This window comes from Eleutherodactylus coqui, chromosome 2 (assembly GCF_035609145.1).
Source record: "Eleutherodactylus coqui strain aEleCoq1 chromosome 2, aEleCoq1.hap1, whole genome shotgun sequence".
Lineage (NCBI taxonomy): Eukaryota > Metazoa > Chordata > Amphibia > Anura > Eleutherodactylidae > Eleutherodactylus > Eleutherodactylus coqui.
Genome location: NC_089838.1, coordinates 225,919,196 through 225,991,284, shown reverse-complemented (window position 1 = coordinate 225,991,284; position 72,089 = coordinate 225,919,196). Strand labels below are relative to the sequence as shown.

Genomic DNA, 72,089 nt, shown 5'->3' with positions numbered 1-72,089 from the left:
TAGGTCTGTTAGGGTTGGGGGAATCGGGGCACAAGGAGCGATGGGTTCTATCAATTTCAATCTCAGAGTCTAGGCCCAGTGTTCCAGCTGGGCGTTGCCAATTTCCTTTGTGAGACCCCTAATTTTTAAGTTCTTTCTGCAATGACAATTTTCAAGGTCGTTGAGCAAGAAATATAACTCAATGATCTGCTGGGAGTGTTGCAATAACTTCTGCGAGTGAGCGTCCATGGTATTAATAATTTGCTCCTGTGTGTTCTCTATCTCCTCAATCCACTGAGCTGTGTGATGGATATCTTGTTGGAATCCCCAGGTGCTCTTTCCAATCCCAATCTTCCTGAATGGTGTGGGATTCAGCGGAGGGAGGGCTCAGTTTTCTAGAATTATACAGCCCCTGTTTGGTCATGGGGAATGGGGAGCGAAGTGTGAGGGACACCTCTGCAGACTCAGGCATACTGTCAGCTCCCTCTTGGCCTATCTCCATCTCGTCCCCATTTCCCAGGGGGTCTCTCATTTCTCCTCTTCTGGCTTGGACAGTTGGTGAAGGGGGAGAGTGGGGGGGGGGGGGGGGACGGCAGCCAAGTTTTTTATATTTCCCTTGCAGTCGTGTGTTGCGGGGCCCTGCTAGTGGTGAGAACCTGTGCAGGGGGGGTCTCTTTTAGAAGTATTTGCTGGTGTCCCACTGTCTCTGTGGCTTAGGTGTGCTACCCGGACCATACAGTGTCTCCCCGGGGCCCTCTCCCCCCGCTCCATCTCCTCAGGTGTGCGGCCGGCCAGAGCACACAGGGTAACTCCACCTGTCGCCGAACTCCCTACCTGGTAACTGCCTGCAGACACCCTGGGGATCTCCGTCCTCTCAGTGAGGATTTACCAAGCTTTATCATCATAGGTATAACAAAAAAAGAACCCTGAGGAAAGCTTATGTGCAAGCAATAGTAATATTCAGGGTTGTTCAAAAAGAATAAGATTTTTGGATTTAATTACTAAAATAATATGGTTGCATAAATGTGGACACCGTCTTATATTTGGGGATGTGGTTGTGTTCAGAATAATCCAATAAACATTTAAACTCATGTTAAATAGTAGTCAGTACACAGCTGGCATTATGTAAAGTCATTCTGATTTACCCCATATAAAGTTCAACTGTTCTAATAGCATTTTCCTGACATTTTCTAAGTTGGTCCATAAAGAGCTTACAACACATCAAAGGGATCGGATTATTAAAAGAAATCGGTCAGGAGAAGGGGACCAAAAAATTTCCAAGGTATTACATATACTATGGAACAAAGTGAAGACTGTCATCTAGAAGTGGATTAAATTTGACACAACAGTTACATTACCAAAAACTGGACATGTCCCAAAAATTGATAAAAAGACCAGAAGAAAATTGATCCAGGAGGCTTCCAAGAGGCCTACAGCAACATTAAGGGAGCTGTAGAAATTTCTGGCAAGTACTTGTTGTAAAGTGCATGTGACAACCATCTTCCGTATTCTTCGTATGTTTCTGCTGTGGGATAGGGTGGCAAAATGGAAGCTTTTTCTAATAAAGAAAAACATCCAAGCCTGGTTATGTTTTGCCAAAACCTATATAAAGTCTGCCAAAAGTATGCAGGAGAATGTGTTATGGTCTAATGAGACCAAGGTTGAACTTTTTGGCCATAATTCCAAAAGGTATGTTTTGTGCAAAACCAACACTGGGCATCACCAGAAGAGCACAATGTCCATAGTGAAGCATGGTAGAGGCAGTCTTATGCTTTGGGGCTGTTTTTTTGCTGCTGTAACTGGGGCTTTAGTCAAGGTGGACAGATTTATGAACAGTTCCAAATATCAGTCCATTTTGGCACAAAACCTTTTTCTCTTGAAAAGCTGAAGATGAAGTTAACCTTTCAGCATGACACCAACCCAAGACATACCCCCAAAGCAACAGAAGAATGGCTTTGCCAGAAGAAAATCAAAGTTTTGAAATGGTTCAGCCAGAGCACAGAACTGAATCCCATTGAAGATCTGTGCATTGACCTGAAGATTCGGAGCGCTTTGCAAGGAAGAGTTGGCAAAAATTGGCAAGTTACGTTATGCCATTTTGATAGACACCTCCCCAAAAAAGAATGAAAGCTGTCATAAAGTCCACAAAGTATTAGTTTTAGGCTGTATGAGGGCTTGTTTTTTGTGGGATGAGTTGTAGTTTTCAATGGTGCTATTTAAAGTACCATATAATGTACTGAAAAACTTTAAAAAAATTCTAAGTGGAGTAAAATGAAAAAAAAAGACATTCCGCCATCTTTCAGTGCGTCTTGTTTCTACGGCGCAGAAACTGCAACAAAAACAACATGATAACTTTATTCTATGGGTCTGTACGATTGCTACGATACCAAACTTGTAGAGTTTTTTTTTACTATACTACTCTTTTTTTTTTTTTCAAAGACATTTAATTTTCTTCAATTATTTTCTGCAGTCATTTTGTGCGCGCAATAACTTTTTTATTTTTCCGTCGACATAGTTCAACAATGGCTAATTTTTTGCGAAATGTCCTGTATTTTCCGTTAGTACTAATTCAGAATACATACGACTTTTTGATCGCTTTTTATTGTGTTCTTTCGGGGAGACAGGGTGACTGAAAAAGTGCATTTCTGGCATTCTTTATTTTTTTTTCGGACGACATTCACCATGCGGGGTAAATAATGTGCTACTTTGATAGAGCGGACTTTTACGGACGCGGAGATACCAAATATGTATTTTTATTTTATTATTTAGACTTTTTAATTATAGATATGGCAAAAAGGGGGAGATTTAAACTTTTGTTCCAATTTTTTTTTTTACAATTAAAAAAACTTTATTGCTCTTTTTTTCACTTTGCTTTTAAGTCCCCCTGGGGACTACAATATGCGATACTTTGATCGCTCCTGCAGTATCACATAATGCTATAGCATTACGTCATACTGCATTCTGACAGGCAGCCTATCAAGCCACCCCACGGGGATGGCTTGATAGCCAGTCTCTCAAGGCAGCCCTGGGGCCTTTCAGAAGGCCCCCGGCAGCCATGACACCTGCACGGCTCCCCTGATCTCACCACGGGGGGGGGGCGTACGGGACTTTAAATCCTGCGACCTCTCTGCATACATACCCCAACGCTCCAGGACGTAAATATATATCCTGGAGCGGGAAGGGGTTAACAGGGATGTGTAGACTTTTTATAACCACTGTGTATGGTCATCTCATGGGGGTGAAATTAAGGCTCTCAAATTTACGGGAATATGCCAACTAAAGCTAGGATCGAGAATAAGAAATTTTGACCAGCTGCTTATTTAAGAGGGAGCATGCTGGATATACCGATTCCATGTCTTGTGCCCTCTGGGTATGAATGAAGGGTTCTCTTTTCAGCATTCATCTGATATATAATGATGCCATGAGGTTAGCCTGTCATGCGGTAAATTAATCACATTTATTTACTTATCATTATAATGATTCTATGGTGATCTATTTTACTCAAAAAAGCTGATTTATGAATAGTTCCAATCACAAGCACTTGACATTTATAATTATAATTATTATTTACAAGTGATGGATGAGCATTTATTACATTCTAATTTAATATCTACAGTATGGAATGGTAATTATCAATCTTGCACCATCTAATAAATTAATCACCTCTTGGATTAATCAATAGAGTCAGAAATAAAGTGTACAGTATTGTTTATTTCTAGAGATGAGCGAGCGTACTCGTCCGAGCTTGATGCTCGTTCGAGTATTAGGGTGTTCGAGATGCTCGTTACTCGAGACGAGCACCACGCGATGTTCGAGTTACTTTCACTTTCATCTCTGAGACATTAGCGCGCTTTTCTGGCCAATAGAAAGACAGGGAAGGCATTACAACTTCCCCCTGTGACGTTCAAGCCCTATACCACCCCCCTGCAGTGAGTGGCTGGCGAGATGGCGTTAGGAGTTATTTTAGGCTTGAAGAACCCCAACGGTCCTTCTTAGGGCCACATCTGACCGTGTGCAGTAGTGTTAAGGCTGCTGTGAGCAGTGTTGCACATTTTTTTTCTTTTTGTATATCGGGCGTGCAGAGCATTGCGTCCTCAGTCTGCAGTCCTTGTACATAGTATAGGGCCAGTACTGGTGAGGCAGTGAAAGAGATATACTGTCTATATAGGCAGTGGGCTTTTTCAAACAAATTTGGGAAAAATACTATCTTTGGGCTGCCTGTGATCGTCTTGAGTGTACTGCGTCTCTGCTGGGGGTTGTAGTCCTAATTATTACGCAGCTAAGTGTTACAGCAGGCTTGCGCAAAATTGTTTCCTGGCTCTGCGTTGCCCGTTACATCACCGCCGTCTTCCCGTCCAGAGGGAAACAGTATACATATATACGCTGCCTACAGTATCTGTCTGCTGTCTCAGCTCAGCCTTTAAAAAAAAAAAGAAAAATACTTAAGGCCTACTAGTGGCCTTTGGACACTTGACTGCTTCTGCGCTGTGAATTCCACGAGCTCAGTCATACGCACCTACGGCTCACTACAGGCTTGCGCAAAATTCTTTCCTGGCTCTGCTGTGCGTTCCGTAAGCGAAGTCAGCCTCCAACCACAGGCCAATAAGCGGCACATTTAATTACAGCGTTCTGTTTCTGCACTACTGGTAATACACCATGCTGAGGGGTAGGGGTAGGCCTAGAGGACGTGGACGCGGGCGAGGACGCGGAGGCCCAAGTCAGGGTGTGGGCACAGGCCGAGCTCCTGATCCAGGTGTATCGCAGCCGACTGCTGCGGGATTAGGAGAGAGGCACGTTTCTGGCGTCCCCAGATTAATCTCACAATTAATGGGTCCACAAGGTAGACCTTTATTAGAAAATGAGCAGTGTGAGCAGGTCCTGTCGTGGATGGCAGAAAGTGCATCCAGCAATCTATCGACCACCCAGAGTTCTACGCCGTCCACTGCTGCAACTCTGAATCCTCTGGCTGCTGCTCCTCCTTCCTCCCAGCCTCCTCACTCCATTACAATGACACATTCTGAGGAGCAGACAGACCCCCAGGAACTGTTCTCGGGCCCCTGCCCAGAGTGGGCAGCAATGGTTCCTCTCCCACCGGAGGAGTTTGTCGTGACCGATGCCCAACCTTTGGAAAGTTCCTGGGGTCCGGGGGATGAGGCTGGGGACTTCCGGCAACTGTCTCAAGAGCTTTCAGTGGGTGAGGAGGACGATGACGATGAGACACAGTTGTCTATCACTCAGGTAGTAGTAATTGCAGTAAGTCCGAGGGAGGAGCGCACAGAGGATTCGGAGGAAGAGCAGCAGGACGATGAGGTGACTGATCCCACCTGGTTTGCTAAGCCTACTGAGGACAGGTCTTCAGAGGGGGAGGCAAGTGCAGCAGCAGGGCAGATTGGAAGACGCAGTGCGGTGGCCAGGGGTAGAGGCAGGGCCAGACCAAATAATCCACCAACTGGTTCCCAAAGCGCCCCCTCGCGCCATGCCACCCTGCAGAAGCCGAGGTGCTCAAAGGTCTGGCAGTTTTTCACTGAGAGTGCAGACGACCGACGAACTGTGGTGTGCAAGGTTTGTCGCGCCAAGATCAGCCGTGGAGCCACCACCACCAGCCTCACCACCACCAGCATGCGCAGGCATATGATGGCCAAGCACCCCACAAGGTGGGACGAAGGCCATTCACCGCCTCCGGTTTGCACTACTGCCTCTCCCCCTGTGCCCCAACCTGCCACTGAGATCCAACCCCCCTCTCAGGACACAGGCACGACCGTCTCCCGGCCTGCACCCACACCCTCACCTCCGCTGTCCTCGGCCCCATCCAGCAATGTCTCTCAGCGCACCGTCCAACCGTCGCTAGCGCAAGTGTTTGAGCGCAAGCACAAGTACGCAACCACGCACCCGCACGCTCAAGCGTTAAACGTGCACATAGCCAAATTGATCAGCCTGGAGATGCTGCCGTATAGGCTTGTGGAAACGGAGGCTTTCAAAAACATGATGGCGGCGGCCTCGCGCTACTCGGTTCCCAGTCGCCACTACTTTTCCCGATGTGCCGTCCCAGCCCTCCACAACCACCAACACGGTTACTGCCAAGGTCCACTTAACAACGGACACGTGGACAAGCACAGGCGGGCAGGGCCACTATATCTCCCTGACGGCACATTGGGTGAATTTAGTGGAGGCTGGGACTGAGTCAGAGCCTGGGACCGCTCACGTCCTACCCACCCCCAGAATTGCGGGCCCCAGGTCGGTGCTGGTATCTGCGGCGGTGTATGCTTCCTCCACTAAACCACCCTTCTCCTCCTCCTCCTAAGCAACCTCTGTCTCGCAATCAAGATGTGTCAGCAGCAGCATGTCGCCAGCAGTCGGTGTCACGGGGCGTGGCAGCACAGCGGTGGCCAAGCGTCAGCAGGCCGTGCTGAAACTACTCAGCTTAGGAGAGAAGAGGCACATGGCCCATGAACTGCTGCAGGGTCTGACAGAGCAGACCGACCGCTGGCTTTCGCTGCTGAGCCTCCAACCGGGCATGGTCGTGTGTGACAACGGCCGTAACCTGGTGGTGGCTCTGCAGCTCGGCAGCCTCACGCACGTGCCATGCCTGGCCCACATCTTTAATCTGGTGGTTCAGCGCTTTCTGAAAAGCTACCCACGCTTGTCAAACCTGCTCGGAAAGGTGCGCCGGCTCAGCGCACATTTCCGCAAGTCCAAGACGGACGCTGCCACCCTGCGGACCCTGCAACATCGGTTTAATCTGCCAGTGCACCGACTGCTGTGCGACGTGCCCACACGGTGGAACTCTACGCTCTACATGTTGGCCAGGCTCTATGAGCAGCGTAGAGCTATAGTGGAATACCAACTCCAACATGGGCGGCGTAGTGGGACTCAGCCTCCTCAATTCTTTACAGAAGAGTGGGCCTGGTTGGCAGACATCTGCCAGATCCTTGGAAACTTTGAGGAGTCTACCCAGATGGTGAGCGGCGATGCTGCTATCATTAGCGTCACCATTCCTCTGCTATGCCTCTTGAGAAGTTCCCTGCAAAGCATCAAGGCAGACGCTTTGCGCTCGGAAACGGAGGCGGGGGAAGACAGTATGTCGCTGGATAGTCAGAGCACCCTCATGTCTATATCTCAGCGCGTTGAGGAGGAGGAGGAGGAGGGGGAGGAGCATGAGGAGGAGGGGGAAGAGACAGCTTGGCCCTCTGCTGAGGGTACCCATGCTGCTTGCCTGTCATCCTTTCAGCGTGTATGGCCTGAGGAGGAGGAGGAGGATCCTGAAAGTGATCTTCCGAGTGAGGACAGCCATGTGTTGCATACAGGTTCCCTGGCACACATGGCTGACTTCATGTTAGGATGCTTTTCTCATGACCCTTGCGTTACACGCATTCTGGCCACTACGGATTACTGGGTGTACACACTGCTCGACCCATGGTATAAGGAGAACCTTTCCACTCTCATACCCGAAGAGGAAAGGGGTTCGGGAGTGATGCTATACCACAGGACCCTGGCGGACAAACTGATGGTAAAATTCCCATCCGACAGCGCTAGTGGCAGAAGGCGTAGTTCCGAGGGCCAGGTAGCAGGGGAGGCGCGGAGAGCACGCAGCATGTACAGCACAGGCAGGGGAACACTGTCCAAGGCTTTTGACAGCTTTATGGCTTCCCAGCAAGACTGTGTCACCGCTCCCCAGTCAAGGCTGAGTCGGCGGGAGCACTGTAAAAGGATGGTGAGGGAGTACGTAGCCGATCGCACGACCGTCCTCGGTGACGCCTCTGCCCCTCCAACTACTGGGTGTCGAAGCTGGACACGTGGCCTGAACTCGCGCTGTATGCCCTGGAGGTGCTTGCTTGTCCTGCGGCTAGCATCTTGTCAGAGAGGGTGTTTAGTGCGGCTGGGGGAATCATCACGGATAAGCGTACCCGCCTGTCAACCGACAGTGCCGACAGGCTTACAATCATAAAGATGAACAAAGCCTGGATTTCCCCAGCGTTCTCTTCTCCACCAGCGGACAGCAGCGATACATAGGCTGCACCCTAAACAATACATAGGCTGCACCCGCGGATGGAAGCATCGTTCTCTATCACCATCAAATACGGGGACCTTTTAGCTTCATCAATCTGTGTATTATATTCATCCTCCTCCTCCTGCTCCTCCTCCTGAAACCTCACGTAATAACGCCGAACGGGCAATTTTTCTTAGGCCCACAAGGCTCAGTCATATAACTTTTGTAAACAATGTTTATACGTTTCAATTCTCAATTCAATAAAGCATTGAAACTTGCACCTGAACCAATTTTTATTTGAACTGGGCTGCCTACAGGCCTAGTTACAAATTAAGCCACATTAACCAAAGCGATTAATGGGATTCACCCGCCCTCTTGGTTGGGCATGGGCAATTTTTCTGAAGTACATTTGTACTGTTGGTACACCAATTTTTTGGGCCCTCACCTACAGTGTAATCCTACTAATTTTTAGCCCACCTGCATTAAAGCTGACGTTACCTCAGCTGCGATGGGCACTGCAATGGGATATATTTATGTACCGCCGGTGGCTTCCTGGGACCCACCCATGCTGTCGGTCCACAGGGAGTTGTAACTGCATGTGTTCACTTCTAAAGAACCCCAGTCTGACTGGGGCATGCAGTGTGGGCCGAAGCCCACCTGCATTAAACCTGACATTAGCTCAGCTGTGATGGGCACTGCAATGGGATATATTTATGTACCGCCGGTGGGTTCCAGGGAGCCACCCATGCTGTGGGTCCACAGGGACTTCACATTAGGGATTTGTACCTGACAGTGTCTATGTATTAAAAACCCCGGTCAGACTGGGGCATGCAGTGTGGGCCGAAGCCCAACTGCGTTAAACCTGACGTTACCTCAGCTGTGATGGGCAATGCAATGGGATATATTTATGTACCGCCGGTGGCTTCCTGGGACCCACCCATGCTGTCGGTCCACACAGAGTTGTAACTCCATGTGTCCACTTCTAAAGTACCCCAGTCTGACTGGGGCATGCAGTGTGGGCCGAAGACCACCTGCATTTAATCGGACGTTACCTCAGCTGTGATGGGCACTGCAATGGGATACATTTATGTACAGCCAGTGGGTTCCAGGGAGCCACCCATGCTGTGGGTGCATACGGAATTCCCATTGCGGAGTTGTACCTGCCTGTGACTATTTATAAAAAACCCCGGTCTGACTGGGGCATGCAGACACCTTGACAGAATGAATAGTATGTGGCACATGGGTTCCCCATTTCTATGCCCACGTTTGCAGCTCCTGATGGAGGTGGCACAGGATTGGATTTCTCATTGCTTCTGTACAGCATTATGGGCTATCGCCCCGCCCCTTTTAAAGAGGGTCGCTGCCTGGCCGTGCCAACCCTCTGCAGTGTGTGCCTGCGGTTCCTCCTCATGGCAGACGCACTTATAAATAGACATGAGGGTGGTGTGGCATGAGGGCAGCTGAAGGCTGCACAGGGACACTTTGGTGTGCGCTGTGGACACTGGGTCGTGCGGGGGGGTTGGGCAGCATGTTACCCAGGAGAAGTGGCAGCGGAGTGTCATGCAGGCAGTGATTGTGCTTTGTTGGAGGTAGTGTGGTGCTTAGCTAAGGTATGCCTTGCTAATGAGGGCTTTTCAGAAGTAAAAATTGTTGGGGGGGGGCGCACTCTTGCCGCTATTGTGTCTTAATAGTGGGACCTGGGAACTTGAGATGCAGCCCAACATGTAGCCCTCGCCTGCCCTATCCGTTGCTGTGTCGTTCCCATCACTTCCTTGAATTGCCCAGATTTTCACAAATGAAAACCTTAGCGAGCATCGGCGATATACAAAAATGTTCGAGTCGCCCATTGACTTCAATGGGGTTCGTTACTCGAAACAAACCCTCGAGCATCGCGAAAAGTTCGTCTCGAGTAACGAGCACCCGAGCATTTTGGTGCTCGCTCATCTCTATTTATTTCATTTTAAGTTATTTTCAAAATTTCCATCAGCTGCAGAGTTGGATATGCAAGCAAATATAATATTCGTAATGCATCCATATTATATCACATGATGGATTAGTTTGATAGTCATGAATAATGAGCATACTATTATATTTAGGTTTTTCTTATGAAATACTTACCATAAGTATTCATGCATATAAAGTTAATTCATGGTGATAATCTTTATATTTCCAAATTTTCTTCATAATGGATTCTTAAAATCTATGGTATTTGTCCTTTCTTTTCCTATAAATACAGCATATATGCATTTATTATGCTATTTATGGTAGCAATGGGTGCAAAAGTTTTCTTACACTTGCTATTCTATTGGTTGATGAACCTGCCACTCACCTTAGGTAAAGGTGCATGATTAGTGGAATCAAAGTCTTGAGAGGGGCTAAGGCCTTGTAATAAGGAGCCAGAGAGCAGCCTCCTTACACTATAGCCCTCAGACACCTGAAGATGCTGTTCATGCAATGAAACATGCAAAAAAAGGTGTGAGTGAGATTCTCTACTTTTAATACAGTTGAGGCAGGTAGAATAGTTTAGGCTTGGATTTGGACTACAGCAGTCCCAGTCATCTGCTTAATTACTCTATACCTAGCCAGCAAGCCAGCATTATGGCAAATTTAGCAAGTGACAAATGAACAGAGCCTTGTCTTATTTTAATATTGTTCTTTAGTAGCATAGATTTTAGTTTGTTTAATAAAGTTTAATTTATTGAAATTGGCATTTCGTACAGCAGTCTTAATATGAACCCGAATGAAGGAAGATGCATCAAATGTATAAAGAGGTGTAACAAAATTCCAGTCACCATTGGCAAAAAATTATCCACTTTCCACAACCGAGAAATTCTTTGGTCCATATATCTTTATTAATTCATAAAATAACTAAATCAAGCTCCTATTATGTTCAGTCTGCTGCTGCAGTCATATTGCTCTCCATCTATCTCCTACTTTATGCTGACCTACCAAATGTATGTAAGAATTAAGGTATGTATTCAAAAGTGATACTTGTTTATTGTCTGTTACTATGCAAGCACATGTCTAGTTGGACTACACAGGGCTTATTTCTAGTCTCCAACAACAAAGACACATAATGCCGGCTTCACAGGGATGTATTTGCGCACGAAATATGCAGTGAATAGAACCCAGAATCATTCCAGTCATGAATGATGCTTGCATCCATTTGGCAACTTTTTTTGTCATGGCACGCTATCACTGTACCTTTTGGAGCCAGAGTTGATCGTTATAGTCGCTCTCCCCCAACACGCCAGGCTCTGTACTCTCCACACTGTGTACCACACTCATAGGTATCCACCCTTGGGGCTTGTGCACTCCTCAAAGGGCCAGTGCACACTCCCTAAACCTGTCCCCATCCAAACCTGTCCTTGCATCTCCAATATTAGGCATCCACACAAAAAGGTGGATGCCTAAGCCCTAAGTAATTGGTCTTAGCCATTGTGGCACAGCCCCTATTCATGTTTGTACTGATTTTCACTCTTGACTCATTCCTAAAGATTCTGACTTCTGTGCTCCCTGACCTTAGCTTAATAATTATTGGACTTCATTATTGCTTGACGCCTGGCCTGAACTTCATTATTGTACCTCTGCTACCAGCCCCAATCATTGTTATATCTCTGGATAAGATCCTGTTCATCAAGTACCATGCCTCGGCTTTTCAGAGCATCAGACGCCAAATCATCAGGACTATCCGTGCAAGTTACAGCTTTGGGACTCAGTAGCAAAGACCATATCCTGCTTGGAGGAGTGAAGAGTGAAAACCAGGGTTCCCCAGTTGCTGTTTTCAGAGCTAACCCTAACGGCCATTTACACACAACGATTATCGCTTAAAATTTGTTAAAACGATGGCATGAGCAATAACCATTGCGTATAAACGCTCCCATTGTTTACTATGTTACTATGTTACATACTATGTTAGTATGTTACTATGGGAAGATTAATAGGCTGAGCGATAATCGTTGCGTGTAAACGCTCCCATTGTTTACTATGTTACATACTATGTTAGTATGTTACTATTGGAAGATTAATAGGCTGAACTAGCTGGACATTGTCTTCATTCGGCCTTACATACTATGTTACTATGTTACTCTTCAGCTGAACGATGATTTTTAAGTGAGCTTAAAATTCAATGCTCAGCCGGGGAGTAAATAACACAGACCACACGCTGTGTTCTCTATGGGAGTGGCTGATTAAATTGTACTCATGCCAGCCTGTGACAGCCCCTGTGAGAACAGAGGAGCTGATTGCAGAGATCAGACCACCTGCTGAGTTCTGCAAGCAGCTCCAGGAGACTCAAATGAAGCTGATAAAGTGCCAATGGGCATTAAGACCCATTTAGACCTGACAATTATTGCTCAAAAATCACTCAAAGCCGTCACTTGAAGTCGAATCGTTGGGTCTAACTGCACTGAATAGCTAATCGTTCTCTTTCAGCATGCTAAAAGAGAACGATCAGCCTTATCAGGAGTTCACGGCGGATACAGCTGATACTATTGTTTCAGCTTTATCCCGATCCGTGAACACAGCCGGGGTATGAAGAACACAGCGGTTCAGGTGTGTTCTTCATACTCCACACGTAGCGCAGAGCTGTATACCAGCTGAGCGCTCTGTGAACAGTCGGGGTATGAAAAGAACAGCTGGATGCAGAAGACAAGCGGCCCCGCTTGTCTTCTGCATACCCTGCTCAGAGCGCAAAGTGATCGCTCAAAAGTTGAGCGATCACCTTGCTAAATGCACACAACGATTATTGCTGAAAAGTCGCTCAATAGACATCTTTTGAGCAATAATCGTTGTGTCTAAACCAGGCATTAGTGCCCATTAGTACTTTATGCAAAATGATCACTAAAACTGTCAATCTTTCAATCATTTGAAAGATTGTCTTTGCATGTAAATGAGCCTTAAACCAAACTGGTGTGTGGCAAGGCAGGTTGAGGAGAGGGGTGGGGGATCCACATCCGCTTGCCTGATGGTTTTTATCTTTATTTTTCTTTTTAACAAAGCTATTAGATTGTGTATAATAAAAAGCCCCATTTCTGTGAGATAATGTTGTCTTGTTGCCTGTAGATCTGCATTTAGATGCAGATTATTATTTGCTATGATGGAAAACCCATCATTGCAAGATATGACATCTCCATTGTGCTTCAAGGGTACTTCTCAGCCAGCAATTGTTTACATACTACAAGTGATTGCAAAGAAACATTTCCATGTGTGATTTTAGTTATTTGAAAGCAATCCCTCCACTATTACAATGACGGAATTTTTCTTAAAGGAGTTTATAATTAGGCCCTTTTAATAAACTGGTATGAATGGGTATAAAACTCATGTACATGGCATCTAAAACCCATCACCATTTGAAAAAAAGGTAATGCAACCAATCAAATGTTAAAAGAGGGGTCATGTGAGCATGAATGTCATAATGAGTGTAACAGTCATAAATCCAATAGTAAGATATTTGCCAATATGAATTCTAGATATGGTTATAAACACATTAAGCCTTTAAAAACCAGCAATTGATTTCACATTTTCATCTCCGCTTTTCAAGATCCATAATTTTTTATTTTTCTGTTAACATAGCCATATGTGGGCTTGTTTTTTGTGGGAAAATTTGATTTATTTATAATATACCATATAATGTATTGAGAAGACTTTACAAATTTTTATGCGGGGTGCAATGGAAAAAAACAATTCTGCATTAGAGATGAGCGAACGTACTCGTCCGAGCTTGATACTCGTTCGAGTATTAGCGTGTTCGAGATGCTCGTTACTCAAGACGAACACCACGCGATGTTCGAGTTACTTTCACTTTCATCTCTGAGACGTTAGCGTGCTTTTCTGGCCAATAGAAAGACAGGGAAGGCATTACAACTTCCCCCTGCGACGTTCAAGCCCTATACCACCCCCCTGCAGTGAGTGGCTGGCGAGATCAGGTGTCACCCGAGTATAAAAATCGGCCCCTCCCGCGGCTCGCCACAGATGCATTCTGACAGAGATCAGGGACAGTGCTGCTGGTGCCGGAGCTGCTATAGGGAGAGTGTTAGGAGTTATGTTAGGCTTCAAGAACCCCAACGGTCCTTCTTAGGGCCACAACTAACCGTGTGCAGTAGTGTGGAGGCTGCTTTTTGCAGTGTTGCACTTTTTTTTTTTTTTGTATATCGGGCGTGCAAAGCATTGCGTCCTGCAGTAATTTTACATTGTCCAGGGCCAGTAGTGGTGAGGCAGGGACAGAAGACATATTTAGTGTATATAGGCAGTGGGCCTTTCCAAAAACATTTGGGAAAAAAAATCTATTTGGGCTGCCTGTGACCGTCCTCAGTGTACTGGGTCTCTGCTGGGGGTAGTTGTCCTAATTCATACGCAGCCAGCTAAGTGTTACAGCAGGCTTGCGCAAAATTCTTTCCTGCCTCTGTGTTGCCTCTTACATCACCGCTGTATTCCTGTCCACAAGTGTACTGGGTCTCTGCTGGGGGTAGTTGTCCTAATTCATACGCAGCCAGCTAAGTGTTACAGCAGGCTTGCGCAAAATTCTTTCCTGCCTCTGTGTTGCCTCTTACATCACCGCTGTATTCCTGTCCACAAGTGTACTGGGTCTCTGCTGGGGGTAGTTGTCCTAATTCATACGCAGCCAGCTAAGTGTTACAGCAGGCTTGCGCAAAATTCTTTCCTGCCTCTGCTGTGCGTTCCGTAAGCGAAGTCAGCCTCCAACCACAGGCCAATAAGCGGCACATTTAATTACAGCATTCTGTTTCTGCACTACTGGTAATACAGCATGCTGAGGGGAAGGGGTAGGCCTAGAGGACGTGGACGCGGGCGAGGACATGGAGGCCCAAGTCAGGGTGTGGGCACAGGCCGAGCCAGTGCGGTGGCCAGGGGTAGAGGCAGGGCCAGACCGAATAATCCACCAACTGTTTCCCAAAGCGCCCCCTCGCGCCATGCCACCCTGCAGAGGCCAAGGTGCTCTAAGGTGTGGCAGTTTTTCACAGAGACGCCTGACGACCGACGAACAGTGGTGTGCAACCTTTGTCGCGCCAAGATCAGCTGGGGAGCCACCACCACCAGCATGCGCAGGCATATGATGGCCAAGCACCCCACAAGGTGGGACGAAGGCCGTTCACCGCCTCCGGTTTGCACCACTGCCTCTCCCCCTGTGCCCCAACCTGCCACTGAGATCCAACCCCCCTCTGAGGACACAGGCACGAGTGCCTACCGGCCTGCACCCACACCCTCACCTCCGCTGTCCTCGGCCCCATCCAGCAATGTCTCTCAGTGCAGCGTCCAGACGTCGCTAGCGCAACTGTTTGAGCGCAAGCGCAAGTACGCCGCCACGCACCCGCACGCTCAAGCGTTAAACGTGCACATAGCCAAATTGATCAGCCTGGAGATGCTGCCGTATAGGCTTGTGGAAACGGAGGCTTTCAAAAGCATGATGGCGGCGGCGGCCCCGCGCTACTCGGTTCCCAGTCGCCACTACTTTTCCCGATGTGCCGTCCCAGCCCTGCACGACCACGTCTCCCGCAACATTGTACGCGCCCTCACTAACGCGGTTACTGCCAAGGTCCACTTAACAACGGACATGTGGACAAGCACAGGCGGGCAGGGCCACTATGTCTCCCTGACGGCACATTGGGTGAATTTAGTGGAGGCTGGGACAGAGTCAGAACCTGGGACCGCTCACGTCCTACCCACCCCCAGAATTGCGGGACCCAGCTCGGTGCTGGTATCTGCGGCGGTGTATGCTTCCTCCACTAAATCACCCTCCTCCTCCAACGCAACCTCTGTCTCGCAATCAAGATGTGTCAGCAGCAGCACGTCGCCAGCAGTCGGTGTCGCGCGGCGTGGCAGCACAGCGGTGGGCAAGCGTCAGCAGGCCGTGCTGAAACTATTCAGCTTAGGAGAGAAGAGGCACACGGCCTACGAACTGCTGCAGGGTCTGACAGAGCAGACCGACCGCTGGCTTTCGCCGCTGAGCCTCCAACCGGGCATGGTCGTGTGTGACAACGGCCGTAACCTGATGGCGGCTCTGCAGCTCGGCAGCCTCACGCACGTGCCATGCCTGGCCCATGTCTTTAATTTGGTGGTTCAGCGCTTTCTGAAAAGCTACCCACACTTGTCATACCTGCTCGGAAAGGTGCGCCGGGTCAGCGCACATTTCCACAAGTCCAAGACGGACGCTGCCACCCTGCGGACCCTGCAACATCGGTTTAATCTGCCAGTGCACCGACTGCTGTGTGACGTGCCCACATGGTGGAACTCTACGCTCCACATGTTGGCCAGACTCTATGAGCAGCGTAGAGCTATAGTGGAATACCAACTCCAACATGGGCGGCGTAGTGGGAGTCAGCCTCCTCAATTCTTTACAGAAGAGTGGGCCTGGTTGGCAGCCATCTGCCAGGTCCTTGGAAACTTTGAGAAGTCTACCCAGATGGTGAGCGGGGATGCTGTAATCATTAGCGTCACCATTCCTCTGCTATGCCTCTTGAGAAGTTCCCTGCAAAGCATAAAGGCAGATGCTTTGCGCTTGGAAACGGAGGCGGGGGAAGACAGTATGTCGCTGGATAGTCAGAGCACCCTCATATCTATATCTCAGCGTGTTGAGGAGGGGGGGGAGGAGCATGAGGAGGAGGGGGAAGAGACAGCTTGGCCCACTGCTGAGGGTACCCATGCTGTTTGCCTGTCATCCTTTCAGCATGTATGGCCGGAAGAGGAGGAGGATCCTGAAAGTGATCTTCCTAGTGAGGACAGCCATGTGTTACGTACAGGTACCCTGGCACACATGGCTGACTTCATGTTAGGATGTCTTTCTCGAGACCCTCGCGTTACATGCATTCTGGCCACTACGGATTACTGGGTGTACACACTGCTCGACCCACGGTATAAGGAGAACCTTTCCACTCTCATACCCGAAGAGGAAAGGGGTTCGAGAGTGATGCTATACCACAGGACCCTGGCGGACAAACTGATGGTAACATTCCCATCCGACAGCGCTAGTGGTAGAAGGTGCAGTTCCGAGGGCCAGGTAGCAGGGGAGGCGCAGAGATCAGGCAGCATGTACAGCGCAGGCAGGGGAACATTCTCCAAGACCTTTGCCAGCTTTATGGCTCCCCAGCAAGACTATGTCACCGCTCCCCAGTCAAGGCTGAGTTGACGGGAGCACTGTAAAAGGATGGTGAGGGAGTACGTAGCCGATCGCACGACCGTCCTCCGTGACGCCTCTGCCACCTACAACTACTGGGTGTCGAAGCTGGACACGTGGCCTGAACTCACGCTGTATGCCCTGGAGGTGCTTGCTTGTCCTGCGGCTAGCGTCTTGTCAGAGAGGGTGTTTAGTGCGGCTGGGGGAATCATCACGGATAAGCGTACCCGCCTGTCAACCGACAGTGCCGACAGGCTTACACTCATCAAGATGAACAAAGCCTGGATTTCCCCAGACTTCTCTTCTCCACCAGTGCACAGCAGCGATACCTAAGCAATACATAGGCTGCACCCGCGGATGGAAGCATCGTTCTCTATCACCATCAAAAACGGGGACCTTTTTGCTTCATCAATCTGTGTATTATATTCATCCTCCTCCTCCTGCTCCTCCTCCTGAAACCTCACGTAATCACGCCGAACGGGCAATTTTTCTTAGGCCCACAAGGCTCAGTCATATAATTTTTGTAAACAATTTTTATACGTTTCAATGCTCATTAAAGCGTTGAAACTTTCACCTCCACCAATTTTTATTTTAACCGGGCTGCCTCCAGGCCTAGTTACCAATTAAGCCACATTAACCAAAGCAATTAATGGGTTTCACCTGCTCTCTTGGTTGGGCATGGGCAATTTTTCTGAGGTACAATAGTACTGTTGGTACACCAATTTTTTGGGGCCCTCGCCTACAGTGTAATCCAATTAATTTTTTGCCCACCTGCATTAAAGCTGACGTTACATCAGCTGTGATGGGCAATGCAATGGGATATATTTATGTACCGCCGGTGGCTTCCTGGCACCCACCCATGCTGTGGGTCCACAGGGAGTTGTAAATGCATGTGTCCACTTCTAAAGAACCCCAGTCTGACTGGGGCATGCAGTGTGGGCCGAAGCCCACCTGCATTTAATCGGACGTTACCTCAGCTGTGATGGGCACTGCAATGGGATACATTTATGTACAGCCGGTGGGTTCCAGGGAGCTACCCATGCTGTAGGTGCACACGGAATTCCCATTGCGGAGTTGTACCTGCCTGTGACTATTTATAAAAAACCGCGGTCTGACTGGGGCATGCAGACACCTTGACAGAATGAATAGTGTGTGGCACATAGGTTCCCCATTGCTATGCCCACGTGTGCAACTCCTGATGGCGGTGGCACAGGATTATATTTCTCATTGCTTCTGTACAGCATTGTGGGCTATCGCCCCGCCCCGCCCCTTTTAAAGAGGGTCGCTGCCTAGCCGTGCCAACCCTCTGCAGTGTGTGCCTGCTGTTCCTCCTCATGGCAGACGCACTTATAAATAGACATGAGGGTGGTGTGGCATGAGTGCATCTGAAGGCTGCGCAGGGACAATTTGGTGTGCGCTGTGGACACTGGGTCGTGCAGGGGGGGGGGTTGGGCAGCATGTAACCCAGGAGAAGTGGCAGCGGAGTGTCATGCAGGCAGTGATTGTGCTTTGTTGGAGGTAGTGTGGTGCTTAGCTAAGGTATGCATTGCTAATGAGGGCTTTTCAGAAGTAAAAATTGTTGGGAGGGGGGGGCCACTCTTGCCGCTATTGTGGCTTAATAGTGGGACCTGGGAACTTGAGATGCAGCCCAACATGTAGCCCATCGCCTGCCCTATCCGTTGCTGTGTCGTTCCCATCACTTTCTTGAATTGCCCAGATTTTCACAAATGAAAACCTTAGCGAGCATCGGCGATATACAAAAATGCTCGGGTCGCCCATTGACTTCAATGGGGTTCGTTACTGGAAACGAACCCTCGAGCATCGCGATAATTTCGTCCCGAGTAACGAGCACCCGAGCATTTTGGTGCTCGCTCATCTCTATTCTGCATAGTTTTTTGGGGATTTTTTTTAACAGTGTTTACAACGCAGCAAAAATGACATGTTAATAGAGATGAGTGAGCATACTCGGTAAAGAAAGATACTCGAGCGAGTATCGTCCTTACATGTACATGGCTGTTCGCTCGCAAAGATTCGGGTGCCGGCAGGGGGCGGGGAGCGACGGGGGAGAGCGGGTGGGAACGGGGGGAGCTCCCTCCTGCTCACTTCCGCAACACAGCGCTAACCCCTGCCGGCACACGAATCTTTGCGGGCGAGCAGGCATGTACTCGGTAAGGACGATACTCGCTCGAGTATGTGTCCTTACCGAGTACGCTCGCTCATCTCTACATGTTAACGTTATTCTGTGGGTCAGTACAAATGCAAAAACACCAGATTTACAGTTTTTTATGTCTTATTACTTTTAAAAACCTTTCTATTGAAACCTTTCTATTGAAATTGTTTTTGTCGCCATACTCTGAGACGCTGAGGCTCTTTATTATTATTGGGGTACATATGACTTTTCATCCATGTTTATTCAATATTTTTAGAATACGGGTTGCCCAAAAAATACACTTCAGGCATTATGTAAATATATTTTTTGTTATGACATTCATCATGCGAGATATATAATGCAGTTATTTATAAGCCCACAGCCTAGGAGACAGCGGGGTAAAGTTTGGGCTTTGTTTTGGAGCTCTACCATCTCCCACCCTGAGGGTGGCATGGGACCCATCCACGTCGCTGCTTGAGGGAAGTTGCATGGGGTTAACCCAATACGTGGTTTACCTTAAGTAATCTTGTCACAGGTGACGCCACCATTCCTTTCTGTGCAGTGAATCCAGAGGATGAAGAAATAAGTGGTCCACACACACAGGGAAACTTTTAGTAGCAAAATATAGCACTTTTAGTGTGTGTCGGTAAAATTACAACAATACCCCAATTTTTATTTTTTTTTAGGTTTTTCCACTTTTCTGCCATAAAAAACCCTTTGTTTGGAAATTATTTGTTTTTCTAAATAGTTGCATTCAAAGTCTTATAACTTTTTTATATTTCCATGGATGGAACTATGAGGGCTTGTTTTTTGCGTAATGAGCTATAGTTTTTTATGGGTACCATTTGGGGGTAAACAGGGCTTTTTTGATTACTTTCATTGCTTTTTTTGGGAGGCAAAATGAAAGAAATAAGTAATTTGCCTCAGTTTTTTAGTTTTTCTTTTACACTTTTTGCCGTGCAGGTTAAAAAGTGTGTACAATTTGTTGTGTGCGACATTATAGATACGACTATAACAAATATGTGGGATCTAAATTTTTAAATTTTTTTATACTACTAGGGGAAAAAGCACAAAAAAGGTATTTTTCCCTTTTTTTTACATTTTGCTTTTGTCATCATATTTGGAGCTCCATAACCTTTTTATTTTTCCATCAATGGCACTGTGTGAGCGCTTGTTTGTAAGTCAAACTGCAGTTCTTAATGCTACCATTTTGGGTACACACGACCTTTTGATCACTTTTTATTCAATGTATATTGGGTGATAGGGTAACAAAAGATATTCAATCCTGGCATTGCAATTTTTTTTACAATGTTCACTGTTTGAGATAGATAATATAAAACTTCATTGTAAAACTTTTTAAACATTTTATTTCACTTAAATTTTACACGACTTTTTAGTCCCCTTAATTTAACTAATTTTAGTCCCCTTAATTTAATCGCTTCTACAATATACTGCAATACTTCAGTTCAGTCAATCTAGTTCAGCCTATTACCCCCCAAATGTTGATTCAGAGGAAGGCAACCTCCACCCCAATGAGATAGAAGACAATTTTCCTACTTTCACACGGCCGCGAATCTCACACGAATACGTACCCAATTCTTTTGAATTAAGTCATATACACAAGCAACGTACGATGTTTTAGGACATTCTCACACATCTGTTTTTTACCAGGATTTTCGAGTGCTGTCTGCTCTATTGTTTCACATTTAGCGCACCTCATCAATGATGCAGTGCACTAAGACCCGCTGTCGGAGGCAGGAACCTGCCTCTGAAAACAAAAATTAGAATCACGGCAAAGCGTCACGATTGAAATTGCGGTGTTTTGCAGACAGCCTGTGTGCGAGTGGCCTTACTCTATCTTCACGTTGCCCCCCAAAATTGTAAATATTGCAGGGTAATTTATATGTATGGCTTTTCAGAGCATCAGCCACCAAATCATCAGGACTATCTCTGCAAGTTACAGCTTTGGGACTCAGTAGCAAAGACCGTATCCTGCTTGGAGGAATGGGGAGTGAAAACCAGGGTTCCCCAATTGCTGTTTTCAGGGTTAACCCTGAAGGCCATTTACACAATGATTATCGCTCAAAATTTGTTAAAACGATGGCATATGAGCGATAATCGTTGTGTGTAAATGCTCCCATTTGCTTACTATGTTACTATGTTACATATTATGTTACTATGTTACTATGGGAGGATTAATAGGCTGACCTAGATGGACATTGTCTTCATTCGGCCTTACATACTATGTTACTATGTTACTCTTCAGCTGAACGATGATTTTAAAGCGTCACGATTGAAATTGCGGTGTTTTGCAGACAGCCTGTGTGCAAGTGGCATTACTCTATCTTCACGTTGCCCCCCAAAATTGTAAATATTGCACGGTAATTTATATGTATGGCTCAAAGAGCACAAAAACATACAATTTTTCGTCCATTAAATAAGGCCTCATATACCTGCGTCGATGAAAAAAATATATTATGGCTGTTGTAAGGGAGGCAGAACTGGAAAAAACATAGTCATGGTTTTATATTCACTGGTGTTCCCTTCCATAAGCTGATTTCAGAGAAGAGTATTTAAATATTCGTAATATGAATCCATATTACTAACGTGTATAGATGATGTAACAACCATATGTCATCAGTATTTGCCTCCATATTGGTTTTATTTTATACTGGGCAAATATTGATTCATATTTGCCCAATAGAATGTAACAGCAATACGGAGGAAGAAACACAAAAAAGGTCATGCTACATTAAAAAAAACTGCTGTGAATAATACGGCCATGTGACTAGATACATACATTTATATTAGCTCCATATTACGGTCCTCAAAACTTGGACCAAATACAGAGCTAAAAGGCGCTCAACTAAAACCAACCTAAGGCCTCTTTCAAACAAGCGTATTTTAGCTCCATAATTGGTCTGCATTTTGAGGACCGTATTTTTCACTGGTGTTTTTAAAAATGCAGTTGATTTTTGGCATATTTGCCTCCATATTTCTATTCTTTATTATTGGATAAATCTGGATCAGTATTTGCCTAGTAGAAAATGAAATAAAAGGAGGCAAAAAGTCATGAAATACCAATGGTTGAAATGTCTGTAATACGGATACGTATTATGGATGTTTTACAATACGCTCATGTGCAACTGGCCTTAAAGGGAATTTTTGTTGACATGTTACTATAAGGGCTTATTCAGACGACCGTATTTATGCTGATACTTTGCCACGTTAAAAAAAATCGCTGAAAAAAGCAACCATGCAAAGCATAGGACTGCAATTGGTTCATTCAGATGAATGATTTTTTGCCACGTAAATTCATTGTGCCGAAAAAAGAGCACATATGACCGTTTTCGGTCGCCGGTTTTATACGCTGTGTGAAAGATAGGTCTTGACCTATCCTTTGACGTAATACGCAGAAAGCTTCCATAGACTTTTATGGAAGTTGAAAAAAAGGGGGGGGGGAGTACAACACTGGGAAAAGAAGACAGCTGGTCATAATGAAGCATTATTGGTCATTCAAAGCATTTTACAGCTGTTTTTCATCGCTACTGTGTAGTTTTTTGCATATACACAGCAGCGCTCCATGTGAATGGCTGGAAATGCGTAAATAAAGATCAGGACTCAATCGCAGCAAATCTTCATTCATGCGATTATATGGTGCATATGGGCAAACGTAACAACGCATAGGATCGTGTGAAGGAGGCTTAAGGCACATATGTCATGTTTATGTGGCCCGCTGGTCAAATATCAAACCTAAATTCTACTTGCCCTGCCTGCAGCTTTGATGCAGCGGTGGCAGTGCAGAGTCTGTGACCGCTGACCTCCCCCCATGGCGTCCTTATGCGCCGCCCTCTATGCAGTGCAGATGGTGAGGTAAGAGCTTAGCTATCGGACCAAAACTGCAGGCTGGGTGAGTGGGAAGGCTGTAGGGATGCTGCTCAGCCAGAGGCCAATAGGTGGGTTGCTATCACTACCGGAGCCACCGTGGGGGTCACTTAATACTACTGAGACCACAATGGGGGTGACTATTACTACTAGGACTACTACTGGGGTCACTATTACTATTGGGTCCAAGATAGGGGACCAAATTACTAATGGGACTACCATGGGGGTCACTTATTATTACTGAGACCACAATAGGGGTCACTATTTCTACTGGGGCCATTATGTTGGTCAAAATTACTATGACGGCCACTATGGGGGTCACTGTTACTATTGCAGCAACTATGGGGGTCACTATAAGGGCTTGTTCACGCTGCGTATTTGCATGACTAAAAATTGCTTACAGATGCGTTTTTCGGATGCCGCAGCGCGTTTTTATGTGCGCAAATGTAGTGGCCCAGAGTTAGTGGGACCCCTCCATAATGTTTTATGTCTGTCTTGTGTCACTGTGTTGTCAATATCTTGTCTGTGGTATGCATTTGGTTTATGTGTATTGCATGGCTGCAGTACTGCAAGGGTTAATGTCTGGTATGTCGTGTCCTGTCTGAAAAATGTAACATTTTGTGCGTTTCATATATGCATGTGTTTGCAAGACTGCAAGGAGCAGTTGGCTGAGAGTTGAAGAAGTCTGTCAGTTTGAAGAGTAAGGTCTAACAGTGAGTGAGCCACACAGACACTGGTCGGTCTGTGTGTGGAGAATGGAGGAGGCTGAGCGATGGCCTGAAGCTCAGCCTGGGCCCGTGAGCACCCAGGGGTCTCAGAACCACTGGTGACTACTGGGAGGATGAAGCTGCTTCATAGTGAGAAGAAGACAACGTGAGTGAATGTTGACTAGTAGAGAGAGAGAGAGTCGGGACCGGGATCACACAGATAACTTGGACTGTGGACTATCTGAATATCCAGAGTATCCTCCCTGTTGCACCACTCTGGAAAGTTACAGTAAACGGACAGAACCGACCGTTCCCAGTTTTGTTTAGAAAGAACTCTTCTGTGTGGATTACATTCTTTATTCGAGGGATCCGCATTGGAAGAGGGAACGGTGGAGTCACGTGTGACAACTGAACTTAAGGTAACCCCCGGTTACTACCCCTGTGATCTCCCCCAGCATTAACTTGGTCGGGTCTTGAAGTACCTTCCGGGTAGTTGATGGTAGAGCCCTGTGACAAGACCTTTCTCTACCCCGCTGTCTCCTCGTCTGTGTACCCGCTCCTCAGACGCTGCAGGGTGGAGCTTTGCACCACGAACAAGATGATTTCTCTGCACCTTCAATTAAAAATGGAGAACTGCCTCTGCCATTTTCCGAACACGAAGAAGAATGTATGCCCGTGGCTGAGTCAATACGGACAACCGAGTTGTTTCCGATTCCAGCCCTCTGAGAAGGTCCAGGACAAGAGTTCTCCAGGCCTCTAAGCCTGAGGAAAACCAGAGAGACAAGGCTGAGCTACCTGCAAGGATACAGAGTGAACAAAAAGACTCTTTAGCTAAACCCGATTCATATGTGTCCCGGATGTGTTACCATCTGGAAAGGGATCGTGTACTTCTGCTGCACAAGGTGGAATTGCCTAGTTTACACTTTGCGCCAGAAAATATGGAGGACTGTATGGACACTCAAGATGGCGCCCAGTCTTATACTAGAACCCTCAAAATTTTCCCGACGTTCAGTTCCCGCTGTGGCTGTGGAAAAAGTAGGGGGGTCACCCCCATCGTGGAGCAATAGCAGCACCATAAAGACTGCGCAGGGAAGGAGCCACTGATGAAAGCCACACCACAGACCAGCGTGAGTACCCCTGCTGGCGAGATGGCCCCTAAAGTGATTTGTGGTGTACCATCTGGATACCCACTGCCTCAACCCAGATTCTTTTGAGGTGATGAGCTGGAGTTGCTGGAGCTACTACCCATTACTTCACCACCACCTGAAGAAAGGATAAGAGAACAGCAGTATCCTGACCCTGCCACTTCTGAGGCCTCTGCTTCTTCTTCTTCCAACATGAATTTCCTGCCTGGAAGAGACACTGCAACCCATGTTCCTCTGTCCGGGAAAAGGGTCAGGAATCTACAAATGTTCCGGACCTGTGGTGGATTTGTGGAATTGCGCTACCCTCCCTAGATTTTGGTCTATCAGGACAATCAGAATGTAAAGGACGCACTACCACAGTCTTTTTATCCCTTCCTGAAGGAGTACGGGGACTCTAACTTCGCCTTCTACTTTGTTGATGACCGGATTGACCACCCTAGAGGACCTCCAATAATACCACTCCCGCATGGTTTACCGGGAAGAAGGTGACAAACCTCCCAGAACCTCAAGTAAGACTGCGACAATGGTTTTGGGACATTCCATTGCCACAAGTCTTCCCAGAAGAAACTTGTCACCCTGTGAATTTCTCTTAATCGTAGCAGCAGTTGGTTAGCTGTTCTGAGCCATTACCAGGAGGAGAGAACAGTACTTCTGAGGACAGCGAAGTGAGTAACTTCATGCGGGCTAGTCCGTCACTGTGTTCCTCTGTAGGAATTCATTCGTGGGAGAGCAGTGTCACACCAACAGGTTACACTACGGACTCCGAAGTAGAGGAGCCAGCCCTGTCGGCTGTAAGGAAGGTGATCTGGTGTTGAAGAACTTTATGTACTTCATTTTTGTTTTGTTCCAGAGAAAACGTTAGCGACTTTAATTTATTCCTGTTAAGGCTCAAAAGGACTTTAAAGTAATTACTTTCCCGTTTGCATAGCTGCATTCTTACAAATGTTTGTAATGTGCAAGTTTAAATGCTTAAAATTCAGTAACGTTTGACAATGTTTAAGCTAATGTGCAGGAGGACATAAATGATTTAAAGTAAAAGTTCTGCTGCCTTGTATTGAATGAAGTGTTTGAATAAGTGAGACAGGAGGTCTAGATGCTACACCCCACTAATCCACTTAGTGCATCAGTGTTTGTCTGTCATTCTATCTGTTACAGAAGATGCAGCCTCATTATCATTTTCTCTAGTCAGCTCGGTTGGGGGTATTGACCGAAATGTTTCACGAGATTCAGAGGAAGTGATGTTCATGCCACTTTCCTCTTCTTTTTCAAATCCTACCAGTCACCCTTTTCTATTCTCATGTTTAGCTACGGTGTTGTATCTTTTCTTTAGTCTCTGGGGAGAAGAATTATGTAAGCGTCCCATAGCAATGTTAGTGTGTCCTGGATTCCGTCCAGCCTAACATTTTCTTTCAGTGGGTATGGCCATACCACTTCTTTACATGCTGTCATGTATTATGGCTTTGTTCAGAAAGAACTCTTCTGTGTGGACTACATTCTTTATTCAAGGGATCTGCATTAGAAGAGGTAACGGTGGAGTCACGTGTGACAACTGAACTTAAGGTAACCTCCGGTTACTATCCGTGTGAACTCCCTCAGCAGTAACGTGGTGAACAAGCCCTCCTATACAATTACAAGCGGCCCTTTGAAGGCCACTATAAGGGCTTAAACACATGGCGTGATTTTCAACCGGATGATAATTCTACGTGCAAGAAAAGATAGGACTTGCCCTATCTTCTCGCACATGCGGGAAAGATAGGGCAGGACCTCTTCTTGTTTTTTTTTTCAAACTCGCGTGCTATAGTGCAGAGCTTCAATAGTTAAAAAAACCCCAAAACATTGGCTAATGCGGCGAGCGTATTAGCGCGTGTGCCCAAGTGTTTAAGCCCTAACGGCTTAAACAGATGGGCGTAATTTTGTCTCTTTCTGCGCTCATGAAAATCATGGCCGCATAATGGGACATAATGAAACTATTAATTCCAATGGTTTCGCTTCCACTATCGGGAATCTCGGGCGTTAATACTGCGTGCAAGAAATATACGGCAGGACCCATCTTCCCGCTGTTTTCTCAAACTCGCGAGGAGTTTGACAGGTTAAAAAATAAGGGGAAATTTTCACTTTATTTATGTGCAACTACGTTCCATAGCAGTGAGCATAGTTGCGCATATGCCCGTGTGAGGAAGCCCTAAGGCTGATGTGGCTCTGGGGAAAATGAGTTCATCACCCCTGTAATAAGGCATGAAGATGTCAGAGGTAGCTGAGCAGGGAAGAAGGAGACATGATAAATAATGGGAGTGCACCATTATGTGGAGGATAGACACAACATGGGGTCACTCCTTGCTTTATTATGATCATTTCTGCGCAGACTTCGCAGTACAAGCGAGGAGACCTCACAGCCCGGCGCCGGCCTCTGTGCACCGCGCGCAGCATAGTCACGTGACCAACACGAGGCTCTCGCGATGGGGACAATGTGGTTGCTTAGCAACAGAACGCCTACTGTAACTGAGCGCGTACAATGGCGGAGCGCAGGAGATGTGCAGCCGCATCCAGCAAGGTAAGGATGGCAGGATGTGCGGGACTGATACAGTCCGTTGCGGCTCGTAGCCGGCCTGCAGAGGTGAGTGATCGCTGCAGCAGTCAGGACTTACCGCACATACAGGTGGAAGGCAGATTTATATGTAATAGCCAATAATGCTCGTTATTAACCCCCAATGTCATTCTGCCAGGTGAAGAGGAGCAGAGGGGCGGGCCCTGCTGCGGCCGAGACCAGCAAGAAGACCACGCAAGATAACCTGCTGGCCAGAGAAGAAGAATACAAGTATGCGTTTAGTTATAGGAGGCGCGCTCCTGGCGCAAAGCTGGCGGTACCAGAATTTGGAGTTATGGCACTTTAACGCGGATCGGTTATTGCGCGGTTTCTCCCTGAAATGTGCAAAACTGATAAGTATGATTGTTCAGGGTAAACTCTGCTGGCATCAAAATTAACAGGAAATAAAGACTCTTGACGTATTCGTGCATAACTGCGCTCCGTAGCAGCGAGCGTATTTGCACCTGCGCTGGTCTGCAGAAGCCCTCAGGCTCTATTCATGGGCCTTATGCCTGATGGATCTCCTACATGTCTGACAACCCCGTGGAGTTCTATCAGTGAGATGTATTCCAAAATAGGGGTTTCAGTCCAATTGTAAACTAAAAATTTATCGCACAGCATACAGTTTATTTTTACTAAAACATAATGTCCGTGGCAGAGGACGGCACGTATGTCGGATATGGGCTTAAGGGTATGTTTACACGTAGCAGAAATGAGCCTCTCCGTGTAAACCTCATCTGAAGAGCGCCGCTGCTCTCACTAGAGGGTGAAGGAAGCACTGAGAGCGTGAAGACTGCGGAGGTGAGGGGAGCGCGGGATCTTCTAAAATTGGCTGCGCACTAAAAGTGCATTTACACACACAGATGATCGCTCAAAATTCGTCAGAAACTGACAGTTTTGAGCGATCATTTTGCATAGGTACTAATGGGCTAAATCAGCCCTTTAGTACTTCATTGCATGTATTTAGAGAACAGTGGGTGGTCTGATCTCTAAATACATCGCTATTGTTCTGCCGCGGGACAGTGGCTGTTAAAGAATGTTATCAACGCTGTGTGCGGAGAACACCGCATGTGGTCTGTCTTATCTTTTCATCCTGAGGGACGAGGATTTCATGAAGTCAGCGATGGACGAAAAGTGCACAGTAAGTGCACAATGGGCACAAATTTACACACAACGATTATCGCTCAAAAGCCATCTTTTGAGCGATAATCATGTGTAAAAGGGCCATCTTTTGAGCGATAATCATGTGTAAAAGGGCCTTAAAGGGGTTGTCTCGTGAAATCAAGTGGGGTTCAGCACTTCTGTATGGCCATATTAATGCACTTTGTAATATACATCGTGCATTAATTATGAGCCATACAGAAGTTATTCACTTACCTGCTCCGTTGCTAGCGTCCCCGTCGCCATGGATCCGTCTAAATTCGCTGTCTTCTGGCGTTTTTAGACGCGCTTGCGCAGTCCGGTCTTCTTCCTGGTGAATGGGGCCGCTCGTGCCGGAGAGCTGGTCCTCGTAGCTCCGCCCCGTCACGTGTGCCGATTCCAGCCAATCAGGAGGCTGGAATCGGCAATGGACCGCACAGAGCCCACGGTGCACCATGGGAGAAGACCCGCGGTGCATTGTGGATGAAGATCCCGGCGGCCATCTTGGTAAAGGAAGAAAGAAGTCGCCGCAGAGCGGGGATTCGGGTAAGTAATAAACTTTTTTTTTTTTAACCCATTCCTTGGGTTTGTCTCGCGCCGAACGGGGGTCCTATTGAATAAAAAAAAACCCGTTTCGGCGTGAGACAACCCCTTTAAATGTGCAGATTTTGACTTTGTTATGGATGCGGAAATGCCGCAGCATTTCTGCTTCAGTAATAATGCCTTACCTACAGCCTTCCTCCCCACTTTCTTAATTATGCATTGGTAACCAATGGTTACGTCCTGTATGCTCCACTGTCTTACTGGTCAGGCACGCTCAGTGCCGTCACATTCTGTAACGACGACGCAGTTTGTTATACAGTTGTGAATGCGCACTTCTCAGTAACTAGCAGTGGGGCATTGTGGGAGATGTAGTTTTTGCACTTGCCAGTGGCCTATTTAAATAACAATGTGGGAATCTGAAGCTGACTGGAAAGCAGGGGTGGCACAGATCGGTAAAAAACCTACTGGAGTTCAGATTAGATGGATGTTTGAAATACTGGAAATAAGTGGAAATGTTAGGGAAATTTTCAAAAATGTTGCCAAGTCTCCAGAATACCCTTTTAAGTACAACGTGAACCTAATTAGGTTCTGCAGTATTGCATAGTGTGGTGGATCCAGTCAGGACACAGTATTCAGTTACACTTGTGGCCCCTAGTAAATTAGGTTGTCACAGGATGCAATTGGATACTTATTATTCGCTTAGAAAGGTCATGTGTTCAGCGCTCACACCTTGTGAAACAAGATATCATACATGCCTTCCTCCCCTCAATATCCAAGAGTCGTCTGAAGTGAATGGCCTGCTAACAGAACAGTAAAGTCTGATCGGAAGAGGGAGTTAGCAACCATTAGTGGTTGCTAGTTGTTTGGGTTACATGTCGCTCTCTAAAAGTAGAGGAATGTATATGAGAGGGAAGAAGAGGTTTTTCCCTGTTTTTCTTAGTTTTTTTTTCTATAAATGATTTACCTAATTATTGATGACCTGTCCTTCATCTTATTTTTTTTTTTACCTTGACCTCCCTCTGATCTAGTGGTTCCGTATCTTATTTTTAGCCATTTAAAGGGAACCCATCACCAGGTATGAGCAACATAAACTAAGTTGTGGTGCTCATACAGCAGGTTCCCTGGAGTCCGGGGAGATATTTCTTATACTTACTCGGCTCCCTGATCCAGTGTTGTCAACCCTGAAAGTCGAAAAGAGAAAAAAATGACCCCAGCGCTTGCTGGGGAAGAATATTCCTATGGAAACTGTAACTGGTTTATTTGCAACGCGTTTCAGCCATAGAAATGGCCTTTTTCAAGCATAAAAACTAATCATACATAAACAGTATATATAGACAAAACAAAACATACAATCAGAAGTTTCATAGGTGCCGCCATGAGCTGTGTGTGTGTCCTCTGGCAGCGGCCATCTTGGAGGCGGAGACGGCCATGGGTAACACACCTCCTCATAGAACTATTACTAAAAAATTCTAAATTGATTTACAAAACTATCCACCATTGGAATATAATACATCCTATAAAAAGATACCATCATATAATAGAAGATGCAACAAGAATTGATGTTCTAAATATTATTCTATAAACTAAGATGGTCATGTGATGTGTGACGTGTGAGCACGTGACTCCGTATAATTAAGTTATACGTCACCGCGCTCATACAGTGACGTATGACTTAATTATACGGAGTCACGTGCTCACACGTCACACATCACATGACCATCTTAGTTTATAGAATAATATTTAGAACATCAATTCTTGTTGCATCTTCTATTATATGATGGTATCTTTTTATAGGATGTATTATATTCCAATGGTGGATAGTTTTGTAAATCAATTTAGAATTTTTTAGTAATAGTTCTATGAGGAGGTGTGTTACCCATGGCCGTCTCCGCCTCCAAGATGGCCGCTGCCAGAGGACACACACACAGCTCATGGCGGCACCTATGAAACTTCTGATTGTAAGTTTTGTTTTGTCTATATATACTGTTTATGTATGATTAGTTTTTATGCTTGAAAAAGGCTATTTCTATGGCTGAAACGTGTTGCAAATAAACCAGTTACAGTTTCCATATTTCCATTGGAATATTCTTCCCCAGCGAGCGCTGGGGTCATTTTTTTCTCTTTTCTACTTCCTTATTTTTGGGTCCCCTCTCTGGGGTATCCAAGGAACCCTACAGCTTTCCTAATATTCGGATGTGGAGGAAGAACTTTCATTTTTAAGGCGATCTTGGACTAGGAGGTGCTGGCGGGGCCTGTCCTCGATAGGACCCTGCTCAGTACCGGGTAAGTCCCTACTAGTATTTTATTTTTACCTTACATGACCGCAGGAGCGCTGTATTGACCTTAGTTCACTTTATCAACCCTGAAAGTCAGCGCAGACCATGCAGTCGGACCACTGGCTGCATGCTGTGGCGCACAGTCCCATTGATTTCTATGGAGTGCGTATGCACAACATGCAGCCAATTGTCTGACTGCATGGTCTGCGCTGACTTTCAGGGATGACAGTACTGGATCAGGGAATCGGGTAAGTATAAGAAATTCCTCCCCAGACTCCAGGGAACTTAGTTTATGGTGCTCCTATCTGGTGACAGGTTCCCTTTAAGTTAGCTACAGTAATTTTCTAACTACCCCACTCACACTGTGCTCTCTGATTTGACCAGCACTGATCACATGAGCAGCTGTGACCAATCAAAGAGCAGGTATAGTGCATTTGTAGTCTAACACTACCAAAGCACTGTGGGGATTAGGTAGTCTGAAGATTGTGTTGGCCATCTTGGACTGTTGAAAGTGGGATCCCGAACCATTGGATCAGAGGGCCAACAAAGAACATTTCTCTGAACTAGAATGACTATTGAATGGCAATATATTATATAGTATTTTTTCAGACTATAAGATGCTTAGTTCTCAGCGCAGTGTAAACGGTCACCTTCTGAAGCCCTGCCTTGGTAGTTAGAACAGTGACACCTCCATTGCATGTTTCACTCAACTGACAATGAATGTCCATGGGTGTCATTCCACGCAAGTAAAGAAAACGGATGATTACACGCTGTTCTTAGAATGTGAACGTCGCCATATTGAACATGCTTAACTCCAGCCGCTGTCACATGGGTTCTGTGCATCTGCGGATGCTGCCATCTGTCTCGCTCATCTCCAAAGAATGCCCACGTCTTCTAAAATGTGCTCAAATCTGCTCCTATTCCTGAGAAACAAATTAGGAGAGCCTAGAACTTGAATGTGCCTTGTATTACTTCACTATGTTAAAACAAGATGTAGATACAGATGTTTTTCGTGCAACACTTTTACTGTGATTTCATTGTACCTACATGTACTTACCTGACCTTTTATGGTGCAGTAATGGCACGGATCTAATGCACCATTACCACCACTTAGGAACGCGCATGAAAAATCGTGTCCTGCACTTTGCCTTTGCATCCATAGTTGCCAGAGTAGTAGTTGTTTCCACTAGTCACAGCAACACCCTTTGAGCATAACTACCACAAGTAGTCACAGCAACACCCTTTGCGCAATATTGTCATGTTGCTACAATGCTACAAATCGTATGTATGTGAAGCCCATGGTTTCCTATAAGTTACTTCACATGTGCAATGTTTTGTAGCATGCAATAACCCATCACAAAAACCTTGAGGATCCGGCTATATGCCCGCGACTCGTGAGGTTTTGTATCCCATGTTTCCCTATGGAGCCTTGCTCTCTGTTGCATCACATCGCACAAAAACGTGGTTTTCGTGCGGTGTGATGCAACTTTAACAGGAGGAAATCCTACTATCAAAGCCATAATCTAAGCCCTAGCTGCAGGGAAAAATAAACAAATACACATACATCACCTAAGAAGCGCTATCAGCCCGGCCGCATCTTCTCCCCGAGTCCCCGACACTGATCTTCTTCTTCTCTTCTGGCTGGGAATTGAAAAATCCCCCCCACCTGGAAGCGCTGCCTCTGATTGGCTGACGCTTAGCCAATCACAGCCAGTGCTCGATGAACCAATCACAGCCATACATCAAGTGCCGGCTCTGATTGACTTAGCATCAGCCTATCACAGCAAGTGCTTCCAGAAGGCGGAGATTTTTCAATTCCTGGGCAGAAGAGAAGAAGATCAGTACCGGGGAGAAGATGCCGCCGGGCTGACAGTACTTCTAAGGTGATGTATGTGTATTTTTTTTTTCTACCTCACCTCCAGTTTAGGGTTAAATTTAAATTAAAAAAGGGCGTTGCCTTTTAAGGGTAAAAAGTGAGGACAGTGGGAGGGGTGGCACACTCTGCAGAGGGACATCGGTACAAGCAGACTGAGGAGAATATAACGCTCCTCTATGTGTATACACATTTTATTCCTTGGTTCCTCTGAAGTTACCACCACTTCATAAAAATTTCCATGCAAACAGGTAAACATCGGTACCAAATTAACTCGGGCGAAGCCGGGTATATCAGCTAGTAGTTATATGTGTACAGTTTGGGTCTGGTTAGACTTTGTTTAAAATCAAGAGAAATGGAGGTCCTAGTTTCAGTTTAGGGAAACCAAGGTAAACTGTCTGTATTTTTATTTACCAGATCTTTACAAAATGTTGTTCTTCCCAGTACAATAGCATATAAAGATATACGGCCCTAATCGTGTCTGCTTTATTAAATATTTTATTTATTTATTTAGGCAGCTAAATGCTGAACTAGAAGCAAAAACAGCTGAGCTGGTGCGTGAGGCTGAAGAAGTGATGGTGAGTAAGCTAGACAGGTGTTGTCTTCTGTAGAGCAGTCTGCACAAAACAAATTCCTTAGCTAGCCAGAGAGCAGATTTTCATGATGTATGTAACTTGCTTGTAAAACCGTTGAACATCTGCAAGATTAGAAATAGATCTAGAAGAACTATTTATTCCACACAGCTACTAAGCATGCCGTAATATGCATCATTTTACCTTACATGATATGTTATTTAAAGGGTTATAATCGGCTTATAAAGTAAAGGCATGTTGCTAGAATGTGCCATCGCTTTATGGATGTGGGTCTCTGACCTTTGGGACCCCCAGCGATCCTGAGACTGGTTTAGCACCTAGTCCGCCTCTAACCAGTACTGATGCCTCTTTGTTCTTGGGATCAGTGGGAATGTACTAAGCACATTGTTCATAAAGCAATGGCATATCCTAGCAATATGTTATCACCTTGTAAGATGAAAATAACCCCCCCCCCCCTCTTATTTTTTTATTATTATTTTTTTTTAAGTTTTGTTTATAACTTTTCATGATTTTGTCATTTGAACCCTGTATTATATCATCAGTGATCCTCAATAAGCATATAGGTGTATAAAAGATTCTTGGGAATTCAAAGTGATTACACAGAAATTGTAGAACCTTGGAACAAAAGGGGATTAAATGATGCTTTATTTACATGGGACGACTGACGGCTAAATGACCTCACAAGTGCTGACATCAGACAGGAAGATCACCATTGAAGTATCACTCACTTTTCATTAACTTCTCGCTCAACACTTCACATCCTAGCAGGGAGTGTTTACACGCAGGGAGAAGTGAGAGAACCAGCAATGATATTTATGCTTGTTGAAAGTGAGCGACAAACGAAAAGTAAATGATGGCTTTGAATTTATATGTAATTATTATTTTGTTCATTTGAATGTATTTTGCGCGATGATCGTCCTGTGTAAATGGCCCTTTAGTGCAAGATGAAACTGAATGTAGGAAAGAGTTTACCTCTGCTTGAAGACAAAAACAAAGCTATGATGGAGAGGCTCCAGTATGTGTCAACCTTACTGGAGTGTAATGTATTCTGTGTAGAGATTTTACCTAGATTTGGAAGTCTGTAGCACTCGCCAGGTTCCCTGTGGGTGGTTTCACATCTGCACTTGGGGCTCCACGTTCCTGCTCTATTTGGGAAGCAGGAAAGGGGAATCCCCACTGCCGAAAGGCTCCGTCTCTAGATGGAACTGAACAGCACCGGATGGGACCCCGTTGACGGACCTCAGCTGCCCGGATTTTGGGCAGAAGAAAAAGTGCTGCATCCAGTGCTTTTTCTTTCGGTATTCTGGGCCAGATCTGAGACACAACCTCTAGTTGGAGGTTCCGATGCAGATGTGAAACCGGCCCAGCTCTTACTAACTCTCAACCAACGGATCCGACATGACCATCAACCGTTTAGAATACACCTAATCAAAGGGCTTCCATTCTTATTTTGCAAAGCGATATCTATTCAGATCAGGGGTTTGGGTAAGTCTAGTGTGCCTGCTATTTCAGTATGGATAACGAGGGAACCAAAATAAGGGCTCAAAATTAGAATTCCTACTATTCAAAATTGACATGTCTACTCTGCTGAAAATAATAAAAAAGAGCCCATCCGGGGACAACATGTCTCTTGCAATTCAACAAAAGAGGAAAATGTATTGTTAATAGGGAAAGGGAATACCTACATTCTCAGCTTAGACTAATATTGTCTTTAATTACATGTAATGGGCATGTCCACCTTTTTGTGTTGTCTCAGTGCATCTAAAATAAAAACTGAAACAAGTATCCTGCTGTTTTGTGTATACAAATCCTGTGGGGACTTGTTCTCAGCTGTGTCATTGGGGACACAATGTAAACCTTGGGTATAGCTCCTGCCACTAGGAGGCAGACACTAAGCAAAGGGGTAGCTGACTCCTCCTACCAGCTATACCCCTCCTGTAGTCAATCTGCTAAATTAGTTTTAGCTTAGTGCCATTGGAAGCAGATCTTCCTGCTGTGGGTTCTGCAGGATCAATCCTGGAGTTCGATGGACTTTTTGGTTCACAGGATGACAGAATCCCCCTACTATTCTACTGAGGCGGGACACCAGGGTACCCACGAAACTCCCTGCTACTACCCTACCATCCGAAAGCAAGGTGGCACAGAAAAGCACTAACTCCTTTGTGAAACGCAAAGCGAGGCGAGATGTAGTGGAGAATCAGGTTGGAGTTGATACCATGGCATGTGTTTTCGATGGTCTAAGTCCACTGATTGGCAGTAGCTGTCATGTGTGAGCAGTCACAGTGTCTTCAGTGCAGGACAGCAACCAGAAATGGCGTTTGTGGAGGGGTGATAGATTTTCTAGGTGAATACTGCTTATTTTAGTGACCCCTTTGCTGTCTGCCCAATTTTGAAATTGCCTGGATAGCCGCTTTAAGATGGCACAGTTTAGGAGGATATCCATACTATTCTTCTAATGGAAAGGCACTTCTAAAACCTTCTCATTGCTTGGCCAGAAAAAAATTCAACTTGGCTCATGGAGTGGCCTAGCTGACTTCTTAAGTCTATGGTAATTTATTCATCTGAAGCTCAGAAAATTAGCTGTTTAACGAGGCAGCAAAAAGACGAGCGGAATATTAAAAGTGAGGTTTATATTTCAATAGACTTTATGATTTAATTGTTTTTAGTGGAAAAAATGTTGGCATTTATTGGTAATTGTATGAATTATTTTGTAGTCATGTGATAAACTTTACATCTAAATTTTTCATTACAACAGAGAGTGCAGCAACGACTTCTGTCACAACCAGCGCTGTCACAGGTTAAACTTTTTGATGAAGATGATGAGGAAAGTTTAAGGTACTTTTATTTTTCGTAAAGAAAATGTTCCGATATTTTTTTAAGCAAATCGCTTCTCTGTGTCCCTTTCTACTCAAGATACACACCTCTTCTTTTAGAATGTCTTAAGACAGGACATTCTAAAAAAAACCAAACATTTCAGCTTTGTGATTAGTAGGCCTATCACAGAAGGGCATAGGGCCTCTATTATACCTCTGGACTGAATCTGGAAGCAAACGGAGGTTCGGCATATTCCTTACATACTCCATACAAGGCTATTCTATTTTTGAAGCCTCATCTGTAATATCAAGTAAAGGCTTGGTATTATTCGATTGGTTGACTCTATGCAGAATTTACCAAACATTAACAAGCTTTGCCTTTTACTGCTTGTCTATGTGAAACCTAAAACGGAGGCTTCAATAGCAGTGAATAGATTGGTAAAAGGGTTTTCCAGGCAAAAATACTATTGATGACCTATCCTCAAGATGGGTCATCAATAGTTAATTAGACAAGGTCCGCCGCTTGAGATCCCCGCCGATAACCTGAGAGGGCACCTGCTATCAGTGCTGCTACACACTGGTCAGAGTGGAAGCTGCTGCGCCAACCCCCATGTAGTGGCCGCGCTTGTAATTGCAGGCACAGCTTTCGCTGAAATTAGTGGTAGCTGTGCCTGCAATTACAACCACCGGGCACTACACAGGAGTCGGAGCAGAAGCTTCCTCTTCAACTGCTGTGCATTGTGGCACTGACTGTGAGCGCCTGATCAGCTAATCGGCGGGATCCCAAGCGGCAGATACCAGCTGATCAACTGTAGATGATCTATCATGAGAATAATAGTATTTTTGCCTGGCAAACCCCTTTTAAAGAAAAATTATGCTTTTTAATTATTCATTATAAAATCTGGCACAAATGGTCAATAATCGTTTGGCTGTCAAACAAAAAATACATATTTCCATGCCATTGCTATCACTCTTCTGATTGCTCTCAATATGTTGATAAGATACAAAAATACTGTTGAGAGACTTTTATAACTCGGGCTGTCTTTGATGCTTGTATCTTCTATATGGTTGTCTTAATACATTTTCTTTATAAATATTGCCTTTTCTAGAAAACTACTCTCCCCAGAAGTACCAAACTTAACTCTCTCCCATGGCAAGGTACAGTAATTAGACTGTATAGGCATTGAAGTTCTAACAAAGTATCTTGAATACCCAGGGGAAATATTTTGATAAAAAGTGGTGTTATTAACATTCCGAAACAACAAGTCTGTTTTGATAAATTTGCCCTATGTATGTATTTATTAAGTATGTATGTAACTGTTAAGAAACACTTAGGCCACTCCCACACAAGCATTTGTAAAAATGCTGCCTTTTTTAATGCAGCATTTTACAGCATCGAAAGCAGCGTTTTTGAGCGTTTGCCTGCATTTTTACTGCATATTTTGTGGACAAACAACGCAGGCAAAGCAAGCTGATGATATTGCAATTTTTTCCTCCCTCCCATTGGCGTAGTAAGCAGCATTGAAAACTCTGTATACTGTTTTTAACTCGCCCCATTCACTTCAATGGGCGACAAAGGGCATCAAAAATGCGCTGCAATGCCCGAAATAGAACACACAGCATTCGTTTTAGCCTGTGTTATAAACGCTGTGCTAAAACGTTTTAGTGGACGTTAAAAGCGCCCGCTAAAGGCTGTAAGTACCACCTGTGTGAGAGAGGCCTTAGAGTATGTTCATACTGCAGAATCCACGTGGATTTCACCTCTACAAACTGTAGCAGGAATCCGCAGCTGAGCTGCGTAAATATGATTGTGTAAATATTTGGTCACGGATCGGCACGCAGTCCGTGTCAAGAAGTGACAGATATAGGCACAAATTCCCATTGAATGTAAAGGGATGCAGATTTACTGCGGAATTTGATGCAGAATCGGCATGGATTCAATGTCAAATTGTACTTCCAAAATTCACTGTGTGAACATACCTTTACTGTCACTCTAATGTAGCTTAAACTTATCATAGTGGCAATAAAATATTTCCTTGCTATATTCTACCTTTGGTGTCATGTCTGTACTTCACTGCTTTAAAGGGAACCTGTCACCTCCCAACAGCACCATAAACTAAGTTATGGTTCTGTTCAGTGACATGATAGGAAGCTGGGTGATGTATTTTTTTATATTCACCTGCTCTCCCAATCCCACACTGGTCATAACAGTTGTTTCAATTTATCTCACAACCCCAATTACAGAAATAAGACAGGATTGTTCCAGACTGATGCTTTAGAAAAACAATTACAAGACTTTAAATTCATATTAAAATTCACAGACTTTAGGAAAAAAATCTTTAACTTGTACTTTAAATAAAGGTATTATTTTTGCAGACCAATGGTAAAACAGACACAAAACCTTCAGCAAGGAACAGGCCACATACTGCAACCAGTGCAAAGAAACAAATGGCAAGGTAATTCTAAAGATCTATTGACACAGTAAGAATTCTATTGTGGCTTTATTCTTTGAGATCTAGAATGTATTTTTTTTAATTCCGTACAGCAGAATACTCATATATTGTCTCCCATAATATGCATGTAGAGTTTTATTAACTGCATGTTATTTTAGGTATTCTCTTTTATTTTCAGGCCTCGACCAAAAACGGCCGACGCATGTGCTGCCAATGATGTTGCCATTCCAACAGATATTGCAGACTTCTCTCTTGCAAAAACCATTAATAAGATTGAAAGCAAACTGGAGGCGGGTGAACTGCCTGAAAACACTGAAGATGATCTAATTCCAGGAATAAATATTGAAGTTGGTGCAGGTATTTTGGTATTAATCATGATGCATCTCTGTTTAAATCTTATTAAAACTTTCCCTAGTGATGTATGTTATTCTGTTCTCCAGACGAAGGTATGCTTCTTCTATTGAAAGGATGATCTGTCATCAAATAAACCCCCTTTTGATCTACCATAATGCCTAGCAGCTGAAGAGACACATATTGCAAAATAACTTTAATCCATAAACTCACTTTCACTCACGAACACCAAGCAGATGTTACCCTTGGACTGATTTGAACCTTGAACTCCGGTACGGTAAGGCAGCAGTGCTAACAAGTGAGCCACTACACTTCTTTCTTCTCCCTTCTCCAGAGGAGAAGAAGATGGAGAAGAAAAAGAATAAGTACAACAAGCACCTACAAACTCCATGCAGATGTTGTCCATAATCAGCCACGAGCCTAGAACCCAGTGCTACAGGGTAACAGTGTAGCCACTAAGCCAGCAAGTTGCTTCCTTCATCATTCTCATGCTTCTTCTTTGGAGGAGGAGAAAAAAAAGACAGTAAAGATCTTCATTTTTCTTTTTTTCCTTTTCCTTCTTCTACTTCTCCATCTTCTTATTTCCCCCACGCCCCCTCTTCATCTCCTTCTTATATGACTTCTACTCTTTATTTTCCTTCACTTCCTTCTTCTCTGGAGGAGGAGGATGAAGAAGGAGGTGAAGGAACAACAAGCTTGGTGGCTCAGTCATTAGCACTGTTGCCTGGGGTCCAAGTTCAAATCTATCTAAGGACAACGTCTGCATGAACTTCTCTCCCTGAGTTTCTCTGTCTACTCCTCCTTCAGAAAAGGCAGACTAAGCATTGAGCTTAGTTGTTAGTCTTGCAGCACTGGAGTTCTATGTCAAATCTGACCAAGGACAATATCTGGTTGGGGGGTTTATTTTCTTGTTTTTTTTTTCTTGTTGTTTTCCTGGGACAAAACAGACAAGTGTGGTGGCTCAATTGTTAGTGCTGCTGTTTTACGGTACTGAGGTTCTAGGTTAAAATCTGATCGGGGTTTTTATGTTCTATAAGTGTTTTCCCAGGACGTCTCCACGACAGCACCACCTGAGATCGCCTCCTCCTGATAGGACAGGAACACACCGAGAGGTTAAAATCCCCCCCTCCTCAGTGTTTTCCTGTCCTGCCAGGAGGCAGGATCACCGAGAGGGGCTGGTGGAGACGCCAGCCCGAAGAACGTACCAGCAGATCGGAGGGCAGTGGTCCAGCCTGTCCTCCCTTCTTGCAGAGCGGCTCCCGGGACGCCACATGGGGTGGTTTCCCCGGGCCAGGTTCCTCCCGCGGCGGCCCATGGGGGGTTCAATGCGGGGCTCCAGCTCTCCTCTGCACCGGCTTAGGAACATGCGCAGCGCTTCCGGCTTCCCCTTAACGAGCAGTGGGGGGGGGCACCGCGTCATGTGACGAGCGCGACGACGTCACCGCGCAGGGCTCGGAGGGGGCGGGGCTAAAAATTAAAGGCGCCAAAATTTAAAAAAAAAAGGAGGATTTAAAAAGGAACCTGAGAGAAGATGGCGCTGAGCGAAGAAGCCATTCAGTGAGTATTGGCTTACTGCCCCAGGAGTGTCTGCAGCACCAGTGACAAAGCAATGAGTGCTCCAGCACCAGAGGTCGCGGAATGTTCAACCGCGGCGGCAACCGTAAGTAGCCAGTGGGGCAAAACAAGGCATGCATATTCGTATATGTTACTAATGAATGTTGCATCCTTACACGCAAAATTTTGTTTATCTGCCAGGGGGATAAAAGAGATGCCCCTCCCAGAGCCAAAGCTAAAAAGTGCGCAGAATGCGTCGCAAGACTACCGGCTTCGCATGTGAGACCATTATGCAAAACATGCATAGCCAAGCTGGTCAAGGAGGAATCGGGCGGATTCCTCGAGGACGTCAGGAAGCTCGTCCGAGAGGAAGTGCGGTCAGCACTGACTACTCCTAAAACGCCACCCAAGGGGGCATCGGGGGCAAAACGCCGAAGGAAGGCGCATAGCCCAGAGGAGCACTCAGACTCTGAGGAGAGTTCGGGACTGGAACCAGAAGAGCTGGTGCTCGAGGAGTCCTCAGAGGAAGAGGAATACCAAAAATACCTCTTCCATAGAGAAGACCTAACGGAACTGATCAAATCCGTTAGAGCCACACTAAAAATGGAAGAACCCAGGGGACCCCGTTCAATGCAGGACGAGGTCTTTGGGGGGTTAGGAGAGAGGAGGAAGCATACATTCCCGGTCCACAGCAACATAGCCAAATTAATACTCAAGGAGTGGAAGAAACCCGACACGGGCTCCTTCTCTTCTAAGGGGTTTAAGAGGCACTACCCGTTTGAGGAGGGGGTATGTGCGAATTGGGAGGAAGTACCCAAGGTGGACGTCCCAGTGGCTAAGGTGGCTAGGAGGACAACATTGCCCTTTGAAGACGCCACACAGCTTAGAGACCCAATGGATCGGAAGGCGGAGGGCCTATTAAGAAGATCCTGGGAGGCAGCTGCCAGTACGCTCAGGCCAGGGGTGGCAGCCACGTGTGTCGCCAGAACCCTGGGAATGTGGCTAGAGCAATTGGAGCTGCATATCTCGAGCAAAACACCGAGGGAACAAATTATAGATTCCCTCCCTATGCTAAAAATGGCCACCAACTTCCTGGCAGACGCAGCAGCGGAGTTGGTGAAGCTTTCGGCAAAAGCAACGGCCCTAACCAACTCGGCCAGAAGAGTCCTGTGGTTGAAGTCATGGTCGGGTGACCTAACATCAAAAAATAAACTGCTCACTCCCCTTTCACGGCCAGTTCCTCTTTGGTCCGGATCTGGATAAAATCCCAGAAAAAGCGTCAGACAAGAAGGGATTCCCGGAAGAAAAACAGCGTAAAGGGAGGACCTTCTTCCGGGCCCCAGCACAACAGCCGGAACCATATAGAGGCAAAGGCAAGACTGGCCGCTGAAGTTACCCCAAGGGAGGCAGAGGGAGGAGCTTCCTCTTCAACCCACACCAGGGGGAGCCAGCCAAGCAGAAGCCCTGACGCCATCCCAGTGGGGGCGAGGCTGCAGAGCTTCGCGGATCGGTGGGCCTCGATTTGCATGAGCCCGTGGATCCCGGAGATCCTGCAGCAGGGATACCGAATCGAACTGGTATCCCTCCCCAGGAGAAGATACATTACCACGCGAGGTCCAGTACAATAACTGCACCCACTCCAGCAGGCGGTACAGGACCTACAACGTCTAAGAGCAGTGTCCCTCGTGCCACAGGAAGAGGAGACCTGGGGGCATTACTCCGGTCTCTTCCTAATAAAAAAAACCCGGTGGAGGTTCACGCATGATAATAAATCTAAAACCCCTGAACGTCTTCGTCAAGTATCGAAAGTTCAGGATGGAATCCATCACATCAGCAGTAAGGTTGATCCACAAGGGTGCCTACATGGCATCGATCAACCTGAAAGACGCCTATTTTCATGTACCTATCCACAGGGATTCAAGGAAGTACCTAAGGTTCGCGCTGGAGATGGGCAAGAAGACAAGACATCTCCAATTCAGATGCCTGCCCTTTGGAATCTCCTCAGCACCCCGCATCTTCACGAAAATCATGGCGGAGGTTGCAGCATACCTAAGGCAGAGGTTGATTCTGATAGTCCCCTACCTGGACGACATACTAATTATAGCCGAGTCCAGGGAATGCCTAGCAGAAAACTTGGCAACAGTGCTCAACCTATTACAGTTCCTAGGTTGGATAATAAATTGGGAGAAGTCCAGCCTAAACCCCAGCACGGAGAAGGTGTTTTTAGGCATAACACTCGACCCAAGGCCCAATGCTCCTTTCTCCCCGAGTCAAAAGGGCAGAAAATCCGACACATGGTGGAATCCTTCATGCGGAGACAGTCATGCACAATCCGGGAGGCTATGTCCCTCCTGGGAAGTCTAACGTCATGCATCCCGGGGGTAGCATGGGCACAGGCACATACCAGACCTCTGCAAGCAGCAGTCCTCTCAGCATGGGACGGCAGGCAATCCTCGCTAGAAAGCAAAATGCAAATCAGGAATGCGGTAAAAATATCCTTGCGATGGTGGACGTCCCTGAGAAACCTAGGAAAAGGAGTCCACTGGATACTGAACCCGGCGGTGCAGGTCACGACAGACGCAAGTTCCTGGGGGTGGGGGGCGCACGTCGGAGACCAGCTCCTACAGGGCCCATGGCCACTGGAGACGAAGCACCAATCCTCGAACTACAGGGAGCTACAAGCGATCTGGAAGGCCCTACAGCACCTGGGGGACACGGTAAAAAAAACCAACACATACGAGTACTATTGGACAATACCACGGCAGTGGCCCATATCCGACACCAGGGAGTTTTTCAAAGTCCTTGCAGATATTATCCTTGGTGGGATTTGAACCTAGGACCCCAGTACTGAAAGGCAACCATGCTAACGGCTTAGACACACACACGTTAATGAAGCCGCTTTTCATTCCCGTTTCAATGGGAGTCAGAATTGGTTGTCCCAATTCACAATTATATTTTGAGATTTGGTCCGGGCACTCCTGACCCGAATATTTCAGTAATTGCTCAGCACTACTTAAAGGGGTTGTCCCGCGCCGAAAAGGGTTTTTTGTTTTTTTTCAACCCCCCCCCCGTTCGGCGCGAGACAACCCCGATGCAGGGGTTAAAAAAGAACACCGCACAGCGCTTACCTGAATCCCCGTGCTCCGGTGACTTCTTACTTACCTGCTGAAGATGGCCGCCGGCATCTTCTCCCTCGGTGGACCGCAGGGCTTCTGTGCGGTCCATTGCCGATTCCAGCCTCCTGATTGGCTGGAATCGGCACGTGACGGGGCGGAGCTACACGGAGCCCCATTGAGAAACGAAGAAGACCCGGACTGCGCAAGCGCGTCTAATTTGGCCATTAGACGGCGAAAATTAGACGGCAACCATGGAGACGAGGACGCCAGCAACGGAACAGGTAAGTGAATAACTTTTGATAACTTCTGTATGGCTCATAATTAATGCACAATGTACATTACAAAGTGCATTAATATGGCCATACAGAAGTGTATAGACCCACTTGCTTTCGCGGGACAACCCCTTTAATAATCACTCTCTAAAAGTGTGAAGTTTTTTGACAGCATTGAAAATCCCATGTGGCTAGGAATTGTTAGATTGTGAGTAATGTATTTGCTTCATCCAAAGGATGTCTGACACCTGCACTACTTCTTTGCTCCCTTGATATTGAGCTGCAGTGTCCGCACTGGGTATGAGCCAGTGAGATGAGACCATGGGACCTCAGACCTTAGAGCTGGCAATGTTGGCAAATGATGCACACAATGCTCCGCTTTTGTGTTGAAACACTGATCAAGGAAACATTTTATTTAAAGCGTTAGTAATAACCCAAAGTTTTCAATGGTCTGCTTTGTGCCAGAAAGTAATACCGGGTCATGCAATTCTGTCATATCTAATTCTGGCTTGGGTCTGACTGTCCTATTGGTTGCTGACACTCATCTTTTTTTTTTTCTACAGCAGCTCTGCATGCTTGTCACATTTATTCAAGTGTCATATATTCAACGCGTGGTACAGACTTCATGAGTTGCGAGGAGAACATAATAATCACACTTCCCCCTTTTGTTTTTTGTTAAAGCCCTTCATTGGGTTGCTGAATGTACTTACCAGGAATATGTTACTAAAGCTTCTTTTACACTTTGTTCTAATACTCCAGCGTTGGCTCTGTCCTGCTTTCCGTCATTTATGCGTAAAACTGCAGAGTGATGGAAACCAGGAAGAAACCATAGGGTTGAATATGTGGGACAGAGACTTCTTTGGTCTCTGTCTTAACATAAAAAAGTATTGTGTGATATCCGTTTTAATTTATTAATTTGGCTTTTGTGCAAATTTGTATTCTCCTACCTCTTTGTGTATAAAGATAAAACTGTAAGCTAGGAGCTTTTACACTGCTTTTTAATAGGACATACTGTACACTGCACGGTTTTGCTATAAGTACCTATTGCACATTTTCTGTATTTTGCAGAGGCTCAAATCAGATTTTTGAAAGCAAAGTTACGAGTAATGCAGGAAGAGCTGGACAGTATTACTCATGAGTGCAATAAGAAGGTAAAAGCTCAATTTTCATTAAGGAGCAACACTGAGGAATTTGATTGCACCTTAACCCCAAGCAATTATTTTTCCATGAAATGATGGCGGAGTAACTTTTTTTTTTTTTTTGCAATTAACAGGACGATGAAAACCGCACTCTTACATCTTCTCTAAAGGACCTCGAAGAGGAGCGTGTCAGGCTACAGAGAACGGCTAATATTCAGCAGACCCAGGCAGATAAATATAAAAGTTTATTTGAAGAAGCTAATAAGAAGAATGATGGCTCACAACATCAGCTCTCTGCATTAGAGAAGGTGGGTTGCATGTTCTTTAAAGAAAGGAGCTCGTACTCTTAAATATCGAATCTATTTTAATACTTTTATCACCTGTGCCATAGCAAGTGTTCTCATAGCAAGAATATCCAAAGAGTTGCCATGTTTAAGTCTAGTGCATTGTCTATGCAATTTCATCATCAATAGGACATCTCCATACTTTTAATTGTCATAGAATATAGCAATGCATAACACCCATGTTTTACTACACCCATTGTCAAAAAAGAATCAAGCACCTAGAAGACGTTGTCGGAATCGAAAAAACTTTGTGTGACTGGAACGTCTGTATAAGCGATTACAATATCGGAGCAAAAGAATAATTTATTGCAGAAGATTGAACACCTGCAGGCAGGCTCTAGCACCGTGTTAGGGCTCCCACACACTTGGGACTTTCTAATGTTAAAAACGCAACGCAATGCACCAAAAACGCAAGTGCGTTGCGTTTTTAACATTAGAAAGTCCCATTGAATATCACGTTAACGAAAAACACAAACGCAAGTGTGTGGGAGCCCTTAGGCCGCCTCTTGATGTGATATGTAGAAAAGGAGAGGGGTGGAGCAAACCCAATGGTTATCTGAGGCTTTGGTCCCAGATAAATGTCTAGAGACCAAATATGCCTTCGGAAGGGCTGTGAAGAATAAATGAGCCATGGAGGTGCTTCCATCCAGGAAACCCCACCAAAGGTGGGCACGGCAGATGTGTGAAGAGCTATAGAAAAAAAAAGACTGGTGGATTGGCACAACTCTCCAGAAAAGATGGTAGGATGTATTATCCAACTTCTCTTTTATTAAGTATATTAAAAAATAAGCATGGGATAAGTGTTTCGGGGAGAACCCTGTCTTCAGTCAAGCTGGGTGGGACATCACTTCTGGGACTTGGGGGTCTGGGACCCAAAAGTGCTGGTGGTACCAGTGATGGAAACGCATATCCTATGCTGTTTTTTAATATACTGAATAAAAGAGAAGTGTGATAATGCATCCTACCTTCCCACCATCTTTTCTGGAGAGTTGCACCTATCCACCAGCCTTTTCTTTCTATAGCTCTTCATACTCTAGATGTGATACCGGCAGGCATAGAGGCATACAGGTTTTGTATGGTATTCTGCGGCCTATTGGTCCACATTTGCTGTAACTGAGCCTCTAAATCGTAGGCTGTCGAAGTCCCCAGATGGTCCCATACATGATCTGTTGGCAATAAATTTGGTGACCGTGGTTGTTCATCAGTATCTTCCACATGTATTATTTGCTCCTCCATTTAGCAGTCTGGCTGTCTGCATCTTGAGGGATAAGTGGTGTATATGCCTGCCCTACTGTATCAGTATATCATGGAGTATATGGCCACTTTCTATGCCTTTTTTTTGTCTGCTTTAGATTTCCTTTTCTGTGATTTACTTTATTTTTATTTTTTGTAATTAACACATTTCTATAGTGTTTGTTATGCTAGTTAGTTAGTCAATATATGTTGTTAGTACTGATTAACTCATAGGAGCAGTGCAGAATGATGTAATGTTGCATGCAAACTATGATATCTGCCCTCTCAGCTCATATTTAAAGCCATTTGTTCTTTTCCTAGAAAGTAAATCCTCTTTAGCGGACATTAGAGCTTTACCTTGTGTCACAAGCTATGACATTAACCCTCTGAGATGTGGGGTATTATGTTAGATGATTTAGTAATTTATATAATGGCTGTGGATGTAAGCAGTTGCCTTTCAGAAGAGGGAGGTACAGACAAGCGACTCTTTTACCCTTGAATTAGCTGCATCTATTAGAAAGCTTTCTCGCTGGACACTAGAATATAGAAATCAACGCCTCAAAATATTTAATTCTGATTGATCGTATTGTGTAATGTTACAACAAAATTTATGGAAGACGTAAAGGTTTAAAGGAGCGCTAACTTTTCAGACCATTTATGTTTATCTGCTAACTTGTGTTAGTCTCATTATTTCTGTAATATACTTGCATGATAAATGTTGTTGCTTTGCCACTGTAAATCACGTTTGAAGTGGCTGCAACTTGGGGGTCTTGCTTCCACCTTCTCTGTAATCTACTCTGCCGTTATATTCAACAGTAACAAGGACACGGATATTTCCATAGCAACAGGGGGAGGAGCTATCTTCCTAGGCAGCTCCGCTGCACTTGCTGCAAGCTGACAAATCTGCAGACACTGTGATATATACAATATCTGCCTCTTCTGCTGTTACAGCGTGTGTGTGTGTGTGTGTGTGTGTGTGTGTGTGTGTGTACACATACACATTTATAGTGGGGTTTACTAACCAATTGGCCAGATTGTTTTTGAATGCCTGATTGTCCTGGGAAAGAAGAGGGGCAGGCATTCAGACACTACCTCCCTGCTGATTGGACCAGAGACAGTGCAATGCAGCATGGGATGTAAGAACAAGAAAGTGTACATCAGTGAGCTACTGGCAGAATGCTAGCCTTGCTACACAACCCTCCCTAAAAGTGGATTGCAAACAGCAGAACAAAAGAAAAAAGGGGAAGACCATCTGAAAATCAGAACTTGCAGACCTGAAACAGGGTGCAAACAGCAGCAAATGAGAGGTTACAGAGAGCCTGGTATATTTTAGAAAACTTGTTGAAAATTCTGCTACGCTTTAAAGGGAGTTTTCCAGGGAGAATACTACAGATGACTTCTCTTCAGGATAGGTTATGAATAGTTGATCAGCCGGAGTCTATCTCTCGGGACCCCGACCGATCAGCTGAGGGGGCGCATGCTGTCAGCACCACAAATACGCAGAGGTCTGAAGTAGTAGAAGTCTCTGCACCAACCTCTGTGTAGTGGCCGGCGCTTGTAACTGCAGGCACGACTTTCATTGAAAGCAGCGCGAGCTGTGCCTGCAGTTACAAGCGTTGGCCACCACAGAGGTTGGCATGGAGACTTCCACTGCTTCAGCTCTGACCTCTGTGTGCGCCTGCTGTCAGCACCGCAAATACAATCAGCTGAGCGACGGATCCCAGCCAGTCAACTCTTGATGACATCCTGAGGATAGGTCACCAGTAATACAAATTTTGTGACCTTTATCAGGGTAGTGAAAGTATTACCTATGAACATTTCTGTTTAACTAGTAGAAGCAGGCAATGTAGCATCTATCTATATATTGGTTTAACATTTAGTGAGCATTTTAAAAGGTTTATTTTAAATGGCCTTAAAAGGAATGGGCAAATATAAGCATCTGAGTGACTTTGACAAGCCCAAAAATAGGAATAACGACATCATCTTGGAAGAAATGAAAGATTTCAAAATTTAGGAACATTGGCCATATGAGGTCTATGCATGAGCCCCTGACTCTGAAGGAGTAAAGCATTGCCATGATGTGTCATACACTAGACAAGAGGCATGGGGATTAAGGTATCTCCCTCTGCCTTTTGAATAAACGTGGACACCATTCTAGAGAAGTTGGGGAAAGTGCATCGATCTGCTAATAGTTTTCTCATGAGCATAGCCAAGGTAAAGAGGTTCTTTCAACCTTCAAAACCACTTACTTGAGGGCAGGGAATGGCTTAAGAAAAATAGGATGACCATTACTCCCCCTTCCTCTGTGCCTCCAGTGTTCTGCCACCAATCCTGTCCCCTCTCTTCTTGTTCCTGCTGAATCAAGAAGTGATGACCTCATGTTCATCACTCACATGACTGCTGCATCTCAGCGATCATGTGCTGTTCATGCTTACATAACCACTAAGGACCGTGATTGGCTGTAGTGGTCATGTGAACAGTGAATGTGACATCCCTGCTTCCTGGACCGAAGCGGAGAGGTTTGGTTTGGCAATGCTTTAATGGAGGCACAGTGGAGAATTGAGTAATGGCTATTTTTTATTTCTTTTTTTACACCATTCCCTGCCTGGTTGCAAGTTTGCTTATTTTTTTAAATGGTCAGAAAACACTGTTAAATATATATATCTGCTATGTAATTTTAGGTTCTCTGAAAATGTGTATAGATATGTGTGTATATATAGGGGATGACATTATAATGAAAAGTAGATGATTCCAGGCTTCCTTACTGAGTACTATATACACATACTTACATTCACATTCCTGTCCTTGATGCAATGATGGTGTTTGACAATGGAGGACATATCAAAGAGAAAAGTGCTCACGTAACAGTGATGTCTTACTGATAAGAAGCAGGCCTGGAATCGTCTACTTTTCATTGTAATGTCATCCCCTATTTATTTTTTTTTCCTTTTTGTGCCAGCTGCTTGGGACAAAGGGTTAACCTTCATATTTCATTTCCAGAACTAATAGTGCTTGTACTATTGAAGAAGTTAAATATCACAATACAGATGAAGGTTAAAAGTAAAGCATTTCCTAAGGGATGGGGGGTGAGGAGCGATATGAGGTCATTTTCTATTTTCTTGCTTTTGAAATATTAGCTGAGGTAGGACCTTGGAAGAGACTCTGTAGGACTTGCTAATAAGGGATGATGTAATAATGTCCATGATGTTCTTGCAGTACCTCGAGAACATGCAGCGAATACAAATTGGTGAAAGTAATTTTAGTGGGGAGGCGGAAATTATCTGCATCTTTTAGAAATGCCCCTCCTCTTGATTTCGCTGTCAGCTTTTACTCTTTTACAATTTACTGGATACCCATTATTCATATAGCGCCAGCAAATCCGGACACATTCTTTAATGTCAAGCCCTAATGCTCAGGGGCGTACCTAAGGGCTCAGGGGCCCGGGTGCAAAAGTTCATCTCGGGGCCCCCCCTGGGCCTCCACCCCACACTCCCCCGTACCCATACCTAGATCGTGCTGCATACATGATCTGCCCCTTGGCGTAATCTTTCCAAACATGATGCATTTCCTGCACTACATGTAAATTTGTTTGTAGCCCCGCTGGTCACTCTCACACACACCGCTTTTTACCGCTATTAGTGCGGTGTCCTGAGCGCCGTACTAACCACAGTACAACACTCCCATAGATTTTAATGAGCTTACTCAAATCTGCGCTCGAACGCGGTGTCCCTAACGCTGTGATTTTCGAGAGCTGTCTGTTCTATTTTTGCATTTTCATGGTTTTTAACACATCTCATCACCCATCACAATGATGGGGTGCATTAAAAAGCGTTGTCAAACGCTGTACCATGTGTTCAAAAATGCTGCTTGAAATTCCAGTCAAAATGCCACGATTTCAAGCTGCGTTTTCTGAACACGTGTGAGAGCTGGCTTAGGGTGGTTCATGGTTTTGTTGTACTTTAAAACCACAATAAAGAAAAACACATAAAAAACCTGCATGCAGTATTTAAAGATCGCGTACGTTATTAAGGAGCTGCAGACACAATTACCAACTGTATGTGGTTTAGATGCGTTTTTTTATTGTGTGTAATGTGTGCAAATGAATACAGTAAATCCAGGGAGATGTATAACTTATACCAGTGATATCTAGAGAGATAGAGAGATATAGAGAGAGATAGATAGATGGAGAGATAGATATTGGATGGATGGACAGATAGATATTGGATGGATGGATAGATAGTAGATAGATATTGGATGGATAGATAGATATTCGATGGATGGATGGATAGATTATAGATAGATATCTATATTATATCTATCTATATTATATCTAGATAAGATTTAGATAGATATGATATAGATAGATATGATATAGATAGATATGATATAGATAGATATGATATAGATAGATATGATATAGATAGATATGATATAGATAGATAGATAGATAGGAGATAGATAGATAGATATGAGCTAGATAGATATGAGCTAGATAGATATGAGCTAGATAGATATGAGCTAGATAGATATGAGCTAGATAGATATGAGCTAGATAGATATGAGATAGATAGATATGAGATAGATAGATATGAGATAGATATGAGCTAGAAAGGTAGATATGGGATAGATAGATAGATAGATAGGAGATAGATAGATAAATGTGAGAGAGAGAGAGAGATAGATAGATAGATAGATAGGAGATAGATGGATAGATAAATGTGAGATAGATAGATAGATATGAGAGAGAGAGAGATAGATATGAGAGAGATTGAGATAGATAGATAGATAGATATGAGATAGATAGATAGATATGAGATAGATAGATAAAGAGATATGAGATAGATAGATAAAGAGATATGAGATAGATAAAGAGATATGAGATAGATAGAGAGAGAGATGAGATAGATAGATAGATAAAGAGATATGAGAGATAGATAGATAGATAGATATGAGATAGATAGAGAGAGATATGAGATAGAGAGAGAGAGATATGAGATAGATAGAGAGAGATATGAGATAGATAGAGAGAGATATGAGATAGATAGAGAGAGATATGAGATAGATAGAGAGAGATATGAGATAGATAGAGAGAGATATGAGAGAGATATAGAGAGATATGAGAGAGATATAGAGAGATATGAGAGAGATAGATAAGAGATAGGAGAGAGATAGATAAAGAGATATGAGATAGAGAGAGAGAGATATGAGATAGATAGATAAAGAGATATGAGAGATAGATAGATAGATAGATAGATAGATAAAGAGATATGAGATAGATAGATAGATAAAGAGATATGAGAGATAGATAGATATGAGATAGAGAGAGAGAGATATGAGATAGAGAGAGAGAGATATGAGATAGAGAGAGAGAGATATGAGATAGAGAGAGAGATATGAGATAGAGAGAGAGAGATATGAGATAGAGAGAGAGAGATATGAGATAGAGAGAGAGAGATATGAGAGAGATAGAGAGAGATTAGAGAGAGATAGGAGAGAGATAGGAGAGAGATAGGAGAGAGATAGAGAGAGATAGGAGAGAGATAGAGAGAGATAGGAGAGAGATATAGAGAGATATGAGAGAGATAGATAAGAGATAGGAGAGAGATAGATAAAGAGATATGAGATAGAGAGAGAGAGATATGAGATAGATAGATAAAGAGATATGAGAGATAGATAGATAGATAGATAAAGAGATATGAGATAGATAGATAGATAAAGAGATATGAGAGATAGATAGATATGAGATAGAGAGAGAGAGATATGAGATAGAGAGAGAGAGATATGAGATAGAGAGAGAGAGATATGAGATAGAGAGAGAGAGATATGAGATAGAGAGAGAGAGATATGAGATAGAGAGAGAGAGATATGAGATAGAGAGAGAGAGATATGAGATAGAGAGAGAGAGATATGAGATAGATAGAGAGAGATATGAGATAGAGAGAGAGAGATATGAGATAGAGAGAGAGAGATATGAGATAGAGAGAGAGAGATATGAGAGAGATAGAGAGAGATTAGAGAGAGATAGGAGAGAGATAGAGAGAGATAGGAGAGAGATAGAGAGAGATAGGAGAGAGATAGAGAGAGATAGGAGAGAGATAGATAAGAGATAGGAGAGAGATAGATAAGAGATAGGAGAGAGATAGATAAAGAGATATGAGATAGAGAGAGAGAGATATGAGAGAGAGAGATAAAGAGATATGAGAGATAGATAGATAGATATGAGATAGATAGAGAGAGATATGAGATAGAGAGAGAGAGATATGAGATAGATAGATAGATAAAGAGATATGAGAGATAGATAGATAGATAGATAGATATGAGATAGATAGAGAGAGATATGAGATAGAGAGAGATATGAGATAGATAGAGAGAGATAGATAGAGAGAGATAGGAGAGAGATAGATAGAGAGAGATAGGAGAGAGATAGATAAGAGAGAGATAGATAAGAGATAGGAGAGAGATAGATAAGAGATAGGAGAGAGATAGATAAGAGATAGGAGAGAGATAGATAAGAGATAGGAGAGAGATAGATAAGAGATAGGAGAGAGATAGATAAGAGAGAGATAGATAAGAGATAGGAGAGAGATAGATAAGAGATAGGAGAGAGATAGATAAGAGATAGGAGAGAGATAGATAAGAGATAGGAGAGAGATAGATAGGAGAGATAGATAGGAGAGAGATAGATAGGAGAGAGAGAGAGATAGGAGAGAGAGAGATAGGAGAGAGAGAGATAGGAGAGAGAGAGATAGGAGAGAGAGAGATAGGAGAGAGAGAGATAGGAGAGAGAGAGATAGGAGAGAGAGAGATAGGAGATAGATAGAGAGAGATATGAGATAGAGAGAGAGAGATATGAGATAGATAGAGAGAGATATGAGAGAGATAGAGAGAGATATGAGAGAGATAGAGAGAGATATGAGAGAGATATGAGAGAGATATGAGAGAGATAGAGAGAGATAGGAGAGAGATAGAGAGAGATAGGAGAGAGATAGAGAGAGATAGGAGAGAGATAGAGAGAGATAGGAGAGAGATAGAGAGAGATAGGAGAGAGATAGAGAGAGATAGGAGAGAGATAGATAAGAGATAGGAGAGAGATAGATAAAGAGATATGAGATAGAGAGAGAGAGATATGAGAGAGAGAGATAAAGAGATATGAGAGATAGATAGATAGATATGAGATAGATAGAGAGAGATATGAGATAGAGAGAGAGAGATATGAGATAGATAGATAGATAAAGAGATATGAGAGATAGATAGATAGATAGATATGAGATAGATAGAGAGAGATATGAGATAGAGAGAGATATGAGATAGATAGAGAGAGATAGATAGAGAGAGATAGGAGAGAGATAGATAAGAGAGAGATAGATAAGAGATAGGAGAGAGATAGATAAGAGATAGGAGAGAGATAGATAAGAGATAGGAGAGAGATAGATAAGAGATAGGAGAGAGATAGATAAGAGAGAGATAGATAAGAGATAGGAGAGAGATAGATAAGAGATAGGAGAGAGATAGATAAGAGATAGGAGAGAGATAGATAAGAGATAGGAGAGAGATAGATAAGAGATAGGAGAGAGATAGATAAGAGATAGGAGAGAGATAGATAAGAGATAGGAGAGAGATAGATAGGAGAGAGAGAGATAGGAGAGAGAGAGATAGGAGAGAGAGAGATAGGAGAGAGAGAGATAGGAGAGAGAGAGATAGGAGAGAGAGAGATAGGAGAGAGAGAGATAGGAGAGAGAGAGATAGGAGAGAGAGAGATAGGAGAGAGAGAGATAGGAGAGAGAGAGAGATAGGAGAGAGAGAGAGATAGGAGAGAGAGAGATAGGAGAGAGAGAGAGATAGGAGAGAGAGAGAGATAGGAGAGAGAGAGATAGGAGAGAGATAGATAGGAGAGAGATAGATAGGAGAGAGAGAGATAGGAGAGAGAGAGATAGGAGAGAGATAGATAGGAGAGAGAGAGATAGGAGAGAGAGAGATAGGAGAGAGAGAGATAGGAGAGAGAGAGATAGGAGAGAGAGAGATAGGAGAGAGATAGATAGGAGAGAGATAGATAGGAGAGAGATAGATAGGAGAGAGATAGATAGGAGAGAGAGAGATAGGAGAGAGAGAGATAGGAGAGAGAGAGATAGGAGAGAGAGAGATAGGAGAGAGATAGATAGGAGAGAGATAGATAGGAGAGAGATAGATAGGAGAGAGATAGATAGGAGAGAGATAGATAAATAGATAGGAGAGAGATAGATAAATAGATAGGAGAGAGATAGATAAATAGATAGGAGATTGATAGATAGATATGAGATGGATAGATATGAGCTGGATAGATACATAGATATGAGATAGATAGATAGAGGAGGGAGACAGACAGACAGATACACACACATATATACATTTACCCCAGGGCTCAGTCCACTTCTCCATGTGACAGTAGCAGCAGGAGAGGTAAACTCAGAGGCTTCCGTGCAACAGGAAGCAGGGGGCAGCACATGATCATTGTGTCCTGCCGTCCCATGTGACCTCCTCCCCTGCCGTCCCATGTGACCTCCTCCCCTGCCGTCCCATGTAACCTCCTCCCCTGCCGGCCCATGTGAGTACCTCCCTGCTTTTCCTCACAGGCTGGCCGTTCTCGCTGCTGCAGATAGAACGGCCAGCCATTAATGCACTGAATGTGCATGTGGGCATGGCGGAGGGTGGCCTCGGGGCCCCCTGAGCGCAGGGGCCAGGTCGCCATGGCGACCCCAGCACCCCCTGACGCTACGCCTATGCTAACGCTGTATGGGCATTTTCATAGGAAGCTAACTAATACTATGTTTTTTGGGTGTTTGAGGAAATTGGACTACTCAGAGCAAGTACACATTGGAATTTATACCTCAGGAACAACAGTAGGGGAAATATTACTTTCATATAAGTTTCTAATCAATATAAAAGATACTTACAGTAAATGCTATTAAAATTCTGCTATTGGGAATAACTACAAAGTCTGAGGATGAGGAGGGGAAGCAGCGAGGTGAGGCAGTTTAGACCTTCTGTAACCAAGTTTTTACCCATGACTCCCTAATGCTCTGCAGCACACATAAAAATGACAGCAACACCATGGAAGACATTTTACAGCAGTATAAATATGATTTAAGTAGTTTCCAGATACAGTAAATCACTTACTATTAGTTGCAGCCACATCTGTGTTATTCTCTCTGCCTTTGTCTCCCTCTGCAGCAGCTCCCCCTCTCCGCTCCATAGACTTAGATGGGCAGCATGAGACAACACCTCTGCCCACTTCTTGTAATCCATCTCCGTGTCTCAGTTATTACAATGGACTTTACATGACAACAGACAGTAGACCGCAAGTTACAAGGAAGTCCCCTAATGCTCAGCAGTTTACAGGAATTTGTCAACAAAAAAAGATAATTTTAGGAAAATAAAGACATTTCCACTTTTGATACTTATCACATTGACTAGCACATATGCATGTTTGTTGAAAAGTCAGTGGCTATTTAAGTTACCAAGTGAACATCAGTCTCTGCTTTTTATTCCCTACCACATGACAAGGCCAGAAATATCATTCAAGTCATAATATTAGTAGCAAAGAGCTATTCGAATGTTTCATAGATGTCTCTATTACTCACTGCTGTCCATCTTGGAAAGGGATTCAACAAACAAAATATTTTTTAAACATAGATGGGCTCAAACTCTACTAGATTCTTCAAAATGGACAGTCTTTCTGTCACTTTTAAACCCAAATGAAATTAAACCGCTTGCGACTTGCTTCTGATATATGGCATTATTTTTAACATATGAATTAGTGAGTTCATTGGGAAAGTTAAATATACATTGATTGCATTATACACACTACTCAAAACAATTAGTGAAACCCTTAAATCACACATCAGATCTCGATGCATGAAAGATTTAAATTGAAAATCATTACTAAATTGTGTAATTCATTGAGAACAAAAAATAATCAACCAATTGATGAGGACTGGATGCCAAATCACCCAGAAAATTAATTTGTGTGAATTTCATCAGGGCAACTCATGATATACCTTAGTAGCGTGTGTGGTCCCCGTGTCTGTATGCACCCCTAAAAAAGTCTAGGCATGCTCCTGATTAGCTGGTGAATGATGTAATGGGGTATCTTCTCTGAGATCTGGATAAGAGCATCCATGAGCTCCTGGACAGTTTTGGCAGAGTTGGATGCTTTTTACAGAATGTCCCAGAAGTTCTCAGTTGGATTCAGGCTTGGGAAACTTGAGGATCAGTAACTGGCATCAATGCTTTCATTATCTAGGAACTGCTTGCACACTCTAGCCATGAGGCCAGGCATTATCCAACACCAGAAGGAACCCACGGCTCACTGCACCAGTGTAAGGTCTGACAGTGGCTCTGAGGATTTCATCCAGGTACCTAAGAGCAGTCGGGATATTGTTGGCTATCACGTGGGGGTTGTATGACCCTCCAATGGTATGCCTCCCCAGACCATTGCTGATGAACCATCAAATCGGTCACGTTGGATGATTTTGCAGGCAGAATAACATTCAATATGTTGTCTCCAGACTCTTTCATGTCTGTCATATGTGCTGTGTATGAACCTGCTCTCATGTGTTAAGAGAATGGGACCTGGTGTCTGTGCTACATGTTGCTGGACTCTGAACATGGGTCCAACTACAGCTCGTTAAGCCCTCCTAGAGTCTGCTTCAGACAGTTTGGTCAGAAACATGGAGACAGTAGCCCGCTGGGGGGTCATTTTGTTGTTGTTTTTTTTTTAAGTGCTCTCTTGTGTCTCCTTGCACAAAGGAGAATATACTGGTCCTGATACTGGGATGATGCGCTTCTACAACCTTGTCCAGCTCTTTCCGTGTAAGAGCCCATGTCCTAGTATCTGCTTCATGCTCTTGAGACTATGCTAACAGACACTGCAAACCTTCTTGCGACAGCAGATATGGATTTGCCATACTGATTAGGCTGCAGATACAGTACTACCTCATGCTACCAGTAGTGACAAGGACACTAGCAAAAAGCAAAGTTAGAGACGCATCAGTCTGGAAGGATAAGGAGAGAGGAAGAGGAATTGTCTGTGTCCGCCAGCTAGGAAGCCATTCCCTTTTGGGGGTTGCCTTGCTGTTGCCCCTCCAGTGCTCCTCTGGTCACTTTCATTTGCAACGAAACAAGTGAAATTGATTCACAGTCACTTATGCTTCCTACCTAGACAGCTTGATATCCCTGAAGTTTAAGTGACTTGGGGTTATACTAAAATAGGGGGTGGGGGAGGGGTATCGATTAGAACAAAATGTTGTTTTCAGTAAGAGAAACAAAATAATCTTGCAGGTATAATTTAATGACTAACTAATAGAAATTATGTTATCAGCACAAGCTCTGTAGACTACTTGGGTCTACAGAATATCTGAAGAAACACACATATATGCACAAAAGAGCAGAGACGTAGGCTCAGTAATTGGCATTTTAAAAAAATAACTGAATGAGGTTGGAAAATAAATCCTTGATTAGTCCACACAAAAGAGTGTGAGAGTTTTGTAAATTGATGTGGGCTCATCTGCTGCCCCCACTAACACCTTGGAGCAGACCTCTCAGATGTTGTAATGTGCCGTAAATCCTTCAGAGTCAGTCCTGTGTTCAACTCATCTAAGATATTTCTACATTTATATTCCCACACCCTGCTGTCTCTTGCCTTGTAACATAACAGCCCTCGTGTCTTCTACTTTGTGTCCTTGGCTACAGATATGTTCAGCCACAGGTGAATAAGTCTTTACTTACTTTATTGTATGGCGATGAGACCTCATTCTTGTTTTAAGTTTGGTCCTTTTTCTCCAATATAAAGACCACCAATAGGACATTTTAATGCATTGAATCAGCTACACAACATTGGATGTAAAACATGTTACTGTCCCAGAAATCTTATAGTCCAGCTGGGTGCAAGCCATGCTTACATATAATGACTCCAGATGGGATATTGAAATGAATGGGAACTTGGCCTGTGATATACAGGTGAGTGTCGGGGCTCGAAACCCAAGATTTTCTCAGGACTGTGGCGGACTGTTCAGTGGGTGAAATGGCTTAGAGTTATTAGGGCAACTGATTGATGACTATTAGGGGGTGTTTATTAATGGCTGTGTACTAGAATTGCAGAAGAAAAAAGTTGTCAGAAATTTTGCCACACGCCCCCTTTTGCAATTTTTTTCATTTTTTCTTTTGCATGTCACTTTTGTAAAGTGGGTTGGGCTTATCATGAGGGAGAGTGGCCTCTTGCAGCATGGTAAATTATAGTAAAGCTCTACCATAGCCTTGGATTAAATTTTGTGGCTTGCATAGAACAATGATGTGCCTAAGTAATTAAGCGGCATGCACCTCTTTAATAAATTATGCACATTTACTCCAGCAAAAATATTATTTCCCACTTTGTCTACAAAACGGGGGGAACAGAAACAAAACCACGGTTACATGAAGTAATCAGTTGATGGAAACAGTAGGGGTGAAGGTTACTGCTCCAACGAGCCTACATACTACAGATAATGGGGTGATACAGAAGGTAAAGGGGCTAGAGATGTGCACGGTATGGCGAGGTGGAGAATGAGGGATGCTATACACATAGACAATGGTCAGACTTAAGCCGTGTGGTGGCTGAATCGGTATGACTGCAGGGGGCAGTTGATTACTTCGGGCAGGGGTTGCAGTCAGTAGGACAAGGAGCATGTTATCAGGCGGAGTACAGAGGGGTTTGGTTTAGGGGGATATGGTATGCCTCCCTGAAGAGGTACGTTTTTACAGCACGCTTGAAGTTCTGTGTGTCAGGGATTGCCTGGATAGTTTTGGGTAGCGTGTTCCAGAGGACTGGTGCTGCTCTGGAGAAGTCTTAGAGGCAGGAATGATAGGTTCAAGTTAAAGGGGTGCTTAATCTGATTTAGTAAGCAGATGTCACGGGCTGGGTGGTGGATTTAGATGAGGGAAGCAATGTAGGGCATCATGGTGCTGTGGAGAGCTTTATGGATGGAAATTAGTGAGTTTGAATTGGATTCTATATTTGACGGGCAGCCAGTGCAATGTCTGGCACAGGGCAGAGGTGAGGACAGGAAGAGGAGCCTGGCTGACACATTCAGGATAGATTGGAGAGGAGAGAGTCTGGTGCGGGGGAGACCGATCAGCAGCGAGTTGCAGTAATTGAACCGAGAGTGGATGAGGGCAACAGTGAGCGTTTTTAGCGTGTCCACTGTGAGAAAGGGGCGGATTCTTGCAGTGTTCTTCAGGTGCAGCTGACATGTTCGAGCAAGAGATTGGATATAGGGGGTAAAGGAGAGATCGGCGTTGAATATCACCCCAAGACAGTGGGCATGGTGTCTGGGAGTTATGGTGGTGCCACATACTGAGATGGACATGTCAGGATGAGGTCTGTTACCAGAGGGCGGAAACCCCAGTAGGTCCGTTTTTGAGAGGTTTAGTTTTAGACAGATAGAGGACATAGTGTTACAGAAATGAAACTCCATTTTGGACTAAAATTAAATACTTAAAGGGGTTGTCCCGCGCCGAAACGGGTTTTTTTTTTTTTCAACCCCCCCCCCGTTCGGCGCGAGACAACCCCGATGCAGGGAGGTAAAGAAAGCTCACCGGAGCGCTTACCTTAATCCCCGCGCTCCGGTGACTTCTCTACTCACCGCTGAAGATGGCCTCTTCCTCCGTGGACCGCAGCTCTTCTGTGCGGTCCATTGCCGATTCCAGCCTCCTGATTGGCTGGAATCGGCACGTGACAGGGCGGAGCTACACGGAGCTACACGGAGCCCCATAGAAGACTGCAGAAGACCCGGACTGCGCAAGCGCGGCTAATTTGGCCATCGGAGGGCGAAAATTAGTCGGCACCATGGAGACGAGGACGCCAGCAACGGAGCAGGTAAGTATAAAACTTTTTATAACTTCTGCATGGCTCATAATTAATGCACAATGTACATTACAAAGTGCATTATTATGGCCATGCAGAAGTGTATAGACCCACTTGCTGCCTCGGGACAACCCCTTTAAGTCAGCCAATGTCAAATTTATTATTTGGTAATTTTATCCTAAACCCATTTAGATTTTCACTGATCTTTATTTATTTTTCCTTGTGAACTGCATAAAAAGCTTCTCGCAAGCCGCTTCAGGTGTTTCAGTAGTTGACTATATCCAATGTTAATGAAAGGTTGAACTTCACGGGAAAAGTGGGATTTCAATTAAGGACCTGACCACATGTTGAACACCACTGTACATGTGTTTTTCAGTCGTAAGCCAATTATATGCTAATATGGAACATATTTTTGTATCTGATGTAGGAACTGGAAAACATTAAAAGAATACAGAAACAGTCTGCAAGCAACCAAAGTGCTACTGAGGTTCGCCTGAACAGAGCCATGGAGGAGGCAGATAAATACAAAATGGAACTCAATAAACTTAAACAAAGTAACAAGGTATTTAAATTGAGTTTTCCTTTCCACACACACCATGTTTTCTGAGTAGTATAAGATGCATTAGTACAATATCCTGACAAACGCAACATGTAGTGATAGAGGAAATGAACAATGCATGGTTTAAGTGACATATTACTACATTAGAGCTTGAATATTATTGTGTAATGAAAGCTTTTGCAGATTTTGACGTACATCCACGTCAGACTTCACTCGAAAGGTTGAGATCTACTGCTAATCTGTGTCAAAATCCACACCAAATTCAATTCCATGGTGCAAATTATGCAGTGGATTTTGGTGCGGATTGACACCAAAATCCACTACGTGTGAACATATCCTAGGTGTGTGGATTCATATGTAGCTCTTAAAGCGTAACATTTCTCTTTAGGGAGATCAACTAGAAGACATGAGGAGACTTATAAGGCCATCCATGCTCCTCTGGGAAATATGCAAATGGGAAGATGGAACAATGCCTCTACAGTGCCACTTATTGGAAGGCGAGTCAATGTCAGACCTTTTAACAAGCCTTGTAACAATGATTGGGAATATAAGGCAAAGCCAGCATCTTCTCCAGAAGGAAAAGATAAACCATGCACAGACCCTTCCTGACCCACATCTATAAGGCCTCTTACCAGACAAGCCAGAAACCTACCGCACACTGATGAGGGACAATTACCCTGAAACAGTCTGTTTTGTGTATGATTATCTTTTCCTTTTGGAAATAACCAGATAATTCCCAGTCATTGTTACAAGGCTTGTTACAACGCCTGACACTGACTTGCAGGAAGGCTGCCTTTCAATAGGTGGTGCTGTAAAGGTACTGTTCATCTTCCCATTTTCGTATGTATTTTGATACAGATCAGCAGCAGATTTCACCCTTTCACAATCTAAATTCAATTGAAAGGCTAAAATCTGCTTCAGATCTGTATCAAAATCTGCACCATATCAGCTGCATGTGAACACACCCTAAATGATTTTTTTTCTTCTTCTTTTTTTTTAAAAAAAGGGCTGAGGACTGGGGAGGGTACAAAATTAGAAACTAAGGCATACTCACTGACCAGATGTGCTCCAGGGCCATTGCAATCACTCTGGTACCCACTGCTCCAGGAAGTTGCTGCAGTGGTCATGTGCTGCCAGGGGAAATTTATTCTGGACACAACCATACACATTAGATGGTCAGCTAGTCCCGCTGAAATTGGTGGCTCATCTGGCCTGGGTCTGTACTGAAGGTTGCAAGTTCGATCCCCGCATGATTCAGGTAGTCGGCTCAAGGTTGACTCAGCCTTCCATCCTTCCGAGGTCGGTAAAATGAGCACCCAGCTTGGTGGGGGGTAATAAGTAATAATTACCTGAAAGTGCTGCGGAATAAGTTGGCGCTATACAAATACCAAAATTATTTATTTAATGTACAAGGCAGAATCTGCTCCATTATTCAAAATTGGTGAGAGATTGGAAGACCAAGCATATTGCAAAGTTGCTGAACTATTATATAGCAATTGAGCATTAGTTACATAAAACTCAAAGACTATTTTAATCACTAACAGAAGATAATTGAACTTCGGCTTTTATGTATTTGCTGAATAAATAGCATTTGTCATGCTGTAGGCAGTAGAATGATCCCACTAATCCAATAGTAGTTTGTCATCGTATATGGTGATGTTAGCTTTGTGCATGTCATTCAATGACCATATTGAAAGCCGCCAGCTTCTTTTGGTGTAGGGAGATTGTATGGTTATAATTAGAGCTGAGCGAGCATACTCGCTAAGGACAATTACTCGAGCGAGCATTGTCCTTAGCGAGTACCTGCCCGCTCGGAAGAAAAGATTCGAGTGCCGGCGCTGCTGAGCGGTGAGTTGCGGGAGTGAGCAGGGGGAAGCGGGGGGGAGAGAGGGAGATCTCCCCTCCGTACCCCCCTGCTCTCCCCCGCCGCTCCCCGCCGGCACCCGAATCTTTTCTTCTGAGCGGGCAGGTACTCGCTAAGGGTAATACTCGCTCAAGTAATTGTCCTTAGCGAGTATGCTCGCTCATCTCCTAGTTATAATGCATATTTTAGCCCTAAATGCCCTAAACTAACTAATTACAAGTGGTGTCCATAGATCTTGACACTATTCAATGTGCAAGCAAAAACTCTCTTTATGAGAACCGTGAACAGTTAGGCCTCATGCACACGAGGTAAATTGAGCAGCAAATTCTGCACTTGTCACCGGTGCGGGCGTCCGCTGCTCAATGTGCCCATAGATGTGTGTGGAGATTCCTCTCTCCGTGCACACCAGCAGATTTTATTTGCGGCCGCTACGTGACGAATAAAAAATCGCAGCATGCTTTATTTTAGAGTGGATACACAGAGACCACTTTCATTGAAGTCAATGGAAGCCGTTCCTGCTACGGCACTTCTGCAATGAGAATTGCAGAAGTATCGGCACCGGATCATCACCTATGCAATGGCACAGCGAAATCTGTACTACGCTTGTGAGTCGGAGCACTGGCGGCACATTCGCAGTACAGAAGAAAGCATTTGACAGGTACGCAGGGTGGCCGACAGCAAGCATGGTAGGATTCTGTGCGGGATTTCCCACACTGAATCCGTGTGTGCCCATGTGTATGAGGCCTTAGGCCCCCTGTCCACGGCAGAGTATTCGCCGGTGAATCACACCGGCCGACGCTTCCCATAGCATTGCTATGGAAAGCGCCGGCACAGCGGGCAATTCGCAGCATGCTACGAATTGACCCGATTCTCCGCGGTCAGCTTATCTATTAGGCTGACCGCCGGAGATTCTGCGGCAGCTCCTGCTCCCGGGTGGCTGGAGCAGGAGCTGCCGCCGCAGTGATCGCACCGCGGGATACCGCATCGCCCTTGGACAGCTGGCCTTAGTCCAGCAAGCCATACTGCTTTCACAGCCCAACACATGATAACAATATAGTGTAAATATGATTGCAAATTACAACCGCAAGTTATATTTTAGTATTTATAAAATGAAGATTGTATTTAAGGAAGTAGTCATTAGTGGGTAAAAGAAAAAAATAGAGGCCACCAATGTCAGTATGTATGTAACATATATATTAAAGTTCTTAACCTGCTCACCACCATCATCCATAACTAGCCATATCCCTGTTCATACAACAATACAAGCAGGACATGTCCCATTTTCGCTTAGGTATGGAAATCCAGCAGAATAGGATCTCTAACACTCGTATCTTCATTAAAATATATTTCTTTACCCTATTACAGTTAAAAGTAAGGGTACAGGAGTCAGGAAAACTAAAAACAGTACACTCCTAAGGCTGGGTTCCCATGGGACGGAAATCCCGCGAAAATCTCGCAGTTTGGCCGCACCGAAAAACTGCGGGATAAGTGCTGCTTCAAAACCCAGGTTTTGCAGCGGTTCGGCCACCTTTTTGCAAAATCTCGTCCACATGGCTGGCTACTCTCAGAATTAGGAGCCGCGGGCAGATTTGCCGCTCGGACTTTCCGCGGCAAATCCATCCACTGTGAACTCGGCCTAAAGTGTTTCTGACCAACTGTCTGTGGTCCATAACAATAGTTTGCTGTGTTTTGAAAAAAAATATCATTCACTTTATTCTTTGCTCTACAGTTTCAGGATAATTACTGCTAACATTGTCGTTGAGACTGACTGCACACAGCAGTGCCGGATTCTCACAGCGGAATCAGACTCTGACAGCAGCAGCGGCCGCACGTACATGTCATTCCTGCTCTACATCTGTACTGCAGATGGACCCAGTGGCTCGCGGTTGGACATGCGCAGAGCAGATTTTTTTTATGTCCCGCGCCAACACTAGGTGATGATGCAGAATTTGAGACCTGTCCGCAGTGTTAATTGCAGACGGGCCGCGTGGTGAATGGCTTCTATTGACTTCATTGGAATCCACACAAAAATAGAGCATGCCGCAATTTTTCTACTCCCCACGTGGAAATAGCCATTGATTTCCGCTCATGTGCAGGAAGAATCGAATTACCATAGCATGCTATGCAAGGTATTTGCTGCGGTATATTCTGCAGACGGCCATACTCTGATATTAGTTGATGTCTGGTTTATACTTTTGTTGAAGAGACCTAATTTATACAACTGTAATGGAGAACTCTTCCTAATGCTGTACTAGGATACTGCTAATCAAGAGAGGAAAAAGATTGAAGAATTGAAACTTGAAAATAAGAAGTTGGAGAAACAGAAAGCGGAGTTAATGGCTGGATTTAAAAAGCAACTCAAGCTCATTGATATTTTAAAAAGACAAAAGGTATGCAATGAGGGAGTAGGCTTTGTGAGTATATACATGTAAACATTGTATATAATAACTTAGTGATCGGCCTATCGTGTTTTTACGTCCTGCAGCTGCAGGACATGTTTGAAGGGAGATCGCCCTCATACAATGCGGGCGCCAGCTGTTTCTTACAGCCGACACACAGTGGCAACAACTCCAATAAGCTGCGCAGCTTATTGGAGCTGTTAACGATGTTCGAGGGTCCCATACGGTTCCCAGTGATGAAATTGCAGGGAGCCGTTTGGGTGTCATGGTAGCCGGGAGCCTTCTGAAAGGCCCCAGGACTGTCATTGCAGAATGACTATTAAGCCTTGCCCGTGAGATCGCAGTACAATGTAATGATCAATAAACTTTTACTAATATTAAAAATAAATAAAAGCTTAAAAAAAAAAACAACTTTTGCCATAGAATCTAAATAATAAATCAAAAATACATATTTGGTATCCCTGCATCTGTAAAAGTTCGATCTATCAAAGTAATGCATTATTTACCCCGCACAGTGAACATCATCCAAAAAAAAAAAGAATGGCAGATATGCGCTTTTTTGGTCACCCTGTAATAAAAAGCAATCAAAAAGCCGTATTTATTTCAAAATGGTACCAACGCAAACGTCAGGACGTCCCGCAAAAAATGAGCTTTTGCACAACTATGTCAACTGAAAAATAAAAAAACTATTGCACACAGAAGATGGCGGCAGAAAATAATTAAAAAAATAAATATATCTTTGGAAAAACAATACAAGTAGTACAGCAAAAAAACAACAAAACTATACAAGTTTGGTATCATAGTAATCGTACTGACGCATAGAGTAAACTTATGTCATTTTTGTTGCAGTTTGTGCGTAGCAGAAACAAGATCTACCGAAAGATGGTGGAATTTCATTTTTTTTTCCATTTCCACTTAGAAATTTTTAAACATTGTTCAGTACATTATATGGTACATTAAAGGGGTTGTCCCGAGGCAGCAAGTGGGTCTATACACTTCTGCATGGCCATAATAATGCACTTTGTAATGTACATTGTGCATTAATTATGAGCCATACAGAAGTTATAAAAAGTTTTATACTTACCTGCTCCGTTGCTGGCGTCCTCGTCTCCATGGAGCCGACTAATTTTTGGCCTCCGATGGCCAAATTAGCCGCGCTTGCGCAGTCCGGGTCTTCAGCAGTCTTCTATGGAGCCGCTCGTGCCAGAGAGCGGCTCCGTGTAGCTCCGCCCCGTCACGTGCCGATTCCAGCCAATCAGGAGGCTGGAATCGGCAGTGGACCGCACAGAAGAGCTGCGGTCCACGAAGGTAGAAGATCCCGGCGGCCATCTTCAGCAGGTGAGTATGAAGACGCCGGACCGCCGGGATTCAGGTAAGCGCTGTGCGGGTGGTTTTTTTAACCCCTGCATCGGGGTTGTCTCGCGCCGAACGGGGGGGGGGGTTAAAAAAAAAAAAAACCCGTTTCGGCGCGGGACATCTCCTTTAAGTAGCACCATTGAAAAATACAACTTGTCCCGCAAAAAACAAGCCCTCATACAGCGACATCAATGGGTAAATAAAGGAGTTACGATTTTTTTAAAAAGGGGGAGGAAAAAGCAAAAATGGAAAAATGAAAAAAAGCTTGGTCACTAAGGGGTTAACATTTCTCTTTAGTAATTGTACTATACAATATCGAAGCTCTGAAATACTTATCAATTACCTATTTTTTACAGTCAAGTCAGAAGCCAATTGATTTTTTTTATTTGGAGAGTTTAATTTGATATGGTTGGCGACTGATTTCCCCCTGAGACCCTTATAAGTTCTGTAACACCTGCCAGCAGCGGGTATGAAAAAGTTAAAAGTCCTGTTAAAATTTCAGGTGTATTTTGCATTTACTGCTGTCTTTCACTAAAAATATCTTTTACTAACAAGTTGATCCAAGAAGAATTTTGCTCTCTTAACAAATCCCTAAAGGTCTCTGAAACTTAAAATAACTTTGGTTTATGCTACTCCATGGACTGGAATAATAAAGCACATTTTACACATTGGCATTTCTACAGTTCTGCTACTTGTTTAAATGTTTATTTCATGTGAACAAAGGCCGAATTGAGTATTAATTGATGATGGCCTATAACAGGCTTAAAGGGATATTCCCATCCTGGCCACTCACGGCAACACTCCTCTGTATGTGGCGGCCGGGAGTACAGAAACAGCCGAGTGGGCTGTGCTGCGTTGTTTCTGTAACTCCCCCAGAAGTGAATGGGGCTTACAGAGATGGTGTAGCACAGCAAGCTTTGTAGCTTCCGTTACTCAGGAGCTGCAGGAACAGCATAGCTGTCTGTGTGATGCTGTGTTTCCGTAACTTCTGTTCACTTCTATGGGGGTTATATAAACAATATAGAACAGCCTGCTTGACTGTTTCCGTACTCCTGACCACCACATATAACCAAGCGAGTGAGGGCTCAGTTCTTGAGATACAGACGTAGCTGAAAGACTTGTCAGTCTAGCCCAGTGGTCCCCAACCTTTTTTGCACCAGGGACCGGCATTTTTCCATGGCCTGGCAGGGGTGGGGTTGCTGTGGCTTCAGTAGTAATGCTATTACTACTGGGGCTGATATAGGAGACACGATTACTAATAGTATCCCCTATATCGGCCCCAGTAGTAATAGCACCCTCCCCTGAGACCCATATACTTACCCCATCCTCCTCATGCAAGTGCTGCTACTCCTCTGCTTGGCGCTGATTCCGGTGCACACTGTGACGTCAGTGTGCTGCCAGACGCCCCCCCCCTGCTTTTGCGAAACCAAGTAGGTCAGAGGAGTCAGGGGAGGGGGGAGGAAGATCTCGGCTGTACACTGACGTCATAGTGTGTACTGGGATCAGCACCGCTAGTAGTGCTGCTTTGTGAATATTGCACAGGGGAGCCGCAGCCCCTGACTGTATTCACTACTAACGTGGTGAACGGCCGACGGCGGCGCTGCGGATCGGCAAAAATTCCCCAACAGGCCGGTCCTGGTCTGCGGATTGGTGGTTGGGGACCCCTGGTCTACCCCATCCAGGTGGAAAGCCACCCCATGACTCTTCTCCCAATTCCCACTTACTATTAAGAGTGTGTTTTCTCTGAAACTCAACAGAATTGAGCATTGATGTCTGTAATGTGTGTCCTTGTCAGAGTTTTACATTGCTCTTGTTTGGGCATAAAACTTTTTTGACAGGTTCCCTTTAACTGACTGTTAATTGTTAATGGCAGCATGGTTTTAGACAGTAATTCATTCACTTGGAAGCTACACTGACTGGGGGTTTGTAGCTACATCCTGGACCTATGAGGGCTGCTGTGTGAGACCCTACTCTTAGACTTAAAAAAATAAAACCCTTATCAACTGCAGTCATGGTCCTATAGGTTGGTCTTGTTTCTTTTTCAAATGATGTGACCTATACATGAATGGTAACTTTTCATCTTCCCACCCAGGAGCATATGGTTGTGTTTATTCATTCTATTTTACTGAGTACTACTATGTAAGGGGATTTATCTGTTCTTCTCACCTGTCTTCTACAGATGCACATTGAATCGGCCAAGATGCTGTCTTTCACAGAAGAAGAGTTCATGAAAGCACTAGAGTGGGGTGTCTCCTAAAGTTCGAACACCTATAGAAATGTATGACCTGTACATAACTTACTTGTTTCATGTTGTAAAGCATTTTGTATTAATGTTCAGCAGTAGCACCTAGATCGATGTTGCACATGGTTTTTGTTATAATATTGCTGCACCTGATTAAAACAAAAAGAACTGTCATCTGTGTTACTTGTCTTTATGAGGGTCTCCAGTTTTAATTGATGTTGTGTACATTATAAACAATCCAATTCAAATGCATTTTATGCTTAAAGGAGTTGTCCCATTTCGGAGCTATCTGAAAACAGCTAGTACATTGCATAGTGACCTGGACTGGTACTACAGGCTGACCCTACTGACGTGAATGGGACTCAGCTTGCAGTACCAACCTGAGCCACTGCGCAATGTATGGAGCTGTCGAAAAACAGCTAGCAGTGAGACAACTACTTTTAAGGGCTTAGTCACACGGGCGTTTTTTTGGCACAATTTTTTGTGCGCAAAACTGATGCGCACAAAAAATCGCGTGACCGAAGCCAGCGTCACGGCTGAAAAAACCGCTGCTAGCAGCGTTTATCAGCCCAAAGGGCTCGATTACACAGGCGCTGCCCGCTATCCTCTGCCATAGCTGTGGCAGAGGAGAACAATGTTCTCCCATTGAATTCAATGGAGCCAGCATTACAACCGACTCTATTAAAAGCAATAGGCTGTTGGCAAGCATTGTATTAATTTTCGGGGAAGGGCTTCAAATATAAGCCCTTCCCTGAAAAGCATCCTAAAAAAAGTGTAACAAATAAAAAAATATATATACTCCCTTTTTTGCAGAAGCCCGGGCTCAGCCGCGTCGAGCCGGCTCTTCTCCTGAACTGCTTTGAGTAGTATTCACTTTTAAAACTCCTGCACACTTACGTTTTTCTTGTGCGTTTTTTGAACACAAAAGTCAATAGGACTTTCTAATGTTAAACACATCACATGGAAATCGCAGTGCGTTTTTAACATTAAAAAGTCTGACTGACTTTGTGTTTAAAAAAACACAGCAAAATCGCGTGGAGAAAAACGCACAAGAACAACGCAAATGTGCAGGAGCTTTTAGGAGGCCTTCATACTTGCGATCGCGATATTGCTAGGTTTTTTTAATGCGAATGTCAATAGGACTTTCTGATGTTAAAAACACATCGCACAGAAATTACAAAGCACAAATTTGCAAATTTTGTGTGATGCGTTTTTAACATTAGAAAGCTCAATTGACATTTGCGTTAAAAACGCATTGATACCGCGATCACCAGTGTGAAGGAGCCCTTAATGTTGGACTACTTTTGCCAACAAAAGTATCCTTGCCATATTTGGAGAGCCATAACTTTTATTATTTTTCCATCTATGACGCTGTGTGATGGCGTGTTTTTAGCAAGATGAACTAATTTAATTGGTACAATCTTGGGGGCATACTAAATTTTTGACCGCTTTTTAATCCGTTTTAGGAGCCAAGCTATTAAAAAAAAAATAATCGCCACATTTGTGATATTTTTAACGTATGCCGTTCACCATGTTGTATAAACGATATGTTATTTTTATTCTGCAGGTCATTATAATAATACCAAATTTATATATATATTTTACTGCTTTTGCATAATAAAAGCATTTTCCATAGGAATATTTTTTTACACGCATTGCCATATTCAGAGGGGCATAACTTTTTTATAAGGAGCTGTGTGAGGGCTTGTTGCGAGATTAGTTGATGTGTTTGTTGCCACCATTTTTAAGGCCTCGGTCACACGACCGTTTTTTGGTCCGATCTGCAGACGCGCTTGCGATCTGCAGATCTATAGACCAAATGCATCCCAATGGGATCGGTCACATGTCTGCTTTTTATGCGGATGTGCGATCAATTATAGGACACAACGATTTGCAGAACGCGCCTATCTGCAGTCTGCGCATCGCTGTGTTCTATATATGCGCCCAATGGGGTCGGCGGCAGCAGCGCCGACCCCATTGAGAACATATATTAAAGATCGTTCTCCTCTGCCACAGCTGTAACAGCTGTGGCAGAGAAGAACGATGTTCGCCCATTGAATTCAATGGAGCCGGCAATACAGCCGGCTCCATTGAAAGCAATGGGCTCCCGGCGAGCGCGGGATTAATTTTCGGGATTTTTCAATCAGAGGCAGCTCTCAGCTATTGAATGACAGCTGAGAGCTGCCCTCTGATTGGTCCCTGCGCTCAGCCAATCAGAGGCAGCACTCACTCACCCATTCATGAATTCATGAATGGGTGAGTGAGAGCTGCCTCTGATTGGTGAGGGCTGTGACCAATCAGAGGCAGCCCATTCAGCAGGCGGGGATTTTAAATTTATATTTTTAAGCCCTTCCCGAAAATTCATCCCGCACTCGCCGGCAGCCCATTGCTTTCATTGCTGGCTCCATTGATTTCAATGGGCGAACATCGTTCTCCTCTGCCACAGCTGTGGCAGAGGATAGCGGGCAGTGTGGGGCGGTTTCACTGAAAACGCTGCTAGGTGCAGCTTTTTCAGTGAATCGTCGGC

General features: G+C 44.5%; 1 protein-coding gene across 2 annotated transcripts; it reads left to right on the top strand.

Annotated features, from left to right (window-relative positions):
* Positions 1 to 27,469: 27,469 nt before the first annotated feature.
* TEX9 (testis expressed 9) lies at positions 27,470 to 69,734 on the top strand. Of its 2 annotated transcripts, XM_066589964.1 has the most exons (12): positions 27,470 to 27,533; positions 27,706 to 27,797; positions 33,913 to 33,976; positions 36,747 to 36,826; positions 37,914 to 37,962; positions 39,181 to 39,260; positions 39,436 to 39,614; positions 45,619 to 45,701; positions 45,824 to 45,997; positions 61,570 to 61,704; positions 65,821 to 65,955; positions 69,500 to 69,734. In XM_066589964.1, exons 1-12 carry the CDS (start codon positions 27,495 to 27,497, stop codon positions 69,575 to 69,577), a joined length of 1,188 nt encoding a protein of 395 aa, XP_066446061.1. In that variant the 5' UTR covers positions 27,470 to 27,494; the 3' UTR covers positions 69,578 to 69,734. The 2 variants fall into 2 exon arrangements, with proteins under 2 accessions (XP_066446061.1, XP_066446062.1); XM_066589965.1 differs by lacking the exon at positions 65,821 to 65,955.
* Positions 69,735 to 72,089: the final 2,355 nt, after the last annotated feature.

Bases quoted from the DNA above. Each gene is read 5' to 3' on its own strand.
- TEX9 (XM_066589964.1), top strand. From the start codon at position 27,495: ATGGCGGAGCGCAGGAGATGTGCAGCCGCATCCAGCAAG. The intron at 27,534-27,705 runs GTAAGGATGGCA...TCATTCTGCCAG, and splicing joins GTGCAGCCGCATCCAGCAAG to GTGAAGAGGAGCAGAGGGGC. The intron at 37,963-39,180 runs GTACAGTAATTA...TTATTTTTGCAG, and splicing joins TAACTCTCTCCCATGGCAAG to ACCAATGGTAAAACAGACAC.